The 72,089-nt window shown below is 33.9% G+C and overlaps 3 protein-coding genes, 1 long non-coding RNA gene and 1 other non-coding gene across 6 annotated transcripts; 4 read left to right on the forward strand and 1 right to left on the reverse strand.

Moving 5' to 3' along the window:
- Nucleotides 1-9,928: 9,928 nt before the first annotated feature.
- On the reverse strand, nucleotides 9,929-30,642 carry LOC109154195. The gene is made up of 4 exons (XR_002049666.1): nucleotides 30,630-30,642; nucleotides 25,241-25,248; nucleotides 19,494-19,496; nucleotides 9,929-10,009 (listed from the first exon to the last, which is right to left on the reverse strand). It is a non-coding gene; the product is annotated as an uncharacterized LOC109154195 (long non-coding RNA).
- Nucleotides 30,643-31,986: 1,344 nt separating this feature from the next.
- LOC109154170 (cold shock protein 2-like) lies at nucleotides 31,987-32,367 on the forward strand. The gene has a single exon (XM_019302029.1). It carries the CDS (start codon nucleotides 31,987-31,989, stop codon nucleotides 32,365-32,367), a length of 381 nt encoding a protein of 126 aa, XP_019157574.1.
- Nucleotides 32,368-44,508: 12,141 nt separating this feature from the next.
- LOC109154126 (F-box protein At5g65850-like) lies at nucleotides 44,509-47,495 on the forward strand. Of its 2 annotated transcripts, none has more exons than XM_019301990.1 (3): nucleotides 44,509-44,841; nucleotides 45,834-47,021; nucleotides 47,104-47,495. In XM_019301990.1, the coding sequence occupies exon 2, from the start codon at nucleotides 45,907-45,909 to the stop codon at nucleotides 46,999-47,001; it is 1,095 nt and encodes a 364-aa protein (XP_019157535.1). In that variant the 5' UTR covers nucleotides 44,509-44,841; nucleotides 45,834-45,906; the 3' UTR covers nucleotides 47,002-47,021; nucleotides 47,104-47,495. The 2 variants fall into 2 exon arrangements, with proteins under 2 accessions (XP_019157535.1, XP_019157534.1); XM_019301989.1 differs by having other exon boundaries at nucleotides 44,509-44,625.
- Nucleotides 47,496-48,342: 847 nt separating this feature from the next.
- Nucleotides 48,343-48,416, forward strand: TRNAR-UCG. Its single transcript has one exon. It is a non-coding gene; the product is annotated as a tRNA-Arg (tRNA).
- Nucleotides 48,417-55,118: 6,702 nt separating this feature from the next.
- On the forward strand, nucleotides 55,119-60,167 carry LOC109154240 (UDP-glucuronic acid decarboxylase 1). The gene is made up of 7 exons (XM_019302075.1): nucleotides 55,119-55,959; nucleotides 56,202-56,349; nucleotides 56,427-56,506; nucleotides 58,239-58,322; nucleotides 58,464-58,538; nucleotides 59,438-59,530; nucleotides 59,661-60,167. The coding sequence occupies exons 1-7, from the start codon at nucleotides 55,342-55,344 to the stop codon at nucleotides 59,868-59,870; spliced, it is 1,308 nt and encodes a 435-aa protein (XP_019157620.1). The 5' UTR covers nucleotides 55,119-55,341; the 3' UTR covers nucleotides 59,871-60,167.
- The last annotated feature ends 11,922 nt before the right edge of the window (nucleotides 60,168-72,089 follow it).

A 72,089-nucleotide genomic window follows, 5' to 3' on the forward strand; every position in this document is an offset into this window, starting at 1 on the left:
TACCTATTTAGTGATGACTATTGTTACGTATCATTGGATGTTGCATTGAGGTGACTGACTGAAGATGGAAGAATTTTAGCACTATGGGAGATGCGGTTTGCATCATTAAGGTTAGTCATTAAGTTTTTATCATTAATTTATTGATAATTAGTGCTATATTTATAGTTTGACTGCTATAATTTTGAAATTGCCACATTTTATTTTCTTAAGAAAAATGGAAACATTAAAGAAGATATATTACCATACTTTGGTTGTTATTACCAAATATTAATGGTGATTATAAGGTTATTTATTACCATTAATATTTTAATGATAACATTATTATTATGGTTGATTTATGAATCCTGAATTGTTTCCAATTATGTTTATGTGACAATGCTTCAGATAAGAAATTTTTTTAGGCAACTGACTATTGCCATTACTGTACATTTATTCCATAATTCTTCCAGTCTTTGAATTATGATTAATGTTTTTGCCCATATTTGATTAAGTATGAATAAATTAATATTTGGTGTAATTTCATACTATTTAGATTGTTTTATGCATTTGATCATATTAAGTGCATAATATTAAGTTTAATTATGCAATTAGGTTTTGTGAGATTTTGAATTACAAATGACAACATATCCTTTTGGCTTGATATTGTTAGAATTTGTAAATTCAGTTATTTCTCATAAATTTGATCTTTATGCATTAAAACATATTGTCATGGGTTTACAGTTTAAAATTTCAAAATTATTGAAATCTCATATTGTAAATTGTTTTAGGTTATGCAATTTGTCTGGAATATATGAGTTTAATGTTTATTTTTATGCATATTTGTCATAAGCACAATATTTTGTTTTAAATCATGCAATTTTGTCTTATTATGCCTTTAGAAATGCATAAATTTAGGATGGAATTATATTAGTTCCTACATAAGTTGGACTAATGCATAAACTTTAGTTGCGGTAGTGCCTGAATTTATGCACGTTTAGTCCGTTAATTTAGTCCATCAATTTAAAGCCTTATCCATAGGTGAATCTACAATCTTTAGATCTTCCAAACGATTTTACTTCAAACATGAGAACACATAACTTAGGGAAGTTTCTTGGGGAGGAATACTAGTTCTATGGCCCTGGCTTAAAAGCCTTGTTGCTACTAGTCCCCTTGCGACGCTACTCTGTCTAAGGAGTTGGTATTTAACCGAGCTTCGTCTCGACCAACTTTCTTGGGAGTATACCTAATAATTGTCTATCATGTGTTGGTTTAATTTGTTTGTTAGGCTTTAAGTTCACCTTTTGCCAAGTGATTACAATTTTAGATTAATTAAAGAGTAGCATCAACATTTTTAATTTACTAAAATTGTCTAAGGTTTAAATTACATAAAGATGGCAATGATAATTGTCTAGTGATCTTATAATTTTAATGAGTTGGGGAGTAGCCACAACATCCTTAATCAGTTAAAATTATATATTAAGCAGTTTATCTTGATCACATACAGTTTTGGACATATCATTTGTGATTAATTATATGTAATATGATGGAATTTAGCCCACAGGCAATTTCGTTATATTTGTATAGTTAATCAGGATGAAATACTGGACTACGATCATAATTTAGCCCACAGGCAATTATGTATCAGAATGTAGTTTAGTAGTTTTATCATGATGATAGAAATAAATCAATTTTATTTACTTTATAGTTATTTGTAAATAATTCCCATCTCTATCATAAAGTTTAATTTTATGATGTAAACTTTAGATCATATTTCTTAATTTACCCACAGGGATTAAGGAAAGGAACATGATTTCTTAAGTTTTTATCATAATAGTTGTAATGAATCATATTGAGTAAAACTTTAGCCTACAGGCAAGTTTTATATCTCTTGATTCTTCAACTTATTGATAATTGTTTCATCATAAAATTTCAGTTGGATCTAATTGAGTAAAACTTTAGCCCACAGGCAAGTTTTATGTCACTAGATTCTTCTGTCTATTTAGTAATTGAGATAAAATATTATCATAAGGGTTTAGTTGGATTTAATAGAATTAAAACTTTAGCCCACAGGCAAGTTTTATGTCAATAAATCCTTCAACCCACTAGATAATAATTTTATTACAATTTCTTAGAATTTATAAATTTAGTTCAATTATAATTCTAAGTTTCATGATTTGCATTGGCAAAACATGTATTTAGTTACTTCCCAAAATTTAGCCACTTTTATTAATTGTTTCACGAAGCTTACTTGGTTATTTGGATCAACTATAGTAAGTTATGTGATATGATATACCTTTTTGGATTCCAAGAATAAAATGTACCTTTTTTGAGCCAAATTCTAAATTAGTTTTGGAAAGTATATTTGCTTATTTTAGAATGTCCAACTATGGTGGGGAGTCATGTCTAGAGCTGTCAAAACGGGCCCAACCCGTTGGGTTGGGCCCGTTTAACCCGTATTTTACACGGGCTGGGTTGGAGGATTTCCAGCCCGTCCCGTGTAACCCGTGGAGGATACGGGTTATACGGGTTGGCCCGTGGGTTACACGGGCCGGCCCGTATAACACGTATCCCCACCCACCCCACTTCCAAATATGTTGTATAATTGGGTATTTTATTAATATTTAAAAACATTATTGCTAACAAGACTTAAACCCTTGACCTTTTACTTAAGTTATTAAATTATTACTATTGAAACCAATTACACTAAGAACACATGTTGAACATTTTAATATAATTATTTATCTATTTACATCATTCACAAGCAATACTAAATATATATCTATATTGATTAATATAATTAATTGTATCGTTATATAAATATTAATTTAAAGTTTATTTATTATATAAACTACATAAAGTAATAAATTATATATTTTATAAACTTTATAACTTAATAGTATATATTATAATTACAAATAAAAAATATTACATGTAAAATATATTAATATTAAATATAAATTAAATAAATTATAATTACATATTAAAAACCAAAATCTAATTTTATATGTGTATATGTCATATGTGTATATACATATTTGCGTGTATATATATATATATATATATATATATATATATATATATATATATATATATATATATATATATATATATATATGTTAATCATGGTTAATGTGATTGATTGGAAATAGTTTTGGTTACTAACTTAGAAGTCATGGGTTCAATTCCTAAGCAATACGACAATAAATATTTTAATCATGTAAATTTAAAAAAAAAAAAAAAAGAATAAACGGGCTGACGGGCTGGCCCGTATAGCCCGTCAGCCCGTCCTACACGGGTTGGGTTGGGAAAATCGCAACCAGTGAGAAAACGGGTCGGCCCGTCCCGTCTCGTTTCCAGTTGAACCCGATACGGGCTGGCCCGTTTTGACAGCTCTAGTCATGTCCTCATTAGTTATTCCTTTAGTTGGACTATAATTGGAATCATATATTGATTATTTAGTATGTCCAACTAATGGTGTGGAATTATATCTTCATTAATTAGTTGGTCAAATCAATTATGAGTACGTATATCATTAATTTTGCTAAAGAATATCTTAATCAGTGGGAGTGATAATTAAAAAAAAAAAAAGGATTATTAAGATACTCCATAATCAGTGGGAGTGATTATTTAGAAAAAGATCATTAAGATACTCTATTATAGATTTTGGATTTAATAGGCTTCATACATCCTAAATTGGATTGTATCTCAAACAATAAGTCCAAAAGATTCCATAAGTATTAATCTTGTATTTGTTCATATAAATTCATATTGGTTTAGCAACATATTTATGAAAATGTTGTAACAATATTGAGGAGTTTATTAGAACAAAACATATAACTTGTGGTGCACTATTAAGTAATAAATTCTTCAGCATTTAATAGTCTTTAGTTTCTTCAAAATTGATCCTGGACCATTTTGGTTTGTAAGGCTCAAGACAATTTTGAGAAACATAACAGTAAGACTCATAATGTTCAGTTCATTTTGAGGTGGACCTTAAGATTATTTGGGAAGTTATGGTGTATGTTTAAGATTCCAAATTTATGGACTTAGAGTTTTGGTTTATTGTCTAAGTTATTGGAATGCTTCTGTGACTTGACTATCTTTTGGCTATTTTGATGAGTGGGAGTGACAGACGTGTCAACTCCAAGCTCTTAGCCGTTAGAGGTAGTACTTATGTTAACCTATAAAGAAGTCATGGAATATATAGTTAGCATTATGCTAATTAAGAGATCTCTAACTTAAGGCATGCTTTTAAGGATATTAGAGATCATACAGTGTACTCTTTTGTACAATTTGGATGGTTTTCTCTCTTAAGTTGCGCATATATATTTTATTTTGAGAAACATCCCTTAAGGTACCAAGAATAAACATTGGGTTTGTTCATAAATGATTCAAGTTGGGGAATCAAAAATGCATGTGATCATAGGAGATATTACTCAATTATTCAGTAGAGGACATATTACTATGATTCGTGTGTTTCGTTCTTTAATGAGAATTGTGCTAGTACTTGCACCAAGTGGGAGACTGTAAGACTTTCCCGTATAATATATATTATATATTATGGGTCTTACTTATGTGGTGCAAGTGGACTAGGCCCATTAAGTAATTGGTTGGGTTGGACCTTTAGGTTTAAGTCTTATATCTACCAATGTGCCTATATAAAGCTTGTATTGATGGGATACAAGATACATGATTTAATATGGTACTGCTCAGAAGATACCAATACACCATCTAGGGTTCTGAGTCAAGTATGAGACAAAACGGCTAACCCTGTTCTGTAGATCTACTGTTCAAAGGCAATACAACAAGATATCAACCATGGCTGGAGATCTTCAGTGCTTCCGCTTCCGCTAGTACGAGTTAAGTTTCTCGTAGATTATACTCTGTATATTTAGATCTCACACGACTTTGGTGGAAACATTGATTTTTTGGACTAAAAAAATTGAGAAGTATAGAATAGATACTATCTTATAAAAAACCATAAGTGTTTTAAAATAAAAATAAGATTAAAAAGTAATTAAATATGACAATGTACATGACCAACTTTGCTGGTAGGAACATTGATTTTTTGGGCTAAAAAGATTGAGAAGTATAGAATAGATACTATCTTATAAAAAATCACAAGTGTTTTAAAATAAAAGTAAGATTAAAAAGTAATTAAATATGACAATGTCAATACTCGAATACTAAAATTGGAATTTGCTTTTTTCTTGTTGAATTACATTCTTTCCAAAAGATTGAAGACCCAACCCGGCCCGACAGAGCATCTGGCATGATGTAAATCATGGCTAGATCTTTGTTTACTGTGCACAATAAGCGGCCCTCACTTAAAGAGGTTGTATCAACACTGTTATTTGTGAGTCTCGATTCCTGATCATTCTTGATTCTTCCTAAACTTCACCTCTATAATCAATTGAGGTGTCCATGCGAGCTGAATTACATAATAAGACTGAGTGAACTTGTCGATTGGGATATGTAGCCGCCTTTGTCGATTCTATATTCTTTCATCCCCACTTGCAATATTAATTTATTAAATTATTTATTAACTAATTATTTAATAATTATTTTTATTTCCAAAGTCACATGCAGGATGTCAATTTTATAATACCAAAATGTGGGCCCACCATCTAGACTTCTTAGTTTATCTTATTCTGCATTCTGCAAGAGAATAAATCCTATTACAATCATTATTACCTGGACCACCATATTTTACATAATTGTGTGGATCATAAATAAAAAATATATTTTTAGTATATTAAAATTACATTATTTATGTACGTAAGATATATTTTTTGAAAGTACTTTTTTAATTTTTAATATATTAGTGATACATTATTTTATATAATGTACTCTCAATACAAAAATAATATCATTTCAATATAAAAATAATGTACTTTTACAGTTTTACGAGACGTTTGGTTGGAAGAAATAAATTAGGGAGGAAAAGAATTATAATTTGGTGAGAAAAGAGAAAGGTGGGAATAAGGTAGGAATTCAAATTACGTTGTTTGGTAGGAAAAAAATATAATTATTGGAGTTGAGAAGGAAAAAAGTGATATAAAGACTAAAATACCCTTGTGTAATAATAATAATAGTAATAACAACCAAGGGTAGTAGTGTCATTTCATTTGTTTTTCCTTTTTCAAATTCATTGAATTGCAATTAATGGCGGTAACCCATGAATTGCAATTCAACAAAAGGAGGGAATTGTAATTCTGTGGAATTGCAATTCCCTCCAACCAAACAATGCAATTGAGACATCCAGTGAATTGCAATTCAACTACAGCTAAATTACAGTGAACCAAACGCCCTGTTAATATATTACAAATGTACTTGATATTCATGGTCCACAGAATTATGTGGACCATGATCCACACAATAATTTGTCATCCTATTACTTTTGGGCCACTTAATATTTAGCACAAAATTTTGGAGCCCAATTATTTGTATATATATGTTGTGTATAGGACCAAATGAAAACATCGAGCAAATTATACCGGTAAATTACAATGTTATATAGACCATAATAAAAAGTATATTTTTAATATACTAAATGTATATTATTTGTATACTGAATGTACATTATACAATATAATGTACACTCAGAACAAAAATAATGTACATCCCCTGAATATAATGTACATTATTTTTGTACCGAATGTACATTATTTTATAGAAGACAAAATATGGTACACACAACTTGTATGGACCATGGTCCACACAATAATGGTTGAATTATACCGTGCACTAGGGAGCACAATCTATTGTGCGCCCTTGCCCAAAACGACGTTGTTCTGTACCCTTTTCGCGTGTCTGCTATTAACTTCTTAAAAAAAAATCATGTTTCGAATGTACAGAATTGTATAATAGAAAACACATAATTTTATACATGAAAACACAGAATTTTATACCTGAAAACACATAATTTTTATAACTGAAAATCCCCATGTTTCGAATGTATAGAATTATATAATAGAAAACACATAATTTTATACTTGAAAACATAGAATTTTATACCTAAAAACACAAAATTTTATAACTGAAAATTCCCATATTTCGAATATACAGAATTATATAATAGAAAACACATAATTTTATACCTGAAAACACAGAATTTTATACCTGAAAACACATAATCTTTTTTAAAAGGATAAAAATCCCCAGTTTCGAATGTACAGAATTTTATACCTAAAAGCACAAAATTTTATACCTGAAAACACATAATTTTATACCTGAAAACACATAATTTTATAACTGAATACATATACATTTTCGTCGCGTTAATTCCCCACACAACTTAACAAAACGACATCGTTTTGGGAAGCGCGAGGCGCACATTGCTATGTGCGCCCTAGTGCACGGTATAACGATTGAAAACATCGTTCTCCTGTAAAAAGTAAGGATTGATCTCATCCGTTCATCATGGTTCATGAATAGTTGATAATTTAATAAAAAAAATACAAGGTCAATTTTATAATTATTGAAAACTTTTAAGAACGATGTTCATTTTATAATTATTGCAAATTTAAAAGTTTAGTAATTGTAAGATCCTAGCCTTTTTTTGGATGACGAGGGAAAGTGGGAAACCCCACAACCTTTTCCGTGTGAATAAATCTCGCCTTGTAACCCTGGCCGACAAAAGACCACAAAGAAATAAACTAGCGTAGGTTACTCATAGTTGATCAGCTCAAACCAAGGGACAAAGATTCGAACGCGTGATCTTGTAGGGATGGGATTATCCCCAACTCCCCAAGATCCAATCCTTTGATGCAGTGAGTGAGAGAGAGAGAGCTAGAGAAATGAAAAAATGTTGTGACATTTTCATAATTAATACGATATACTCCGTACTAAACAATTCAAAAGCTTCATGGTGGATTCATTGTTGTATTATAGTGCATCCAACTTGAATATACGTTTACAAAGTATAAATACATTGGCATATATATGAAACTTTTTTCTACGGTGATAAATGACATTGGTGCATGGTGTATTACATTTAGTATACGTGTGCAAGTGTAGCTAATTGTATTAGGTATCGTGCATGTGCACCAATACTAGGGATAGGTAGCAGTACAGCCTCCTACACTAATATTTGTATTAGGTTTAACATAAATAATACCAATGTCGATTATATTGGTAGCATAGAAATTTTATATACATAAGCATTTGACATACTCGATATATGAAGAGTGCGCAATTTATATCCTACACCATGGCGCGCATTGCACTGTGCGTCCAGATGTAAAACGACGTCGTTTTAATTTTTTTTTTTTTTTTTTTTTTAAATTTCCCGCCCCAGTGTATGGCAGTTAATTTTTTTTTTTTTAAAAAACCCCTGTTCAAAAATGTACATAATTGTTATATTAGAATACACATAATTGTATACATGAATGTACATAATTATATAACAAAATATACATACTCTTTTTAAAAGATAATACACATAATCTAACATAATACATAATAAACATAAACTTTTAACATAATACACATCAACTCTTAACATAATACATACAAATTTTCTGATTCGGATGTACATAATTGTATAAAAGGAATGTACATAATTGTATAAAAAATGTACATAATTGGGTGAACAAATATACATAATTGGGTGAACAAATATACATAATCACAGCAACTTCCTACCGCGCCTTCCAAAACAACGTCGTTTTGGGAGGCGCGCGGCGCACAGTGGTGTAGGGTATAACGATTGATGAAGAGTGGGTATTTAATTTGGTACGCGGAATCCAAAGCCAGCAGTTTCCCCACCAGCCTACACAGATGCTTCAGACTGCTGTTGGGCCGAAGAGATGGTAATATGGTATGAGGTTAGCATTTGGGAGGATATAAATCATGGTGACTCAACTGAACATGAATTACAGAGGCTAGATCGGTGCTCACATCACTTTGAGAGGTTGCTCCCATACTGCCGCTGGTGAGACTCAACCCCTGGTCATTCTTCCAAAGTTTCACCTCTATGACCAATTGAGCTACCCATGCGGGCATGTGTATTTACATTATTATCTTTAGGAAAGACGGAAGACGAAATTGGACAAAAATTAAAATGTTGAGGACTTAATTTGGTAAGGATTATAGTTGAGGATCAAATAGATTATTAACTCTTTTATATATGTAAGCATTTGACATACTCGTATTTAATTTGGTACGCGTATTAAGTGTAAAACTCATAGCACAAAAGTATTTAGCATAAAAAAAATTAATTGTATTTTTTTTTTAATTTAAATGGTTGTGACACAAGATAATTAATGGTAAGAAATATGATAATTGGATTTTTGTTACAAATCTATGAGGATACAACAAAATATGCATATTGTAGACTAACTAAAGATAAGGGAACCTAACAACAAAATATTAATTTTTTATTGAAAGAAACTACTCTTCTTTTTTTTTTTTTTTTTTTTTTTTTTTTTTTTTTTTTTCCACAATTTGATATATCTAAATACTCTACATTTTCATTTTTGGTAGGAGACAATGTAATTCTTTTTTTTTTTCCTTTAAAATAAAATACTTTAAAATCTTATTAACTAAAATATTGTAGATTAAAACATTAGGAGTATTTCTCAAATTAGGGTGTGTTTGGTTCACATATAGGAATCGAAATTGAAAATTAAGAGAATCAAATATTTGATAATGGTAATAGGTTTTGGTGAAACTATTTTGTTGGTAGTAAGGTAGAATTAGAATGATTACCAATATTGATGTTTTGTTATTATTTATGACCCTATAATGGGAATAAATATTCTAAAAATACAAAAATAAAAAATCAAGACAATTGATCATATTATAATGACATCCAGAGCACCAATATGAACAAACAAAAAATCAAAACAAAAATCTAAAAACACTATTCCAAACTTAAAAAATCGATTACAAATAAGATATAATAATACGGATTTTCAATTGAAGGGGTAATCAAATCTCATAATTGTGGTTTAAAAAGTTGTCAACCGAACACTAACTATGATTTGATTATCATTCCTAGTGTGTAAACGCATGAACCAAACACACCCTAACATAATTTTTATCAGTTTAATGTCTCGTCACATATTGTTAATGTTCTTATTTGGTAGAATCCCAAATTGTTTAGTACTATTTAAAAAAAAAATTTGAGTGAATTCCATTTTTGGTCCTATTATTATAGGGGCATTTCCAATTTCAGTCCACTTTAATTTTTTTTACCGGTTGTACAACCACTGTTATTGAATGTGTTCTACTTTTAGTCCACCGTTAATATTTCCGTCAAGAGGCCGTATAATCAAAGGGTATTTTGGTCTTTTTATGTTTTTCTCTTCTCTTTTAATCCAGGCGCTTCGTCCTCCTCCTCCGATATTCGAAGATGGCTCTTCGAACAACGAGAATGAGAAGCCAAAGCTGCATCGTTTCGTTCGTTCCAACATGGGCCGGCGAGGTTTCTTAGGTTTTAGGTTTAATGTTCGCATTTCTTTAGTCAAACATACTCTTGGATGAGAAGAAAGGTCAGAATACCTCTAGATTACACAGCCTCTTGATGGAAATACTAACGATGGGACTAAAAGTGGTACACATTCAATAATAGTGATTATAAAGTGACAAAAAAATTAAGTTGGACTAAAATTGGAAACGCCCCTATAACAATAGGACCAAAAATGGAATTCACTCAAAAAAATTGTTTAGTACTGATTTGTTGGTTTAGGGAACAAAATATTATCCATGGTGGAATAGAATAACGTAGTAATGCAACTAATAAAATGTAGTATTCATAAAAAAGTGTAAGGTGTCAAGTGTTATCACTGCGCCGCGTAAGCAACTAATGAAATTCATATTTATAAAATTTTAAACATATGACTGCATAGCGTGGTGGATTAGCGCATCTAATTTTGGATCTGAAGGTCTTGGGTTTGACTCCCACTGTGGTCATTTGATTATAACTTATCCTAAAAAACCTCAAATATAAACTCTACCTAAATTATAAAAATTTATTATCTCTAAATAAATATAACACACCTCTTTCGCTGAAATAATTTTTCCTTTAAAAAAAACCTAAAATATAAACTCTTCCCAAACTAAAATGAAAACTTATAAAAATTTTCTATAAATAAATATAACACACCTATAATTATGTACAGTGATGGAGTAAATAAAGAAGAGATAAAGTACAAATAAGCCACTGAACTATTTGGGAAACAGCAATTAAGCCACTGAACTCAAATAACCCCCAAATAAGCCATTGAACTTGGAAAAAAAGAGCAATTGACATTTTTAACAGGTTAATTCCAAATTTTTGCTGACTGGATTGCCAAATGTTTATTTTATTTACGTTTTTTATTATAATCCACCTACATAGTAATATATTTTAAAATAATTGTAATCAAAATAGTTTTATCTTTCCTAGATCTAATTTATTTATTTATATTATTATTTTTTAAACAGAAGATCCAGTGACAAATAATAATAAATAAATAAATAAATCAAATCTCGACAAGGCAAAATTAATTTAATTGTAATTACTTTAAAATATATTACTATGTAGGTGGATTGTAATAAAAGAAACGCAAATAAAATAAACATTTGGCAATCCAGTTAACAAAAATCTAGAGGTAACCTGTTAAAAATGTTAATTGCTCTTTTTTTCTGAGTTCAATGGCTTATTTGCTCTTTTTTACCGGGTTCTGTGGCTTATTTGGGGATTATTTGAGTTCGATAGCTTAATTGTTGTTTTCCAAATAGTTCAGTGGCTTATTTATACTTTATCCCAATAAAGAATATAGAACAACCTTTAAATTGATATTGGAAAAATATAAAATATTATTTTTTACTAGTAATTAATAAAATAGTTCCTAACCACTTTTTAATGTTTGAATTAATATTAATATCAATTTTCATTCCCAATAAGAAAATGACACATAAATTTTACAATTAATCAATAAAAAAGTTTTAAAAACTGTATCCAATATGAAAGTGATATTTGAACATTACTATCAACTAATCAAAATGAGCTGAGTTTTAAACCTTCCATTTTACTATCTCAAAAAAAAAAATAAAATAAACTTCCATTTTACTATAAATTTCAAAAAGTTGTGTCATGAATTAGTAGTCATCCTTTATCCTTTATATAATAAAACTATATGGTTTGAGAAATAATTAATGTTACAATTAATGCCACAACATCCTTTATTATATAAAAAAAAAAAACACAACATTTAAAAAATAAAATAGCTATATATATACACTACAAGAAATTTCACATTTAGTGACAATAGAAGTTGTCACTGAAACTATCAATATGAAAGTGATATTTGAACATTACTATCAACTAATCAAAATGAGCTGAGTTTTAAACCTTCCATTTTACTATCTCAAAAAAAAAAATAAAATAAACTTCCATTTTACTATAAATTTCAAAAAGTTGTGTCATGAATTAGTAGTCATCCTTTATCCTTTATATAATAAAACTATATGGTTTGAGAAATAATTAATGTTACAATTAATGCCACAACATCCTTTATTATATAAAAAAAAAAAACACAACATTTAAAAAATAAAATAGCTATATATATACACTACAAGAAATTTCACATTTAGTGACAATAGAAGTTGTCACTGAAACTATCAATTTTGGTCACTATTGAAATTAGTGACCATTTTTTGAAGTCGTCACTTTTCGTCACTATATCCTCCGTCACTATTGTAGTAGTGACGACTTTTGAAAAGTTGTCACAATTACTCACTACTTTGTGACAATATTTACTTTCACTACAAGTAGTATTTGAGTGATAACGATAGTTGTCACAATAAATGTATAATTTGTGACCAAATATGTTATTACAAAATATTGTTCTAGTGACAACTAAAATCGTTGCAATTAATTATTTTATTGTTATTAGTGACCTAAAAGGTAGTAACCAATTAATAGGCTGAACTCGGGGTCAACCCGATGGACCCCCACCCTGCCCCGGGACTAGACATGGCTCGACCTACGCCCAACCCCCTGTGACCTCAACTCTAATACCAATTGATATATTTTAGCGTTGCACTATGCTTACTTCCCAGTAGGTCACCCATCTTGTAAGTCAAGCACGCTTAACATTGGAGTTCTTTGGTTGTCTGTTGTCATATCCTTCTTAAAGCTAATTAGTCATAAGTATGAGCTTTTTAACATTTGTAATAAAATGAATTGGAACAGTTTAACTTGCGAAATTATTTGTTAGATAGCTTCTGTAAATGATAATGAACTTATATGTCACAAAAAAAAAAAGTAAAAAAAAATGAGCGATTACAAAATGTATTTAATTTTCACAATTACATTTATTTTAAGAATCACTAACTAGTTGCATTTTAATTGACCATAATATTTAATATTTAGTTCACAACAAATTACTTTGGCACCAACTTGAATGCAATTTTAGTGGCAAACATTGACTACAACATAACTTCACACAATATTCTTCTATTTAATTATAGTGACAAAATCATTGTAACAAATAATTACTTATCACAATTATCATAACATTAGTGACAAAATTTGAATTCAACATAATTATTGTTACAATTTAGTAATTTTTGTTTAGGAAATAATAGAGTGTCACAAATTAAATATTTGTAACAATTTCATAAAAAAAATGACAATATGAGTGACAATAATTTTTTTTTTCTCACAATCGTATCTCATTTCTAAGTGTATTTTTATTGACAAAAAGAGTTGTCACAAATATATAAAACAGAGTGACCAACAACAATTTGTCACAAAAAGTACCAAAATTTGTGTATCACACTATATTTTGTCACAATTACTTCTGTTCCCACTATAATTATATTGCCGCCAAAAGACATATACATTTATTGACAAAAAATAGTGACAACTTAGGTTACGACACTATCATTCTAATAATAGTGACAACTTATTTGTAACAAATACTTACTTGTCACAATTACCATACTATCTGTGACCAAAAAAATAGTTGTCACAATTATCATAAGCAATAGTGTTGAACATTTTTTAGTCACAAAAAGAGTATTATTTGTGACTAAATTACAAAGTGTCACAAAAAAATTGTCACTAAATGTCTTAATTCTTGTAGTGATATATATATATATATATATATATATATATATATATATATATATATATATATATATATATATATATATATAATCATATAAAAAATATATACTTTTGAAAAATAAAATAGCTATATATTATATAATCATATAAAAAATGTGTTCAATTAGAGTTTAAATTTACACATACAAAATTTGAAATTTGCTTTCCAAATGTAATTATCTTAGTTATTATTTGTATTGTGAAAATTATAATATAGATGAAATACAATTAAGAATAAATCAATGTAATTATGTAAATTATCTCTATAAGTTTATTTGAATATGCACATAATTAGAGATTATATTAACCATACAAAATTATAATTTTAATTTTAATTGTAATTTTGTATTCTATAAAAATAATAAATACTTGACCAATGGAAGCTCAAAAATATTATTATATTAAATAATTTAAAATATTTTAGTTTTTCTATTTTTTTATTTATATTTATAATAACATAATTTTTTTCCGTGCATCGCGCGGGTGAATTAGTAGTTGATTTAAAAGTTATTTAGTCACAATTGGTACAATATCATATAAGAATTGAAACTTACACATCATCACTTAGAGCAATAATGAAAGAGAAAAAAAATCTATGTAATTCTACTTAAACTTATTTTTAATATTTATTTAACATTCCATGAACCAAACATCGTTGAGAGTGTTTAGAAAAAAAAAGTAAATTTAGGATGAACAACGGATTTGGGTAGTGGCAATACTAATGGGGTTCAAAGAGATGTTAAACCAGTGGAATCAGATACTAACATTGCTATTGGCCTAGGTGAATACAAATTAAATGAATGATTTGTTTGAAAAATTGAAAAAATGATTTTTAGAAGCTATTGTTTTATTTATGAAAAATTTAGTCAATAAAAAAATATTCAATCATTTGGTAACAAAATATATATATATATATATATATATATATATATATATATATATATATATCTATTTTGACAAAAAATGTCTTCTAATATTTTTACTTAAAAGACATTTATTTTTTTATCTCCCCTCACGTTAAGTTTCTTTCTTTTCATCTCTCTTATTAGTGTCAAATGAGCGGCCTAGTTCGCTGCAATCATTATTGTGTGGACCATGGTCCACACAAGTTGTATGGACCGTATTTTGTATACTGTAAAATAATATACATTCAGTACAAAAATAATGTACATTGTATTTAGGAAGTGTACATTATTTTTGTACTAAGTGTGCATTATATTGTATAATATACATACAGTACAAAAATAATGTACGTTTAGTACATTAAAAATGTACTTTTTATTATGGTCCACGTAACATTGTGTGGACCACAATTTGCCAGTTCGCCGCCTAGTCGCCTACCCCATTTACTATTTGAACTGGACCAAGCTGACCCTATTAAAATTCAGTTCGGGTGGGTAGCACAAAATTATAAAAATATATGTATGGCATCGCCTATAGCTCAATTGTTTTAAAAGTTAAGTTTTTGTTTGTTTGTTTTTTGTTTTGTTTTGTTTTGTTTTTTTTTTTCCTCAAATTCTTTAGTTTGTTCAGTTTAGGATGAGTTGGTCCATATTAGGACTCTATGTATCTGAGTCCATCTATGATTCACAATCCCAGTCTCCCTATGTCTCCTCTTGTATATATACATAGGATCTGTACTCTTGTAATCAATTACTGTTAATATAATTCATTACAGTTCTCATCTGGTATCAGGTAGCTAGAGTTTCTATCCAATGGTCGACGGATTTGTCAATTCCTCTAAACGGACCGTTTCTGATGCTCCCTCCTCATCGGTGGTTTCAACCGTAACCACCCTCTCCACCGCTCATCACTTCATCAGCGTCAAATTGACTCATCAGAACTTCTTATTTTGGAGGGCTCGAGTTGTTCATTTTCTCAACGGATATGACCTAATGGGCTTCATCGACGGATCAAATCCATGCCCGCCAACCATGCACGATCTCGTACGACGCAGAGGGGACGTCGTCCCTGCCGAATCCCGCCCATCATCTGTGGGTTCGTCAGGATCATGCGCTTCACTCCATGCTCATGTCCTCTTTATCTGATGAAGTTATGTCCTTGGCTATAGGGCATCACACCAGCAGTGCAGTGTGGACTGCCGTTACCTCCACACTTGCCTCTTCGTCTCGGTCTCGCTCGTTGAACCTTCTCGGGCAACTTCAGACGCTACAGCAGGGTGATGCCTCCGTCAATAATGTTAGGAATAAAGTGTAATGGTTTTGATATGCCAAATATGTATTTGTAGAACCCCCAATTTTATTTTATAGGTCTAGTAGAGTCTTAGACCATGATCGGGAAATTATTTAAGTTGCAAAAGAGAAAAACAGAGGAAGATGCATGAAAATAGAAGAAGAAGATATAAAGCCTAAAATCAAGAATTTGTCTGGTGAAAATGACAAATTAAAGAAGAAGATGAATGATATGAAAATCACGTCAATGCTACTCAAAAAAGATATCCCAGGAGAATTTTCGTTGAAGAAAATTAAGATTGGAAGATTGCATGAATTTGACTTGGAGATCAAGCATCTATGGAAAGAAAGGAGTATATCAATGATGATTGGAGATTTAACTAATAAGCTGTACGGAAAAATTGGAAGATGTCTGGTGTATTATGTGAAATGGTTTAAGTTCAAATCTCACCATCAATAATTTTACAAGGTAAAATTTGAGAAGCCAAAATTAATTAAATCCCCAATTTCCACTTGTCACTTCGGTGGCAATTGAGAAGCAATTGCACATGGGAGCCAATACAAAGGGAATTGGGAGCCGGTTCCAGAGCAATTGAAATTGGGAGCTAGTTAATTCAAATGGCTTTGGGCGTCAAAGTGGAAATTGGGAAGCAATTTCACTTGGGTTGGGAGCTAGTTAATTCAAATGGCTTTGGGCGTCAAAGTGAAAATTGGGAAGTAATTTCACTTGGGTGGCAATTGAGAAGTAATTGCACTTGGGAGCCAATTCAAAGGGAATTGGGAGCCGATTTCAGAGCAAGTAAAATTGGGAGCTAGTTAATTCAAATTGGGAGCCAATTGAGATTGTAGTATGGGATGCAATTTTAAATTGATGAAATTCAATACCATGAGAAGTCTGGGAGCCAATTTCGAAGTCAAAGTCAAATAATTCAAATTGGGAAGCAATTGAAGCACCAAGAGTAGATTGGGAGCCAATTACAAGTCAAAGTCAATTGGGTGCCAATTACAATGGAGAAATTCAAATTGGGTGCCAATTACAAGTCAATTGCAATTGGGTGTCAATTACAAAGGAGAAATTCAAATTGGGAGGAAGTTCAAAGCCAATTTGAAGTCTGAGAACACCCAGACGTGAGAATGAAGAAGATGAAGAAAAACTTACAGTGAAAATATTCTCACAAGGAAAAATACTAGTCTAACTAGTATGGGATTAAATTGAAGAATATTTTTGAAGTATTTAAATCCCAAGAACCACTTCAGAGCTGATCAGAGAAGCCATTCTACACAAAACTGAGACACAGATATTTCCAAGAAGCGTGAGAAAACCAGAGGAATATCAGATGAAGTTTGGGTACTCATTTGCATGAAGTTGAAGCTCTATCAACGGCTAGCTTATCTCTTCTGACACTTTGCCAGAAGATAAGATAAGATCTCTGACAAAAGATACAAGAATTCAAAAATGAGATCGTTTCTTTCCAACGGACAGATTCTCATTACCAGCTATAAAAGAATGAAGATATGAAGACTTAAAAAAAAAAGCAGAGAACACGAACTCAGATAGAGCAGAGTACACGAACTCACAAAGAAAAGAGCAAGAGCAAAAATCTCATTTGGTACAGAGCATACCAAAAGAAGTCTTCAAGTGAGAAGTGAGAAAAGAAAAAGAACTCAGAGAGCTTCAAAGAGAAATATTCTGAGAGTACTTAAACAGAGCAAAACAGAGCATAAAAATCAAGTGCTTTACTTGATATTTCAAAGAGAGAAAACACTCAGAGCGTTCAAGAGAAATCTTTCAAAGAGTGTTACATCTTCATCAAAGAGACATGCGCATCATTGAAGATCTTCTACAAAGTCTCAGAAGTTGGAAGCAAGACAACACTTGTTTTGGAGCAAAACAAGAGAGGGGAGGAAAGTAGCACGGAGCTGTGAAATCCTGGATTGTCACACGGAGCTGTGAGATCCGAAGCAGCAGTGTCGGAGGCACTGGGCGTGATTAGTGCGGGCTTTGTGATCAAAGCACTAGATCACGGGATATGTTTCTACCGGAGTGTGGAAGACGGGGGGAAAGTAACGCGGAGTCGTGAAATCCTAGGATAGTAGCGCGGCGACGTGAAACCCGAAGCAGCAGTGTGGTGTCACTGGGCGTGATTAGTGCGGGCTTGGTGATCAAAGCACTAGATCACGGAAATTCATTGTATCTTGGAACCAAGAAGTGGTGGATATAGTGAATTGCTCTTGGAGATAAGAGTAAGTGGAGTAGGAGGATTACACCATCTCGCGAACCACTATAATTGTCTTGTGTTCTTTACTGCTTTCTTTACTTACTGCTCTTTACTTGCTCTACACGAGATATATACTCACACAATCTCACACACACTTTATCTTTATTTAATTTCACTGTGCACCATACTCTAACAATCTAGTTAAGAGTTTTGGTTTATCTCTGGCTTAGCAATTGTTGTGCTGTGCGAAAAAGTTTGAAAGTCTATTCACCCCCCCCCCCCCCCTCTAGACATTCACCTTACCTCTTTTGGGACCAACAATTGGTATCAGAGCAGGCTGTCTATTTAAGCCAATTTGCTATCTAAGCACGTTGCCTAATTGGGTCAACCGTTTCTTACTGCTAGACAGATCCATTCTACAAAGTGTGTGATTGGATTAATCTTTCATATCTCTCGTGATGATGATGAAGAAAGATTTAGCTCAAAATCTATTATTCTCACTTGATAAATTTGATGATTGGAAAGTTCGTATGCAGGTACATTTATCGGCACTACACGATGAAATGTGGGAAGTTATTTCCACTGGCCTTATAGAAATATTAAAAGTCAATACGGCGTTTGTTATATCCCCGGATGCTCCACAGTACGTACAAAAGCCTAAACCGGAATGGACATCGGATGATAGAACGCGGAATAATCTTGACAATATTGCCAAGGATATTCTATTCAATGCCGTTGATGATACAATATTTCCGAAGATCCGAAAGTGTGCTACTGCCAAAGAAATATGGGAAACTCTCATTAAGATTGGCGAAGGAGATGAACAAGAAAAAGACAATAAGCTCACAATCGCCATGAAGAAGTTCGAAGATTTCAAAATGCTCTCAAATGAAAGTGTTGCAGACATGGAAGCTCGAATGATCAAAGTTCTTGGAGAGATTATTGATCTTGGCAAAAATATTAGACAAAAAGAAATTAATCTCAAAATCCTATGAGGCTTACCATCTTCATGGGATATGAAGGTTACGGCTATGCGCGACTACCGAGATCTGAGAATGTTGTCAACAGACAAATTATTTAGTGATCTGAAAGCATATGAGTTCGAAATGAAGGCCAAAGATGATGATGTTCATGAAGCTCGAAATTCTGCTCTAATGGCCGAACAACCGTCAACCTCCAGGTCAGTAGAAAATAATGTTGATTTTATGACTAACGAACAATTTGCTCTTTTTGTTAAAAAATTTAGAAGGTTTATGCGAAAAGGAGACAACAAAAATTCTGCTCATGGAAAATTCGTCTCTCGCATGACACAAGAAGAAAAAGTCGAAGAAAACAAGGATTTATGCTACAATTGCCGCAAACCCGGACATTTTAAAATAAATTGTCCATATCCGATCGTTAGCAAGTATCAAGGCAAAAACATTGAATCTACGCCGAACAAATCCGAAAGCAAAAGGTTCAAGCGCGACAAAGAAAAGCTCTCGTTAGCAACGAACCAAACGAAAATGATGATTCGGTGGATTCATCATCAAGCAATGAAAGTTCATGTTCGGATGATGATACGGCGCTAGTATGCAAGTCAATTGAGTTGAGTACAAGTGAAGATTGTCTTATGGCTCTTGAAGCAGAGGAAGAAGAGGTAACATCTAATTCTTTCAATTCTGTTAATTCTTCTTTTTCTCGTGAATCTATTGACAGTCTAATGCGAGAATGTCAAGAGATTATGCTCACTCATCCTCAACTCAAGGAGGAGCGCAATAATATTCTAATTCTTGAAAAAGAAGACTTTACTTGAAGTGAGTAAATTGAAGAATGAAAATATTCATCTTCAAGAAGAGTGTAAAGCAAGAGAGGTTAGAGAACATAACCTTCGGGCAACTATTGCTACGTTCACTAATTCGTCTAAAATTATAGATAAAATGGTGAGCATGCAAAAGCCATCAGGAGATAGAACCGGAATCGGTTATGACTCCACATGTTCTCAAACCCCTCAAAATCTGACTAATTCTACTACTACTTTAAATAATAAAGTTTAAGTGGTAAAATTTGTTAAAAGTCAGAATAGCACGATGAGACAAGGACTCCGCTATCAAACAAAAGCAAAATTGAATGTTGAAAGGCCGAAACAATTCAATTACATGGCAAAGCAACAAAAATTCTTCAAGCAAAGATATGCCAAAGAGTCAAGTGCAAAAAGATTTCATAGAAAAGAGGGAAGCTTTTCTAGAAATAGAGTTGGGAGATCTTATCCCACTCAAAAGGATTGGTTGTGTAATAGATGTAATGCTTTTTATAGACCAAAGCAACAATCCTCTTCCCAAGTGCCAAAATATAAAAATGATTTCCAAAACCCGGCGCCAAAAATGTTTTCTAATGTGAGTTATGATTATCGTGTCTCAAATGGTTACAAATCGCCTCATCTTAATTCAATAAGATCTAGGTGGGTTTAGTTACCAAAAATCACTAACAGTAAAGGACCCAAGCAAGTATGGGTACCTAAAGTTAATTAATCTTTTTTGCAGGATGTTTGGTACATCGATAGTGGTTGCTCACGCCACATGACTAGAAATAAATCATATCTAGTGAATTTCAAAGAAATCGATGGACCAAAAGTTATATTCGGAGGAAATCAAAATTATGGAATTACAAAAGGAGTTGGCACGATCAAGAAAAATGGATTAAAGATTGAAGATGTTTCTTTCGTGGAAGGCTTAAAATTCAATTTGTTGAGCACTAGTCAATTTTGTGATAAAGGCTATCTTGTAGAATTCTCTAAAGATAATTGCCTAATCAAAAATGAGCTCACAAATGAAGTTGTACTCTCTGGAAAAAGGCGAAAGAACATGTATGTTGTTGATTGGAGTACAAGCAAAGATATAGTGTGCTTAATGGCTAGAAATTTGAATGAAGCAAATTGGGAATGACACAGAAAGCTCAACCACTTAAAATTCAAGACTATCAATCAACTTGCAAAGAAGAATCTAGTAGAAGGCTTGCCAGATATTATCTTCAAGAAGGACCAAGTGTGTGATGCATGCCAATGCGGAAAGCAAATCAAATCATCATTCAAATCAAAGGCACACGAGTCAACGTAAAGACCGCTAAGCTTACTACATATGGACTTATTTGGACCCGTTGATCCAATAAGTGTAAGTGGTAAGAAATATACTCTCGTTGTTGTTGATGATTTTTCTAGGTACACTTGGACAATGTTTCTCAAGAAGAAAAATGAAGTTGAGCAAGTTCTACCGAAGCTGTTGAAGCAACTCCAAAATGAGAAAGAATTGCAAATATAAAAAATACGAACGGATCGTGGAACCGAGTTCGTGAATGGAGTTATACAAGCTTTTTGCAATTCACATGGAATTTCTCATCAATTATCTGCCGTAAGAACACAGCAACAAAACAGTGTTGCCGAAAGAAGAAATCGGACGCTCAAAGAAGCCGCACGAGTGATGATTAGTATAGCTGGTCTCCCGAAACGATATTGGGCGGAAGCTATCAACACTGCTTGCTACACGCAAAATCGAAGCATGATCCATAAGCAGTACAAGAAGACGCCATATGGAGCTATATAAAGGGAGAAAACCAAATATTGGTTATTTTCATATTTTTGGATGCAAATGTTTTATTCATATTAATGATAAATTGCATCTAAAAGCTTTTGATGAGCGTGCAGATGAAGGAATTTTTCTAGGATATTCAGCTACCAGCAAGGCGTTCAGAGTTTTGAATAAAAGAACAATGGTGGTTGAAGAATCCATACACGTGGTATTTGATGAAAAATCACAGATCAAAAATGATGCTCTGGGCGAAGAATTCGAACAAAATGGTAACAAGTGTCATATTGATTTTTGTGATACTAATGATACGTGTATAGATGATGTTTTGCAGGGAATGGATGAGTTGGAAATTAATTCTCTAGAAAATCTCATCCCTCATCCAGAAGAAGTTGGAAATTCTTTTAATAATAATTTTGGAGGTGAAGCCACACGTGAGAATGGAGATGCAGTACGGGTTGAGGTTGGTGATCCAGTTAGTGATCAAGTTGCTGGTGAAGTTGGTGATCAATTTCAAGAAGAATTAAATGATGAAATTTGAACCAACACTGCTAGTACACAACAAATGGGTCCACCCAGTACCATGCACCCATTTGAACCAGATTTAAGATGGCTTAAAAATCACCCTCCAGAATTAATTATTGGGAATATTCATGAAGGCGTGAAAACAAGATCATCTACCATGGAAGCATTGTTCACGTGTTATCTTTCTCAAATTGAACCAAAAGAAGTGGACGAAGCTCTTAATGATCCGAATTGGATAGATGCTATGCAAGAAGAGCTCGATCAATTCAAAAGAAATGATGTTTGGGAACTTGTTCCAAGATCGGCGAACCACAATGTTGTAGGAACCAAATGGGTCTTTCGGAACAAAGCAAACGAAGAAGGCGTGATTGTTAAGAATAAAGCAAGGCTCGTTGCAAAAGGATACTCTCAAGAAGAAGGAATAGATTTTGATGAAACTTTTGCACCGGTAGCCCGACTTGAAGCAATTAGAATTTTCCTAGCCTACGCCGCACACAAAGATTTCACTGTTTATCAAATGGACGTGAAAAGCGCATTCTTGAATGGTCTACTCGAAGAAGAAGTTTATGTCGAATAACCCCTAGGTCTTGAGGTAAAAGGCGAAGGTGATAAAGTCTACAAACTTAAAAATGCATTGTATGGGTTGAAACAAGCACCTAGAGCTTGGTATGATACTTTGTCAATGTTCTTGATAAGCTGTGGATTCACCAAAGGCCTTGTGAAATGAGCATGATGGGTGAATTGAATTACTTCTTGGGCTTACAAGTCAAACAACTGAAAGAAGGAATATTCATCAATCAAGCAAAGTACACCCGCGACTTGATAAAGAAGTTTGGCCTTGATGGAAAATCATCGATCAAAATTTCAATGAGTACATCATTGAGGCTAGACAAAGATGAAGATGGAAAGGATGTCGATCAAACAAAATATAGAGGAATGATTGGTTCTCTTCTATATCTTACTGCAAGCAGGCCGGACATTTCTTATGCTGTGGTAGTGTGTGCAAGATTCCAAGCAAATCCTAAAGAAAGCCACCTCACCGCAACAAAGAAGATCATACGATATCTGAAAGGCACAATCAATGTTGGATTGTGATATCCAAAAGGTACAGATTTTACTCTAACGGGTTTTTCAGATGCGGATTTTGCAGGTTGCAAAATAGACAGAAAAGGCACTTCCTGGACATGCCAGTTCTTGGGGGGAAGGCTTGTTTTTGGTTCAGCAAAAAGCAAAATTCCATCGCAACTAGTAACGCCGAGGCCGAATACATTGCTGCAAGAAGTTGTTGTGCGCAAATTTTGTGGATGAAGCAACAATTGAAGGATTACGGAGTTAATTGTGATGACGTTATTATTTATTGTGATAATACTAGTGCAATCGCTATCACCCACAATCCGGTGCTTCACTCAAGAACCAAACATATCGACATTCGACATCACTTCATAAGGGATCATGTTGAAAAGAAAAATCTAAAGATCGAATATATCCCTATGGAAAACCAAGTTGCTGATATTTTCACGAAGCCTTTATGCAAAACGAGATTTTCTACCTTAAGGCACGGGTTGGGAATGATCGAAATGAGCTAAGTATCACTGGACTTAATCTCTCAATTTAAATTGATACTTGTGCTCAAAATAAATTATTTTACGTGAATAAATTGTTTTATGTGATTATATGCATATGTTTATTCGAAATTTTGTGTAATAAAATTGCAATATGTGTTAGGAATTTATTTGTGTATTTGCATGTGTTATTTAACGTGAAATCATATGCCATGCAAATTAATTTGATGAAATGTGCAATTCATGATTTATTTGATTATTTGTTTAAAATTACATGTTTCAATGTGTTAATTAGTCTACGAATATTTGTTCATGTTTGTATAATTTGATTAATTTGTTTGCATGAACAATTTGTTTTAAAAATTTAATTTAATATGTTTATTGCATTATATATGTGTTTCGTGCATATGTGGTTTATGTGTTATAACTTGATATAAAATGTTTTAGAAATCTGAGCTGCAAGTTATATTTGATTAGTTTCTAAAAAGTTTTAGAATATGATGTGTGTAAAAGTTATGTGAAGATGTTTCTAAATATTAATTTGGAATATGTGTGATAATTTTGCTAATTTTCAAAATGTGTTTATTTGATTGGAAATTGCCGTGTATGTTTAAATTAATTGGTATGTGTGATTGATTATTTATGGTTGATTTTTGCTATTAACGAGATGTTTGAGTGTGATTAATTTTTGTGGTACACGTTTTTTAGAAGGAAATCATGAGATAAAGGAGGAAAATCAGAGTTTAATTGGGTATCAAACCTCCACCCATAAACTCCTACCCTTTCTAAACCTCCACCCATCTTAAACCTCCCCCCATAATCCTCTCCTAAATCAACACCCTTCCCCAACCGATTCATTCTCTCTCAAATCGTCACCCTAATCCCTCATTAACTCTCCTAGAAACCCAAATTCATATTTCCTCCTTTTTTTCCTCATAGGAGGGCGGGCAAGACGGTTCGAAAGGCTGCTAAAGGAAAAGACGATAGCTGGTGGATCTTCTACTATTCTATGTTCTTCCCGAAAGTGTGCTAATCCCTATGTTGTGCGGAGCTGAGCATCGCCGCAGAACGGGAGCTCGTGTGGAACCGCGATTCTTCATACTTTTTCTACTTATGAGAGAGAAAAAATGCTCCAGTCTTAGTGACTCTTCCTCTTTTCTAGGTTTTTTTTCTGAGTGTTCAAACGATAGACTGCTACCCATCACATCCACCGCTTTTTCGACCAATGAAGAGTCACGAAAGCATTCATCACACCTTTTGAAACCAAACGTCGGCTATATCTATAGAAAACCTTTGAACCCCTTCATCATTAGCTCACACGGTTCTAGCACCTTCCTAGGCCTATATATTTGGACCTGAAGTAAACAAGTCTGTGTGGAGATTTCTTTTGTTTGTATCTATTTTTGCAGGCTTCAATGACTCCAAAGAATCAAGAAAAGAGAAGATCTTCCAGGAGAGTGGCCGAGCAAGCAAGACAAGCGATGCTGAGAGCTCGACGTGCTGCAAATGGAGGACATGAAGTTGGAGATACACCTAGCGATCCTCTCATCCTATTCTCTGAAGAAGAGGAAGGACAACTACCGACAAAGATCAAGTTCAAAAAGGTCCGAAAGTCTCAACAGTGCAGCTACGACGCTCAACGCCGTCACCACTGTCATCTCGACCTCAAACCCGCAGCTTTAAGCGATCTGCTCAACCTCAAATGGAACCCGGATTAGTCTATGCTTCGAAATCAAGCTCTCCGTCTCCACCGCATGCTGATCTTGAGGCTAATCATGGCGCTAGTCTCTCTACCAATGAAGCCTGATTATGTGATCTGATCTGAAAATGTTATCTCTCTCTCTCTCTCTCTCTCTCTCTCCCTAAGAAGGAGATAAATAAAAATTATGGATTTTTTTGCTTCTAGTTCTCTCTATCTCTCTCTCCTGAAAATGAAAAATCCCTAAGGCATATAAAAAGATCAAAAGTTTCGTAGCCAAAAAGATACACAAAACATATACATGAATAAAAAAAAACAAAAAAAGGGGAATAAAAAGAAATTAAAAAAAAATATATTATGGCTACAAGAAGGGATAAAAGAAGAAAAGATTAAGAGGAGAAGTGTTAATACGAGAAGAATTAAGAGGATAAGTGTCAGAAGAAATAAGAAGAGATATTCCAGTTGAAGTTGCAGTAGAAGTTGCTACTGAGAGTAGACAACAAATCACAGAGGATTTATCCCGTGTATTGCCAGTACACAATACCGAGTCTACCATGCCTATCATGGACCCTGTTCTAGAAAATGAAGATTTATTTGCAGACAACTACACAAGAACAGAAGTTTTGGAAGAAGAAATTGGTGATCTCAATCAAGAAGTCGAATCACCTGAAGAAGAAGAAAGGATGCAACTCGTTGATACACCCGTTCTCACAGATCCGAGAAGGAGTCCATTCGGATCTCCTCAAAATTTGTGCAGACAAGTGATCAAGAAGATGACATTTTTACATCCTTATTTGCCAAAGTTGCCGAATCCGGTGATGTTGTTTGTCAAACCATTGGAGAAAAGTTGATTGAACAAAATCAAAAGATGGATCAACAACACACGGATACATGAGTTAATCTGAAGGAATTAATGGAGTATCAAAATATTTTGAAGACTCAGATTGACAAAGCTGAAAGGATCTTGAAAGGAGAATTAACAAAAGGCTTACTTGAAGTGATTCAACTCATGAAGAAAGAACGTGAGGCAGCTGAAAAGATTCACAACGAACGTCACTTGCGACAAGTCAAGGCGATACAAGATCAAGAAAGCCGAATCAACAAACTTGAAGTTGAACTCACAGTTGCAACAAATAAGCTGGAAAATGTACAAGCTGTTTCCATTGAAACACACAATAGTGTTGAAGCTGTGAAAGCAAACCAAGACCGAGATTGTAAGACCCTTGCACTTTTGGTTGATAACGCCAAAAGGGGGGAAGAAATTCTCAGTCACTTGGATTTGCAACAACAAGAATTTATTCTTGGAAGCCAACAACAGCCAGTAATATCGACCCAAGGTCGAGGCCGAAGCCGCGGACAATCCTCACACGAACCATCTCAGATTGGTTTTGCTCAGTTCGCGAATCCTAGTCTTGGTACGAGTACATCGAAAGTTGCTGAAACTCGTGGCTGGTTTGAATGCTCTAAAGGTCCCGCCACTCAGACAATAATATGGACTAAGGAAAATCTACCAAGAATGATAAAAAAATTGCCTGCAGCCGATCAAGCCCAATGGATCTCGGACAAGAATAAAGAAGAAGAAGGCAAAAGGAAAAGAACCGAGATGTGGTAGAACTAAGAGATTTCACTGGAAATATGGGCATGAATCTTGGAGAAGAAAGAAGCTTCGAAGAATGTGTTTTATGGTGGGAAGTTGGAGTTCTTCAAGGTAACAATATCAAAGAAGCTTTTGGATATTACATGGCCGGGCAAGTTACAAAGAGATTTCAGAATGCAAAGTTCAAAGATGATTTCTTCAAGCTCAGAGAACATGTCAAGGAAATTTTGAAGAAAGACATGGGAGTGAAGAAACCCAGAAGGTAATCTGAAAAATCTTTTAAGCTGATATTTACGCTATTTTTGAACCTCTGTTGCGTTTTTTCTCTAAATGTTCTGAAATATATCAATAATAATTTCCCATGGTCAATTTTATGTTTAGTATTTTATTTGTCTGATGTAATTAGATCTTCGTAAATTAAAAAGACAAGAAATGTCAAAACGCACATAAAAAATTAAAAAAAATGATGATCAAAAATAAAATAATTCAAGATGCGTTTAGGAGCTTGTCTAAAAATTAATTCACAAGTTTCTTTTGATTGTGTCTAGAAAACCATTTGTTAAACTCATCTTGGCTTTGTCAAATAAAATTGAGCAAAATGATTATTTTTCAAAGACTTAAAGCCAATGACTGAGTATAGGTTTTGACATTATCAAAAGAGGGGAAATTGTTAGGAATAAAGTGTAATGGTTTTGATATGCCAAATATGTATTTGTAGAACCCCCAATTTTATTTTATAGGTCTAGTAGAGTCTTAGACCATGATCGGAAAATTATTTAAGTTGCACAAAAGAAAAACAGAGGAAGATGCATGAAAATAGAAGAAGAAGATATAAAGCCTAAAATCAAGAATTTGTCTAGAGAAAATGACAAATTAAAGAAGAAGATGAATGATATGGAAATCACGTCAATGCTACTCAAAAAGATATCCCAGGAGAATTTTCGTTGAAGAAAATTAAGATTGGAAGATTGCATGAATTTGACTTGGAGATCAAGCATCTATGGAAAGAAATGAGTACATCAAAGATGATTGGAGATTTAACTAATAAGCTGTATGGATGAAGTAGAAGATGCTTGATGTATTATGTGAAATGGCTCAAGTTCGAATCTCACCATTAACAATTTTACAAGGTAAAATTTGAGAAGCCAAAATTAATTGGGCGCTAGTTTGGCTTTGGGCGTCAATTACAAGTGGAAATTAGGAAGCAATTTTACTTGGGTGGCCAGGTGGCAATTGAGAAGCAATTGCACTTGGGGCTTTGGGCGTCAATTACAACACTTGGGAGCCAATTCAAAGGGAATTGGGCAATTGAAATTGGGAGCGGCCAATTCAAAGGGAATTGGGCAATTGAAATTGGGAGCTAGTTCAATTCAAAGGGAATTTGGCAATTGAAATTGGGAGCTAGTTTCTTACAAGTGGAAATTAGGAAGCAATCAGCCAATTCAAATGGAATTGGCCAATTTCAATTGCCCAATTCCATTTGAATTGGGCAATTGAAATTGGGAGCTAGTTTCTTACAAGTGGAAATTAGGAAGCAATCAATTTCACTTGGGTGGCAATTGAGAAGCAATTGCACTCAATTTCACTTGGGTGGCAAGTTCAATTCAAAGGCAATTGGGCAATTGAAATTGGGAGCTAGTTTCTTACAAGTGGAAATTAGGAAGCAATCAATTTCACTTGGGTGGCAATTGAGAAGCAATTGCACTTGGGAGCCAATTCAATTCAAAGGGAATTGGGAGCTAGTTTCACAAGGGAATCAATTAATTAAATCTGATGGAGTTGGGCGCTAGTTTGGCTTTGGGCGTCAATTACAAGTGGAAATTAGGAAGCAATTTCACTTGGGTGGCCAGGTGGCAATTGAGAAGCAATTGCACTTGGGAGCCAATTCAAAGGGAATTGGGCAATTGAAATTGGGAGCTAGTTCAATTCAAAGGGAATTGGGCAATTGAAATTGGGAGCTAGTTTCTTACAAGTGGAAATTAGGAAGCAATCAATTTCACTTGGGTGGCAATTGAGAAGCAATTGCACTCAATTTCACTTGGGTGGCAAGTTCAATTCAAAGGGAATTGGGCAATTGAAATTGGGAGCTAGTTTCTTACAAGTGGAAATTAGGAAGCAATCGATTTCACTTGGGTGGCAATTGAGAAGCAATTGCACTTGGGAGCCAATTCAATTCAAAGGGAATTGGGAGCTAGTTTCACAAAAGAATCAATTCAAAGTTGGGAGCCAATGCATGAATTCAAATTTAGAGCCAATTGAGATTGTAGTATGGGATGTAATTTCAAATTGGGAGCCAATTGAGATTGTAGTATGGGATGTAATTTCAAATTGGATACCGATTCAAAGAAGACAGATTCAAAGAAGACATTGAGATCAAATTGAATTAAGATGAAATTCAATACCAGGAGAAGTCTGGGAGCCAATTTCGAGCCAATTGAGATTGTAGTATGGGATGCAATTTCAAATTGGGGACCTATTCAAAGAAGACATTGAGATCAAATTGAATTAAGATGAAATTCAATACCAGGAGAAGTCTGGGAGCCAATTTCGAGCCAATTGAGATGTAGTATGGGATGCAATTTCAAATTGGGGACCGATTCAAAGAAGACATTGAGATCAAATTGAATTAAGATGAAATTCAATACCAGGAGAAGTCTGGGAGCCAATTTCGAAGCACCAGGAGACCAGGAGAAGTCTGGGAGCCAATTTCGAAGCACCGCACTAGGAGTAGATTGGGAGCCAATTACAAGTCAAAGTCAATTGGGTGCCAATTACAAATTGAAGCACCAGGAGGAGATTGGGAGCCAATTACAAGTCAAAGTCAATTGGGTGCCAATTACAAATTGAAGCACCAGGAGCAGATTGGGAGCCAATTACAAGTCAAAGTCAATTGGGTGCCAATTACAGTGGAGAAAGTCAAAGTCAATTGGGTGCCAATTACAATGGAGAAAGTCAAAGTCAATTGGGTGCCAATTACAATAGAGAAATTCAAATTATTGGGTGCCAATTACAATGGAGAAAGTCAAAGTCAATTGGGTGTCAATTACAATGGAGAAATTCAAATTGGGTGCCAATTACAAGTCAATTGCAATTGGGTGTCAATTACAAAGGAGAAATTCAATTTGGGAGGAAGTTCAAAGCCAGTTTGAAGTCTGAGAACACCCACACGTGAGATTGAAGAAGATGAAGAAAAACTTACAGTGAAAATATTCTCACAAGGAAAAATACTAGTCTAACTAGTATGGGATTAAATTGAAGAATATTTTTGAAGTATTTAAATCCCAAGAACCACTTCAGAGCTAATCAGAGAAGCCATTCTACACAAAACTGAGACACAGATATTTCCAAGAAGCGTGAGAAAACTAGAGGAATATCAGATGAAGTTTGGGTACTCATTTGCATGAAGTTGAAGCTCTATCAACGGCTAGCTTATCTCTTCTGACACTTTGCCAGAAGATAAGATAAGATCTCTGACAAAAGATACAAGAATTCAAAAATGAGATCGTTTCTTTCCAACGGACAGATTCTCATTACCAGCTATAAAAGAATGAAGATATGAAGACTTAAAAAAAAGCAAAGAAGTGAGAAAAGAAAAAGAACTTAGAGAGCTTCAAAGAGAAATATTCTGAGAGTTCTTAAACAGATCAAAACAGGGCATAAAAATCAAGTGCTTTACTTGATATTTTCAAAGAGAGAAAACACTCAGAGCGTTCAAGAGAAATCTTTCAAAGAGTGTTACATCTTCATCAAAGAGACTTGCGCATCATTGAAGATCTTCTACAGAGTCTCAGAAGTTGGAAGCAAGACAACACATGTTTTGGAGCAAAACAAGAGAAGGGAGGAAAGTAGCACGGAGCTGTGAAATCCTGGATTGTCACACGGAGCTGTGAGATCCGAAGCAGCAGTGTCGGAGGCACTGGGCGTGATTAGTGCGGGCTTTGTGATCAAAACACTAGATCACGGGATACGTTTCTACCGGAGTGTGAAAGACAGGGGGAAAGTAACGCGGAGTCGTGAAATCCTGGGATAGTAGCGCGGCGACGTGAAACCCGAAGCAGTAGTGTGGTGTCACTGGGCGTGATTAGTGCGGGCTTGGTGATCAACGCACTAGATCACGGAAATTCATTGTATCTTGGAACCAAGAAGTGGTGGATATAGTGAATTGCTCTTGGAGATAAGAGCAAGTGGAGTAGGAGGATTACACTACCTCGCGAACCACTATAATTGTCTTGTGTTCTTTACTGCTTTCTTTACTTACTGCTCTTTACTTGCTCTACACGAGATATATACTCACGCAATCTCACACACACTTTATCTTTATTTAATTCCGCTGTGCACCATACTCTAACAATCTAGTTAAGAGTTTTGGTTTATCTCTGGCTTAGCAATTGTTGTGCTGTGCGAAAAAGTTTGAAAGTCTATTCACCCCCCATCTAGACTTTCACCTTACCTCTTTTGGGACCAACAACTAATTATATCGGCCGGGCACAGGTTCTCATTGAAGACCTTACCCTCGCCGGCCGACACATTCCGCTTGAAGAACAAAACCTATATGTATTCCGGGGTTTACGACTTGAATCTCGGGGTATTGTCTCTTTTCTCATTGTCCGGGGAACACCGGTCACGCTCCATGAACTCTGGGATATCCTTGGGGCTCGAAGAATTCATCACCGGTAGTGGAGGTTCGTCGCCGGCAGCCTTTTCCGTACAGAAATCCAGGCAGCAGCAGCGCGACAAGGGTGGACAGTCACATGGCGGCGGGCATGGCTCCAGGCAATCCGGGCAATCCCGTGGTGGTGGTGGTGGCCGTCGCGGCAATGGTGGTCGTGGTCGTGGCATTAAGAACGACAATCACCAACCTAAGTGTCAACTTTGTGGGGTTCTAGGGCACACTGCGCCTACGTGTTACAAATGGTATGAAAAGGATCCATAAGCTAATATGGTTTATCAGAGAACCCCTTCAGATTCCTCACAGGACTCTCATACTTGGTTCCTAGACACGGGTGCAACAAATCATGCAACTCCAGATATAGCGACACTCTCTATCTCGGACGAGTATATTGGTAATGACACCCTCTGTGTCGGTGATGGTACATGTTTGCCTATTAGTCATATTGTTCATGCATCTATTCATACCCCTTATAGGTCGTTTCATTTATCTAATATCCTTCATGTTCCCACTTTATCTACCTCTTTATTATCAGTTCAAAAATTTGCATCTGATAATAAAGTTTTTTTTGAATTTCATCCATCTTTTTTTTTTTTTTTTGTTATGAAGGATATCAACACAAAGGAGATTCTTCTTCAGGGCAATAATTCTGGTGGGTTATACACACTACCAGTTCGAAGTTCGTCACCTTCCGAATTTCTTTCAGCTCGTGCATCTCCGTCTGTCTGGCATGATCGTTTGGGCCATCCACACCATCGTGTTCTTCCCTTTTGTTCGGTTAGTGGGTCTAGTAGTGCTATTTGTTGTAATTCTAGTTTATGTAATGCGTGTCAAATAGGCAAATCTTCTCATTTTCCATTGCCACGTATTAACACTTCTAGTTCAAACATTCTTGATTTAATCTATACTGATATTTGGGGTCCAGCTCCTCTCTTATCTTCTGATGGTTATAGATACTTTTTTCTGTTTGTCGATGATTTCTCTCGTTTTACTTGGTATTTTCCCATGAAACAAAATATGATCTTTATGATATTTTTGAAAAGTTTCGTGTCCTTTGTTGAAAGACTTTTCAATCGTAAGATCAAATCTATTCAATCTGATTTAGGTGCCCAGTACAAAAATTTGCATTCCTCTCTCACAAAATTAGGAATCTATCATAGACAGTCATGTGCCTATACTCGCGAACAAAATGGCTGTGTGGAGCGAAAACATCGACATATTGTCGAAATCGGTCTCACTCTCATGGCTCGTGCGTCTGTTCCATCTAGGTTTTGGGATTTTGCATTTGAGACCGCGGTTTATTTAATTAACAGAATGTCATCTGCTATATTTCTAGTCCTCATTCGTTATTGCATAAATCTCCTCCTTCATATTCTTTTTAATGTCTTTGGTTGTCTTTGTTATCCTCATCTACGTCCTTATAATCGTCACAAAATGTCTTATAGATCCTTTCCATGTGCCTTTCTTGGTTATCTTGAGTCTTTTAGTGTTATAGATGTATGGACTTCCAGACTAATAGGTGTTCGTATGCAGGCATGTCAGATTTGATGAAGTTGTTTTTCCTTTTGCTATTAAAATTTTTGTGCAGAAAATTTCAGATTCACAGTCTCAGCCTTGGGTTGCATCTATTCTTCACCCCGTGGTGACCAATCTTACCGCTTGCGTTCCGTCCGAACCAGCACCACCGGCTGCACCAGGTTCAGACCGAATCAGTGCTACCGGCAGCGCCTGAACAGAACAGCACTGCACTGTCGACATTGCCTATTGCTGCCGAGACTACACAGCAGGCCGCCACAGTAGCAGCTGCTCGTCCACGCGGACGTCCACGAGGCTGGTCTACTCGGTCGAATGTCCGCACACATGATATGGAGACACAGAGTCGGTCTCGCGCACCTCCTACAGTTTTGACAGCTCAGGTTTGCATCACTGATTCCACTTGTTACACACAGGCTGTCAAACACTTGGAATGGCGCCAAGCCATGGATGAGGAATTTAATGCTTTATTACAGAATCAGACTTGGTGTCTGGTTCCGTCTTAATCTAATCAGAATGTGATTGGTTGTAAATGGGTTTTTCGAACCAAGATAAAGGCGGATGGTTCGATTGAGAGATACAAAGCCAGGTTGGTAGCAAAAGCATTTAATCAGGTTCCTAATCAGGATTTTTTCGACACATTCAGTCCGATTGTAAAACCTACCACAGTCAGGTTACTTCTTTCTTTGGCTATATCTTCTGGTTGGACTGTGAGACAACTAGATGTTCATAATGCTTTTCTCAATAGTAATTTGACTGAAACTGTTTACATGCGGCAACCACCTTGTGACAACCCAAAATTTGTTTTATAAATCAGGTTTTAAGAAATTCCAAAATAGCCAATTTTCGCTCCATAAAAATTTTTACGAAGAAAACGGTGTTGAATAAATTATTTGAGCCATTTTAAATTTGATTTGATTCGACGCCAAGAATGGATTTAAATCCCAATATCCTAAATTTTTGGGTACATTGCGTGCTAAGTTTTGAACTGAGAAACCTATCTGAGTGAAACCGGGAGAATTCTGAGAAGCTTGAACCAAGTGTTCATCTAGAAATCATTTTGGGAAAATTCCATTTTCAACCCCAAACTATTTTAAATAGCAATTCTAGCCTTTGATTCACAAAGCATGGTGAACTACAAGCTTACAACATCTCTACCTGATACCTTCTTGAACCAATCAGGATCATCCTCTTTATCATCAACCAATCATAAGGAAAATCTCTAGGGTTTTGTACCACTATAAAAACCACCTTATGCACTCCTCAAACCCTGATCTCAAACCTTGCCTCTCCATTGTTGTCTGATAAGAAGCCAATCACAGTAAGTTTTCCATACAATTTTCTTCACTCTGCCTTTTCTAAAGTTTCCCCATCTATGGAGTTCTTAGGGCTTGGTGTTGTGAATGCTTGGGTGTTAGTTGGTGAAGGAAGTGGAGATTCTTGAAGAGAGAGGAGGCTGAGATCCAAGCTAGAAGAGTAAAAGGCTACAAAGGTATAACCCATGGACTCTCAAGTTATTTTCAAGACTCTGTGAAGTCTTTTGATGGTAGAAATGAGTAGAAATGCTAGATTTTGAAGTATTTGAGCTATTAAGTGATCTATTACTAGTCTATGATGTGTTGTTGATGTTTTGGTGGAGTTAGAGTTGGCTGAGAATGTTTTGCAAATGAAAAAGAGGTTTCTAGTGCACAGGCAGTGTGCACCAGTAGGCATAGCGGATCCAGCTAACAGCCCGCAGAGGGGACCGTTGGCTAGGGCCGTGGCCAGCCGGGCCTAGGGAACGGCCCTAGGAGAGGGTCGTTGCCTAGATGCGGCGAGAAGGCGGTTTGAGGAGCGGGCCTAGTCGAGCCCCGCCCCAAGTTCCGTTGAGTGCTTCCAGTGCAGTGGTCGGGCCCTTATGGCTCAGCTACGTGTCGTTTCGGACGCGGTGTCATGGGTTCTTGTGGCTCGGTACCTCGAGGCCGTCTTGACAAACGTTTTGACTTTGATTTCGTTGAGTTTGGAGAAGATTTGAGCCCTCTATGATAGTTTTTGTGAGGGAAATTGTTACAGAAGCATATCCAGTGAATGAGATTAAGTGTTTATCAGACTTTGATCATCTATATGTTGAGCATGATGTTATTTGATTGTTAAATAGAAAAGTATGAGCTTATAGATGAGTTTTGTTAGCAAAATATGCTTGAATTGTCTTGTATGACTTATTTGAAGATTATTGCTAATTTTACAAGCATGGAAGTATACAGAGCATGTCCAACTTGAAAGCATGATTATAGTAAATGAATTCTTTGAGTAATTGGAGTTCAAATAGCATGCTAATTACTTGCTTAAGTGTTTTTTAGAAGATTTGTTAAGTTATGAGTTTCAAGCATGATTTATTGATTTTGATTGAGTTTCACAGTGAATAGAAAGTATAAGCATATCTTTACAGTAAATGCCATTTTGAGCATATCATGTTTTAAAAGTGCATAAGTGGCCAATGTGAGCCTAAGTATTATTTTCCTACAAACTCATATCCATTGTAGAGAGTTATTATCTTGTCATATTGAGATTGAGTTGAGAAGTTATGTGCATATTTGCATAAAAAAAGTGTTGCATATTTGAGATGCATGAGTGATATATTTATATATATCTATTGTGAGGAAAACCTTGTTTTGGAGGACCCATTTGGACTATGTCCTTTCGGAGTAAAAGAGAAAGCAACGGACATTGCGATTCGATATCATGTAACGCGGCGTATTCCCACATTACGAGGTTGGAAACTGCCCGCCAGGTTTGGAATCCTGGTTAGGGGGTGTGCACACTGATAGTTCGATACCTGATTCCACAGAGTTTGAGTTTTGGAACCACGAGATTGGTTCTGTGGGCGGGATGAGAGATTGGCCGGCTAGACGTCGTGCCCAATGGGTCCATTCACATTATGGTGAAGCCCGACCTCACTCACGAGTAAAGAGAAAGCGAGTCATCTCGACTCTAAGAAAGCGAGTCATTGAGACTCTAAAAAAGCGAGTCAACACGACTCTAAGAAAGCGACTCTTTGAGACTCTAAGAAAAGAAGAGCAAAGCGAGTCATTTTTTCTCTAAGAAACCTCCACAGAAAAAGTATTCTTTTTACAAAAGAGTGTGTGTGTATATATATATATCTTGCACGAGATTGCATGATTAGTAGTAGAGAGCATGAGATTGCTTATGAGTTATATGTCTTGCACGAGATTGCATGATTAGTAGCACGAGATTGGTTATGGGTTATATACCTTGCACGAGATTGCATGATTAGTATTTGATAGCACGAGATTGCTTTACGAGATATTTGATAGCATGAGATTGCTTAATTGATTATATGAGAAATCATGAGATTGTTAAGTACTTGAGAAAGCTTTAGATTCGTTTACAAGTTTTGAGGTTATGATGTGATGTTTGTTACATAAGCATGCCTATTCGTTATTATGATGCAAGCATCTAGAAGTTAATGCCAAGTATGATTAAGTGATTAAGTTGTTTGATCAAAGAATGTGAAACAAATGTTTTTCAAAAGTATATATTGTATTACTTTACAGGGTTGAGTGGCGTTATACTTAGCTTCGTGCTAACGGGTTTTGTTTGCTACTTGTTGTTTGTTAACCCCTTTCAGGTGGGCCCAGTTCGTAAGTACGAGAGAGCACGAGTTAGACTAGTTTAACTTAGATAGCTTTGTAGTCTAAACTCTTATGTTATTTTGGATTTGTAGTTGACTACCTTATCTTTTGATGATGTTGAACACCGGGGCTTTGTTCCCCAAGTTTGGTTGTAGTACTTTAAGTTTGACTCTTTTAGATTCCTTTTATAGCTTGTGCAGTCACCGTGGGCGGTGACACCTCTTTATGTTTATTTAGTTGTTTTAATCCGCTTCTTTAGTTTATCTTTAAAGGTTTAGTTTGTTATTAAGTTTAAGAAAAGTGGGGTGTTACACACCTGACTATATTGATGCTCAATTTCCTAATCATATCTGTTTATTAAAGAGATCATTATATGGGTTGAAACAAGTCCCAAGAGCTTGATTTACTCATCTTCATGCCTTTTTATTGTCCGTTGGGTTCCAGGCATGAAAAACAGATGTGTCTTTATTTTATTATAGCCAGAATTCTACTTATGTTTATCTTCTTGTTTATGTTGATGACATCCTGGTGATGGAGAGTGATCCGAATCTTGTGAGTTTTTTACTATCAAAATTATATAATACTTTCAAGATTAGGGATCTTGGTGAACGAGGTTTCTTTCTTGGTATTTGTAACACCCCTAATTTTAAAAAAAAAACCATTTAAAGATTATGAAATGAAGGCGAAACTATCGTTAATTATCCAAACAGAGCAGAACTAAGCATAAGAGTCGGGGTGCTATGTCACATCAAAGCTTGAGAACTTAGATGCACCGGCTAACTAACTAAACAGAACATAATTCGAATTCAATATCCAAAATACAAGTCAAGGCACACAGGCCATCTACCAAGACTAAAACTATCTAAGCTAAGTCCTTGCATCCATCTAGCGCACTCCGAAGCTACTAATCTGTACCTGAAAAACCATATGGTGTAACAACCGTCAGCGAATAATACTGAGTAACCCACTCCCACCCATTGAGTACAATAAGTATAAGTATAGGAAATCATTTTGAGACTGGAATACATATATATAACCCTAAGCAATGCTAACTTTAAAACCAAGATCAAGACACAACCACAAGTTGACTCCATAAAGATACTAGCATGCATCCTAAGCTCGCATGATAAGATAACAACAAAGCTCAATAATAACAAACAACGGCAACAAGGAGCTCAACAACAATCAATCAAAACAAGTACTCAACAGAGAGCACATCCATCATCCAACCTTATACCAAGTTCCAACATTTACTCCTCTCCATCTTTATTTCAGTTCCAACTTGTACCTCCAAGCCACCCTGATCCCTCCGGAGCATGCATGCCCCCCACCGACATACCGCCAACAAATCCACCGATCTAATAGCGCTGCAGTACCAATAACACATGATATGTGCCTATAACACAATAATCAAGGGGTCTTGCCTATAGCACAAAGACATGGCACCGCAGTGCTTAAAACTTGATCCATGCCTTTAGCAAGCAAATCAAGGGTGGTCTGTGCCTATAGCACAATGACCGAGCACTCGTTGTGCTAACCGCCAACAAATCATTTCCACCAATCATATCACATTTCCCATCATGGACAAATTCATCACAACCACCGGTGCACCGTGATAACAACGACTAACAACACTCAATCAACAATGATAATCAAAGCTCAACAGCAACAACAAACGAAGCTCACGACACACACAACTCGTAAAACGGTACTCAGAAACATCACACGGGACTCATAAACACCAAACGGGACGCAACGGGGCACGGAGAAACGGTAAACGGGATAAAACGGCACCCCGCCCCGCCCGTACCAGCGGGTGGTCAACCACTCACCGTCCACCCGCAGGCGGGCGGCACTGTACCAGCGGGTACACGGCGGGTGGTCGTCCACCCGCTAGTACGGGGGCGGTACCCGACGGGTGGTCAGGTGGGGGATTGTCCTCCCACCGATCCCCCGCTGGGACGATGGTAATCTGGCTTTTTTCCATTTCGGGAATTCATCAATTAAACCCGAAATCAAGTCCAAACACATCCCAAAACATATCAAAAGTAATATGGACTCGAACAACAAGAATCAAACCAAGAAACACCACAATTATACCGTAAACACAATCCCTAAACATGCCAAGACTCGAGATTAAACACATAACGGTCGAAGAGCATCAAGAACCACAATATTAATAATAAACCTATATGCAAAGCCCTAAAAACCAGCCCTAACCTTGAATCAACACCCGAGCATGCATAAACCCACCCAAGAACACCAAAACAATGAGATTTACAATATAAACCCTAAGGACAAGCTCTAAACATAATTAAATACAAGAACATACCAATACCTCACAGGGCCACCAAGAACATCAAGAATAATAACAATCCATATCACAAATCCCTAAAGACAAGCTCTAACAAAGAACAAATACAAATCATACATTCAATCGTTTAACGGAGCCAATCAATAAAAGATAGCAAGGAAAATAGGTTTTGTAAGCCATGGGTTACCTCTTAGCCTTAATCAACTTTCCCTTGGCTACTAAGGTCCTTCTCTGAAATTCTCCTTCGATTGATCTTCCTAGGCTCGGTGGTGGGGAATCCCTTTTGCTAGGTTTCTTGGGCAATTCGTGTATCGGAGTTGTGAGAGGTGAGAGGGTTCTAATTGCTTTCTAATCTCCTATTTATAGAGTCAGACAATCCTAATTAGAATCTGAATGGTAGAAGGTGTACACTCCTTGTTCTTATCCAGCTTAAAGTCTTTAATACAAATAAGGGTCCACGATCCATGGTGGACGGTACTAATTAATTGGGGGAATCCTAACCAAATTAAATCCCTTTTCAACCATTTGTTAACGGGATTGATTCAATAATTAATCTGGATTTGAAGGCCATAACACGGGGTGTTACAATATTGAAACCGTTAAGTGCAGTGATGGGATCCTTCTGTCTCAACAATGGTATATGCTTGACATTTTGAAACGTGCTGGTATGACTGATTGCAAACCTCTGTCCACCCCAATACCTGTTTCGGAATCTCTTGCTCACTCTACAGATTTATATGATGATCCAACGCAATATTGGAGCCTGGCTGGAGCTCTTCAGTATCTTACTATCACCAGACCAGATCTAATGGTTAATCAATTGTGTCAACACATGCATGCTCCTTCGGTCACCCATAGGGAACAAGCCAAACGTGTGTTAAGGTATGTCAAAGGGACTCTATCTTGTGGTATACGTATCCGAAAGTCTGAGTCCAGAGAATTGCATGCCTTCTCTGACTCAGACTGGGCTGGCTGCCTTGAGGATCGTAAGTCAACCAGTGGTTATGCTGATTTTCTTGGGTCAAATCTTCTGTCTTGGGTATGCAAGAAGCAAAGAACTGTGGCAAAATCCTCCACAGAGGCTGAATATAAGGGTTTAGCTGATGTTTGTGCTTAGGTAATCTGGGTTCTCTCCCCCTTACGAGAGATTGGCGTCACTGGGGTTTCTGTTCCGAAGCTGTGGTGCGATAATCTTGGTGCTACCTATCTATATTCTAATCCTATTTTTCATGCTCGCACTAAACATGTTGAGATTGATTATCATTTTGTGAGAGACAGAGTTGCCAAGAGTGAGATTCAAGTCAACTTTATCTCCACCAAAGATCAACTTGCTGATATATTTACAAAAGCTTTACGAGGTCCTAGGTTTTCTTTTCTTACAGATAAACTACAGGTTTCGTCTGTACCTTGTGCTTGAGGGAGAATATTATGACTCTATGTAACTGAGTCCATCTATGATTCACAATCCCAGTCTCCCTATGTCTCCTCTTGTATATATACCTAAGATCTGTACTCTTGTAATCAATTACTGTTCATATAATTCATTACAGTTCTCATCGTCCAAACAACAAAAATCTGAGTTTGGCTGAGCTCATAGCCTAATTGTTTTTATTTATTTTTTTTTTTTGGGATAAGTGTCAAATAAGCCTTCCAACTAATTATATACTAAAGTGCTATTAGACCATCGAACTAAAAAATTAATTAGACTATTAAATTTGTTAAAATTGTGCAATTAACATACTCCATATTTAAAAGGTTACCAAAAGGTAACCGGGGCAACATTGCTTGCATGACATCTTATATGGAATCTCATTCAGATTAAAAAAAAAAAAAATTCTTGACAATGGATAAGTTGCCGGCTTCATCGTCCAGATTGAACGAGGAAGCTTGGTGGGCTTCTCCATTCGATTTGAATGGAGCAGTCATGGCTTTTTCGTCATCCCTATGTTATAGGGTAATTGTTGGATTTGTTCCTACTTGTTGGTCGTGCTCACTTCTCGTCTTTAAACTATAACTAACGTTGCAAATTTAGTCATTTTTCTAACAGGCCATGCTCACTTCTCATCTAAGTTATAATTGATGTTGCAAATTTTGTCCCTAATGTTTTGTTAGAAAAATGACGAAATTTGCAACGTTAGTTATATCTTAAGGACGAAAAGTAAACACAACCAACAAGTATAGACAAATTCTACTTTAACAAAAAAAAAAAAAAATAGACGAATTCTATAATTACCTTATAACTTAGGAATGTAAAGTGTAATTTTACCTAAAAAAATTTTATATATATATTTTTATTATAATTATTGCTAAATCTTTATTACTAATTAATTATATAAATTTTAATTTATATAACATTATTTTAACATAAATAAAATAATAATATAAGTTGGAGCAAGAAAGTTTATTGGTTATTATATTTTAGAACATAAAACTTTATATTACTATTGTTATCATCATTATTAAAATAATTAGTATTATATATATATATATATATATATATATATATATATATATATATATATATATAAAGTAATTTTGTAATAGATTTTTTTCATTTAAAAATGTTTAACATATATAAAATGTTTGTTACTTATAACTTATAAGTGAAAATATAATACTTTTGAGAAAATATAATACTCTTACAGTTAAAATTTAAAAGTATGCTCTTTTTAGCATACCGACAAATCACCCGGACTTATCATAAAGAAGCTATCATATCTCATTTAAGTTGGGCTAGTCTCTTTTTGGGATTCCATACCTTGGGACTTTATGTTCATAATGATGTCATGCTTGCCTTTGGTACCCCGGAGAAGCAAATCTTGATCGAACCTATATTTGTTCAATGGATACAATCCGCTCATGGTAAAACTTCATATGGGTTCGATGTACTTTTGTCTTCAACGAGCGGGCCGGCATTCAATGCGGGCCGAAGCATCTGGTTGCCGGGTTGGTTAAGTGCTGTTAATGAAAACAGTAATTCATTATTCTTAACAAATAACAATAGGACCCGGAGACTTTTTGGTTCATCATGCTATTGCTCTGGGTTTACATACAACTACATTGATCTTAGTAAAAGGTGTGATTTTAGCCTAGCTTTCTTCCAAACATTTTTGGAATGAAATTGGCAATGATGTGGCGAATTTTGTCATTGAATGCAGGAAGGCGGACTTCCCAATAGGAATGAACGATGTTATCATCACCTTGGTGCCTAAGAAAGCTACTCCGGCGTCCATGGGTGACCTTCGCCCGATAGCTCTGTGCAACGTAACATATAAGATTCTATCTAAGATATTGTCGAATCGGCTGAAGGAGGTCCTTGAAAATGTGATTTCAGACTCACAGAGTGCGTTCTTACTGGGGAGGCTCATCACCGATAACGTACTTATTGCCTCAGAAGTCCTTCACTATCTAAACCATAAGCGGGAAGGAAGAGAAGGATGGTGTGCTATGAAGTTGGATATGGCAAAAACATATGATACGATGAAATGGTCATTCCTGGAAGGTATTATGGCTCGTATGGGATTTGATCGCCACTGGATTAACTTGATCATGCGTTGTGTCACTTCAGTTCGTTATAATGTGGGTGTCAATGGTGATCTCTCCGATTTAATCGTGCCTTCTTGTGGTTTGAGACAAGGGGATCCCTTATCTCTGTATTTGTTTATATTATGTGCCGAAGGTCTTTCTCATCTCTTAACGAGGGCGGTTCAGAATGGCTCTATTTCTCCATGTGTTGTGGCTAAGGGTGCTCTCGGGATATCGCATTTGTTCCTCACGAACAATAGCTTACTATTCTTTAAAGTTACGCGCCCGAAAGCTGAAGCAGTAACAGAATCTCTGGTTACCTACGAACATATATCCGGTCAATCAGTAAACTTCACAAAATTGTGTATTGTATATAGCCGGAATACGCATGATATTACGGAGGATGCTGTGGCAACGGTATTTAATGTAACGCAAGCTGGTAACATTGGAAAATATTTAGATTTGCCGATGGGTGTTGGCAGGAATAAGTGGGAAGCTTTTTTCTATATTGAAGCTAAATTGAGTCATCGTTTGAGCGGCTGGTGGTTAACTCGGATTGTCAGATGATCTGTAATCTGCTGAAAGGTTCATTGCCAGATTGTTCTTTCGCAGGTTGCGTTATTAGTGATTGTCGAGAACTCAAACGACACTTTGAAGTAGTGTCTATCCAGTTTATTTCTAGATTAGTGAAAAAAAAGCATGCTCACGCTTTAGCTAGAGCTGCTCGTTCACATACTGGTCCTCATTGTTGGATTTCTTCTATTCCTTCTTGTATTGCTTCTTTGATTTATTAAAATATTGTTGTTTGGTTTTCAAAAATATGTAAAAGTATCACACTTTCCTTTACAATTAACAAATGTTTTTTTTGAACAAAACGCAAAAAACTTCATTAATGATTCAGCAAATTCGAAATACTAATTGGCGGGATCACCTCCCACGTTCCAGATACATATGGAGAATCGGCTGCCCGTGCCAGTACATGAGTCACACGATTCGCTGTTCTCTTGACATATTGTAGATCCATAATTTCTATAGCGTAGATTCATAAAATTTATACTTTAGATTCGTAATTTATAAACCGTAGATTCATAATTTAAATACAGTAGATTCATAATTTCTATATACAAATTTATAATCTCTGTACTGTAAATTCATAATTTATGTACTGTAAATTCATAATTTCTAAACTGTATAGTTATCAAAAACATATAGATCTCTGATTTGTGAAAACAGAGTTCAACAATTGGAATCTAAAGTATAAATTTTATGAATTTATAGTATAAAAATTATGAATCTACAATATAAAAATTATGAATCTACATAAATTATAGATATGGAATCGTGCCCAACTTACAAGGTAGGCACGTGCTCACAGCATAATTTGCGGAAGAGCTTCTACAAGGAGTTGAAAGTCAGTCAATCCCGCATAAACAAAGCCCGTTTTATCCATGGAATTACAGAAGCTGTTGATGTTGCTGTTACGAAAGGCATCGCTTTCCATTGCGCCAATAGCGTATTGTTAGTAATCCATTTCTTTAATTCAATGCATTTTGTCTATTTGTTATGAAATTACATTACAATAATCACAACCAGCCAATGCCCATCATGCATTTCCGTCTGCTTTGTTTCACTCTTTTCACTTCACTGCTAATAAGGATCACACTGTTAGGATCGGTGTCTAAGTTTCAAGAATTCTTAGGCAGATTAATCTCCTAATCTCTTATGCAGAAAAGGGTAATCTGTATTTCCCACAAAATTTATGTTGATTTCTTGGGCACTGATTGCCCTAAAGTTTTTGTTTTTGTTTTTTTTTTTTTTTTTTCTAATTTAATTTCTTGCATCCAGTTAATTATATTTGTTCATCAGTTACTCAGTCTTATGTTTCTACTCTTTTTTGGGTGACTGAAAACCCGCACCAACTACCCGAGGGAAACCAGTATGTTGCCCATAGCTGACCGGGAAGGCCAATAGGCTACACTTGCTAGGAGTCCTTGTAATTACCAAATCAGACCAACTTGGCCAGAGTTGCCCCCTATGTTTCTACTCTTGCATACATGATTCCATGTTATTTGCTTTCTTTTTGGCCCTCCTAAACCTTTACCTGTGTTGTGTTAGAATATGACTTGTTATCAGCTTCCTAGAACAGGACTATTTTCCCTTGTGAACATGGAACAATATTGCCTTATCTTCACATGGTAGTGTATATATATGTGTGGGTTCATATCTTATAGATACTCAATCAAAAGGTATATAGCATTATGTGAATCCTAATGAACTTTAGATTCAAAGTGGGATGAAATATTTTGTTTGAAAGTGATAACATTATGTTGTTGAAGGTTTTATTTAAATTCAATGAATATCGTGAGTTTCGTTCATATATGATGAATATTTAGTTCAAGCACCCATGGATCATGGTATAATTTTCGTGTTTCGTATGTTATCCTTGTTTCTGTTTTTGTTTTCGAATATGTGTTCTCTTCCCTAGATAGTTGCTTCTTGTGTGTGTATGTAGGGGAGATTTAGAGATTATTTAGTGTTATAACACAGCAAAATACTCTATCTGGTCCTTAAAAATTGCTATGTGAGAAAAAATTGTACACGTATAACGTAATGTATGGTCAGTTAAAAGTACAATTTAGATAGCTTGTTTTCTTGTTCTTCTTTCCCATTCATACTTTTCTGCTTTCCATTTGTTATGACTTTTTAATCTTTTCAAATTCTAACAGATTAGGCAATAATGAATCCAAACATTTAGGAGGATTCTTCGATTGATGATCAGGTAGAAAAAGTGTTTCAGTGATGCTAAAGTTTTTCTGTCTCGGTATCAAATCCGCCAAGTATGAAAGGCGAAGTCTTGAGAATAAATGTGCAAGTGAAAGTGATGGCGAGAAGACTTCAGGTTCGGGTCTCAACTCTGATCTGTTTCTGCCCAATGAGATTATTATCGAAATCTTGAGCTGGTTGCCCGTGGACACATTATTGAGGGTAAAATGTGTGTGCAAGTCGTGGCGTGCTACAATCCAAGACCGCAACTTCATTGAGAAACACATGAGCAGAGCCAGAATCGTTGTGGAATGCGCTGCAAAAATGAGTGATAATAACGGGAATGAGAAACCGTACGAATGGCAGTGTGTTCGAGATGGATTAGTGCTGGAGAGGAGGAACGTGTTCCCAAAATACCGTATAAGGAACCCTGCTACAAAACAAAAGCTTGACCTGCCTAATCCACACGGACCACTGCTGTTTATTAGTATGTTTTTCCTCTCGACCAGTAATGACTATAAGGCGGTTTATATCCATCACAAAGAAGGAACCACTTCTTGTGCTGCTGATGTTGCTGTTCTAACTATTGGTACCGATTCTTCGTGGAGATCCCTTGATATTCCTAGCTTGCATAATATGAAGAGCCAGAGAGGGCAAATTCTTCGCAAATCAATTGCTGAAGTCTACTATATTATTGTATTGAGAGACTACGAAATTGTTTGCCTCGAGATGGAAACCGAGAACTTCACAAGCGTTCAAATCCCAGAGAGGTTGTTCCCGGATTGGAACAACATCCACCCTTTAAACTGGAGAGGGAAGCTAGCACTCGCATCTGTCGTGGGAGAGAAGATTAACATTTGGGTGTTGGAAAGCTACAAGAAGCAAAAATGGGAAAACGTAAAGGTCGTTTTTCCCTTGCCCTTGGATTCAATCACGAATGACAACCTTATTCCTTTCGAAACAAAAGGCGACTGGTTACGGATTAGCGTTAACTATGAACACCGAGTTGCTTATAACATGAGGACCAATAGAGTCTCCACGCTCATCTCAGCGCCACCTGGACAGAAGATTGCGTTCGTGTATAAACCTTCCTTGGTGCACTTTAAAGGAATGACTCCGGTACAAAACTAGACCAAATCAGAAACTTCAAGGTATCGTCTTTCTTCCCTTCCTCAAAGAGGACTCAAAGACAGTTGGGTTCTTCATTACTGCCATTGTTGCTTCTTGTTTCAGGTTGACTGCTGATCATGATGGCTAGGATGATGTATGTATGTTTCATCAATGGCTCTCCAGAACTCTTTCTCCTTTCAACTATAGTTTCTGGGCTTTGCTTGAACATTTAACACTTTAAGGACTTCAGAACTATTGTTCTTTTCTGTCTTAGTGCTCTAGTGTGCTTGTTCTTTTTGAAAACATATATTATGGTGTGAATATATACTTAAGAAAGCACTTTTAGTCAGGCAGAAAATATACAATTTCATGATTTTAAAAGGATCTCCAAATTCTCTATCCATCCGTGCCCATTCGGGAATTCTTGTTGACAATATTAAAACTTTTTCGGGAAATTTGTTTAATGTAATCTTCTCTTTTGTTAAGCGTTCAATGAACGCAATAACTCACATATAGAGTTATTGTTTCTTTGATTGAATGTAATGTTGGTTCGATGTTTCGCCACTATCATTTTGGATAGTTTGAGACTTGATATGAATTAATGATCTTTCTTTTTTCAATAATAATAATAATAATAATAATAATAAATCTCCAAATATCCCATTGTTTAGAGGTCAGCAAGGCTACACCATGATTGCCATCATTGGGTTTGTTTATTATCCAATTTTGAATAAATTTCACTTTTGGTCCCACGACTTTTGATGTTCTATCACTTTTGGTGCACAACTTTAAATTTTTTTAATTTTGGTGCCTAACTTTGTTATTTTTATCAGTTTTGATCCTTTTGGCAAAATTGATTGCAAAATGTTGCTGAATTTTATATTTTTAGGGGTAAAATCGTCATCACAAGGAAACATCTTCAATATCTTAACAAAAGCACTGTAAAATCATATTTATAGGCGATTGATCGATGAGAATAATGGGGAAGACGGGCAGAAACCAGACAAATTTATGGAATTTATAGTTTCGACGATTGAAAAACTCTTCGTTTCCTCTTAATATGATTTTTCTTTTGTTTAAATATTGAAGTTTTTTCCATGGGATGACGATTTTGCCCCTAAAATATAAAATCTGAAAATATTTTACCGTCAATTTGGTTGGAAGGACCAAAACTGATAAAAATAACAAAGTTAGGCACCAAAATTGAAAAAATTTAAAGTTGTGCACCAAAAGTGATAAGAACTCAAAAGTCGTGGGACCAAAATGAAATTAATTCTCCAATTTTAGGTTAAAGTAGGGCACAAGAGCATACACGTATAAGTACTGATACAAATACTATTCTTTACTTTTTAATAAACATCTGACCGCATAGCGCAGTGGATTAGCGCGTCTGACTTCGGATCAGAAGGTCGTGGGTTCAACTCCCACTGTGGTCGATTTTTCATAGTTTTACGCCAGCGCCTAATCCAAATTACACTTCTACCCCCCATACATACATGTGATAAAAATATTTAAGATTTCCTTAGCTCGGTAATTCCTTAAAATTACATTTTCTTTTGAAATATTTTTCTACAACTAAATCACAAAACATATTTTGCACTTTGGCAACATTGCTCAAAAAAAATTAATTCAACATTTAAATAATTTAGCAACATATTTTAGTATCCTTCAATTGGTAATTCATCCATTCAGTATTATATTGAAAATAATATTCACCTAAATAAATTAGAAAATATATTATCTAATAAATTAATCAACTTTAATTCAACACTTAAATAATTTAGCAACATATTTTGGTATCCTTCAATTGGCAATTCATCCATTTAAGTATTATATTGAAAATAATATTCATCAATTTGTCTAACAACACTATATCAATTCCTAAATAAATTAGAAAATATATTATCTAATAAATTAATCAACTTTAATAAAATATTTAACTACAAAAATATATTTAAATACATATTATTGGATATATTAGACCCAGACCAAGATTATAAAGCTACTAAGCCCAAGTGAAAAAAATTAAGGACTTGTTTTGAGACAAGGGAGCTCGACAACCAACCTTAGGGTTGGCCTAAGGTTGGTTGGCCTGAGTCGGTGAGGTTGGACCGGCAAAGCAAGGAGGACAAGTCGCGCATGACACAATTGGCCATGCAAGGATGTCAGAACGGCAAAATACGATCAATTAATGCAGTTGTAATTGCCTGGTCCACATGCATGGAACAACGTCGGGTTGAGCGGGTAGTTGTCTAGATATACTTTAAAAAAAAAAAAAAAAACAACGCACTTGTCTTGTCTAATCATCTCATGTCCTATTGAAACACACTATTGTAATATCCTAACAATTCAATACAACATTCATCTTACCTTGTCTTAGTAGTACACAATGTTTGTAACTTTTGAACCATCTTTGCTAATATTATTCTTGTCCTTTATGAGCATTCTTCTTGTCTTTATGTTTTTATTCTTTCATTTAATTGGATTAGTTAATTTGGTTCGATCCGACTTTTTTTTTTTTCAACACGCACATATATACACACACAATAAATATTATAACATGGCCGAAGAAGTAGTTTTTGTCAAAACAGGGTGCAATCTCTATCTCTATCTCTATATATATTAAAGTAAAATGATGGCTACAAAATTTTTCCTCCAAAGTGTGAATGCATTTTGATAGAAACAAGATTAACAAGTATGAATGCATTAATTGTGTGGGTAGATGTATTTATGCATATTTTTTGAAGTTATTATGTGTATTTATATTTTATAAATTATATTTTATTATATCTCTATCTCTATCTCTATATCTCTATATATATTAAAGCAAAATGAAGTAGGGAAAAAAATTTATTGGTAAAGTTTTATATTTAATATAATTTGTGTGTGTGTGTGTGTGTGTGTATATGTATATATATATATATATATATATATATATATATATATATATATATATATATATATATATATATATATATATGTATGTATATATATATATATATGTATATATGTATATATATGTGTGTGTGTATATATATATATATATATATATATATATATATATATATATATATATATATATATATACACACACATATATATACATATATATATATACATATATATATATATATATATATATATATATATATATATATATATATATATATATATTCATTTAAACCTCAATTATAATTAATTTGATTCCGCATATATAAAAAGAAGAAATTAGATATAAAATAAACATATACTTCTTACATAAATAATCTTTTTCAAATGAATAAATTTTTTGTGGAGATTTTCGACAAATATTGCCTCTTATTTTATTTATAAATTTTATTTAAATACGTTAGTTATATAATTAAAGTAGTTATTTCAAATTCAAATTCAAAAAATAATACAAGTAACAATAAACTTTAAAATCAACATAATAATAACATAATTAAACTTTTAAAAATATTAAATATTACATTGTATAGTTATACTTACATTTTTAATAAAACTAATTATGAGCTGAAGAACTCAAGTACGTTTTTCTGTTTCCACAACCATTACTTTCTTTGCTAATTTTAAAGGATGTCAAAAATTTAATTGGTAAATTTGTTAAATTAGTAATACTCCGTGCATCGCATGTGATATTGTTGGTTTTTCTTTTTTCTTTATTATGTATTTTTTAATTTCGTTGTGAGGTGTGTGGGGGTTGTTGGGGGGGGGGGGGGGGGCTGGGGAGCACATGATGTTATCTTCAATGTGAAGTTGTTTTGAAGTGTTGATTGCTTTTGAGATCCACATCCTTTAAGATAGCTACTTTGAGATTCATCATGAAGAATAATTGTTTTTCAAATTTTTTTGTTAATTTAATAAATGTATTCTTATTATTGTATAGCTACTTGTTCATCAAGGAAAGGTAATGACATGCGGAACTAACACACAAAGAAAGTGTCTTTTGAATTTAAAATAATTATTTTATACTTCATCAAAATAACGTTAGATTTATATTAAAGTTAATTAGTTACAAACACACCTAATGTACGATAAAAATTTTCAATGAATAAAATTAAAGCTAAAGCTATATAATCAAAATGTAAAAAGTTGTACTTACTAGTCACTACTTGTGTAGGAAAATGTTGTAAAAGTATATATAAAAAATGTAAAACTGAAAGAATTTGCAAGTATATATATAAGAAAGTAAGTACAATGTATACTTTATTATATTTAATAGTGTTAACAACTTAGGTCGAAAAAGAAAAAAAAAAACAAAAAAAAAAGAATAAAATTAAAAATTATGTGACTTTACAAGAGAGCAAATATAAATGTACAAGTTAACATTGTATCTAATTACATCGGCACATTTTTATTCCCATCGTTTATATAATTTTAAGATTAACAAATCATACTTTTATTGAATAATGCTAAATACTCGTGAATTTTTGTAGACAAATTTGTGCATATTACTTGTGTAGTTAAGCTGCTTCATTTGGTTCATTCCTAATAAAATCAACAAGTTCATAAATGATGGATAGACATACGAAAAAGAAATTATGAAACTTAGACATTTCCAATGGTTAAAAAAAATGGGGATGAAGAAGGGGAAAAAGGAGAGAATAGGATTGAATGAGAGAAAGAGGGAGGAGCTGAGGAAGACAGTTTTCGGAGAGACAGTCTTCCAGGGCGCGTGGTGAGTGAGTAACACACGCGAATCGCGTATTCACGTAGTGCGTGTCGCTCACGCGCCATAGAGACGTGCAAATGGTGGGGGACAGCCTGTTCCCAACCATCTGCTATATATTAAAAAAAAAATATTTTATAAACCAAAATCAAGCTTCAACGACTTTTTTTTTTTTAATTTTATTTTGTTATTTTATTTTTTAAATTTATTTTTAAAATTTTATTTCAAATTTTGTATTTTGTTATTCAATTTTATTTTCATTTAAATTAAAATTAAATTAAAATTATAAAATTAAAATTATTAATTATAGAAAAGTAAATAAAATAATATATGATGTATAGGAGTGCAGAGAAGTATGACCCACAAAAAGGGAGAAAATGAGAGAAGAATTGGAGAGGAAATAGAAGATAAGATTATATGGTGATATGGAAGAGTTGGACCCACAAATTGAAAAGAAAATGGAAGAACCATTGTGGATGTCGTTATCAACATGTTCAAATTCAAGTATGGCAAATTCCCAATAGTTACATGTGTAGCATCACTAAGAAAAAAAAATAAAAAAAATATTGCCAACACACTTTCTTGGTCGAGTCTATTAGACATGGTCTTTCTATTATGGATTTGCATATGTTATGTGATTTGTGAGCTATTACACATGCACATAGTTTATCCATTCTATATTCTTGAGTAGTGATTGAGAGTTTTCATCTTCTCTCTCACAAAGATACAAATCAAAAGAATTTCAGAAACCATGAGTAATAAGCATTGCATATAAAAGGGGCTAACCTAACTGAGTTGGTTTAGTTATCACAAGGTTTCAAATTTGACTCTCTATAAGAGCTACATATTGGTCTTTTTGTTTTTAGTCGGTCAGTTATAAAGATCCTTGATTGATTTATCTTATTGTGATCTTTTGTCGGATAAAATTACAAAGCCAATTTTACCCCACCTTTAAATAGCTACGAGAGGCTTTCTTGTAAGTCAAAGAATTAACAAAAAGTATATATTTTGATGCCATGAGCTCATTTCGAACTCTGCAACTTCGAAGAGTTTCATTTATTGTCCTTAATTCGGACTCGACAATTGAGCTTCAATTCTACGATGCCGAAAACTATTGTCACTTCCGGCGAGACGCCGTCAACTTCCTCGCAACTCAACTCCTCCTTGCGCATAATATGCCGCGTGTACATGTTGTGACATACATCTTTACCCTATATTTCTGCTGAGTTGTTTATTATCTTTCCTATTTATTCAGCGAATGCGGAAATGTCTATTCAATTTCAATGAAAAATTAATAATGTATAAGTTATGTCAAGCACGTTGTGCTCAGATGGCATATAGTGACCTCTCTCATGTGGGAGGTCATAACATCAAGTCTCAGTGGATGTGTTGTTAACTCTGTGTGCTTCATTAAGTTAAGAAAGTATGTTTGAACAGATACTACAATGTAATAGAGTAGTATAAAACGAGTGAAATAATAGAGAAATAGGATTTATAAGCCTATCAAAACGAGTTCAGATTAAGGATTAGCTGCCTTTAGCTGGAGTATGAAAACTTTTACTTTCATCGTTGTTGTGAGGGTGTTAGATAGAGATATAGAGTGAGCTCAGAGTTTGATTTTTTTTTTTTTTTAATAAAGAAGCTAATTCATTAATCATAGGTTGAAATGTTTATAATAAAGAAGCTAATTCATTAATCATAGGTTGAAATGTTTATAATAAAGATTGATGGAATGGTCAAACATTCCTTACACTGACATATAAACAACTTTCCTAGCAATGCTAGGGAAAACTTGATTCGCAGACTGTTTCACAAATTTGAAACTGAATTCTTTGGAGGAATATAAAGCTTCTTTAATGATTTGGTCAAACGTACCCAAAATTGACACTGGTTGAATAGTCTTGCACACCACCTGAGCATCTATTTTAATTTTGCTATCCATTGACAATATCTCCATAGGGCTGAATTGCATATCATAGTTTAGAGGACTATCTTTTCCATTGTCATGTTTGTCACCCAGGATGAGATTCACATACGCCATGACTAGTTTTATCGTTTCACGCTTTATGAAAAAGAACACGCCAAGTAAACGAGAGGAAAAAACTCGTCAAAACAACGAGAGGAAAAACATAGAATCTGCAAACAAATTTAAACCAGTAAAACAAAGCAAAGGGAAACAACAATGAGAAAATAAGGGAGTAACGATCGGTAGCGGGGGAGATGGAGGGGTGGGGCAAGGCGTAGCCGGTGACGAAGGGGGAGAATGGAAGAGAACACGGTAAAAGGCAGAGAAGACAATAAAGGCGAACACTCTTGCGATGGAGATGGTGGCAGGGGAAGACGATCGGACGCTGCCTCCGATCCACTTTCTTCACAGAGGTGACGACCGTGTAAAAATTTAATCAGTTTCTTCACCTATAATTAGATAAATAACAATTTTTACCCTCAATTTGGAATGTGTATTAGGGTTACAACATATGTCAATAGGTCATAAAATGAGTAAGTTCTTCTACTAAAATGTTGAATCCCCAACGTCAAGGGTTCCCATACTCTGACTCGATAAAGCATTTGAAAAGATGTAAATCACGGTGACTCAAATGATCAGTAGACAGGGTTAAATGTCGGTGCGCACAAGAAATCTATTTACTTTGGGCATAATCCCAAACTGCTTACTGTACTGAACGAGTGAGTTAAGCCCGTGCGGACATAAAATGTAAATCATGCTGGGCCAAATGACGATGCTCAGAAGGCAATCGTTATACCCTGCACCACGGTGCACATAGCACTGTGCATCCCGCGCCTCCCAAAACGACGTTGTTTTGTTAAGTTGTGTGGGGAGTCGACGCGATAGAGTGTATGTGTATTATGTTATATAATTATGTACATTATGTTATACAATTATGTACATTTGGGTATACAATTATGTACATTTTTTTTATACAATTATGTACATTCGAACACGCGATTTTTTTAACAGTTAAAAGTTTATGTTTATTATGTTATACAATTATGTACATTTTCAAAACATGATTTTTTTTTTTTAATTAACAGCAAACACGGAAAAGTGAAATTTAAAAAAAAAAAAAATACAAAAACGACGTCGTTTTGCACCAGGGCGCACAATGTAATGTGCGCTCTGATGCACGATATAAATTGTCCTTAGAAGGGATCTGCCCACTTTAGATATAACCCTATATTGTGGTTGTCGAAGTTTAAACTTTGATCTTTTTTTTTTTTCAAATAGTGACTACTGAACCAATGAGCTAAACCCGTGCGGACATAAAATGAGTAACTTCTCCCAAAATGAGTAACTTACATCTACTACTTCTGGTGCAGAAAAAAAGAGAAGAAAGAGTTGTTGATATGTCAGATCGCACTTAATGGGCTGGATTGACATAGTTCTAACATCTGGACCCAGACCCCAGCCCATTAAAGCCCAGTCCATTTAACTACATCTCTGATCTGAAATAATCTTTCTCATTGGCCATTGCCATTCACTCTCTCTCTTCAAACTGTTGAAAGAGAAGAGAAGTTCAGGTAGCGCCTTCAAGCACCTACCACTTCTTTGTCTTCCAATATATACACAGCCGATTTGCATTTCAGTTGCAGAGCAATTCAAGCCTCCATTTTTCACCTGAAAAAAGGATTCGAAAACTCGATAATTCAAGACAGACAGAGAGGAGGAATTCGCCATGAAATTGCACAAACAGGCGAGCGTGAATTACAGAAGAGATGAAGAGACGGCCCAGAATACCCCGCCTTACTCCCCCAAAACCCTGAAACACCCCAGATCTCTACCCAGATCCATCAACTATCTCCTCAGAGAGCAGAGGCTTTTGTTCATTCTCGTCGGTATTCTCATTGGCTCCACTTTCTTCATCATCCAGCCCAGCCTTTCACATCTCAGCTCTTCTTCCCCGATTCCCAGATCCCACTCTTTCCACCTCTCCAACAGGGAGGCGCTCCCCGAGTATACCCCTGCCAGGAGTAGCGGATATGGCGCGGCCGGGATCGGGAGAGTGCCCGTCGGGATTGCGAGGAAGCGGATGCGGATTGTGATCACCGGCGGGGCCGGGTTCGTCGGCAGTCATTTGGTCGATAAGCTGATGAAGAGAGGCGACGATGTGATCGTCATTGATAATTTCTTCACCGGCAGGAAGGAGAACGTGATGCACCATTTCGGGAATCCGAGGTTTGAGCTCATCCGACATGATGTTGTGGAGCCCATTTTGCTGGAGGTCGATCAGATTTACCACTTGGCTTGCCCTGCTTCCCCGGTTCATTACAAGTATAATCCTGTCAAAACAATCATATCCTTTTTTTTTTTTTTTTTTTTTACTTGGATTCGCGCGTTTCTTGATTTTTTTTTTAACTAAAATATGCAAATTGCATGATCTTTAGGATGCTGGTCGTGAAATCTTTGTCCTTTATGCTTGTTTTGTTGTTTACTAATGAATCTTAATTAGAATATGTGTGATTATAATTTATAATTGATTGATTGCTCTTATGGATGTTGAAAATGTGCTTTGAGAACCTTGACTGCAATTATTACAAGACAAATGTTATGGGCACTCTTAACATGCTGGGACTTGCAAAGAGGATTGGTGCAAGGTTCTTGCTTACTAGTACGAGTGAGGTTTATGGAGATCCACTTGAGCATCCCCAGAAGGAAACTTATTGGGGAAATGTTAATCCAATAGGTATTGTGTATACTCTCAATAGGATTATATATATGGTTAGGTGTTGTTAATGAGTTTGAGTGTCATACAACAATTAGGTGAGCGGAGTTGCTATGATGAGGGAAAACGTACTGCCGAGACTTTGACTATGGATTATCACCGAGGTGCAGAAGTGGAGGTAAAGAGGCATTTGCTTAATTATTAGTCATAACTCATAAAATGCTATGTCAAGTTTGTTGTGGTGTTTTTGTTTTTTTGTCCTTATATCTCTTTTGCGTCTGCAAAGGTTCCTTTCTTTTAAAGATCGTTGTGGTGTTTTTGTTTTGTTCTAAAGGAAGTCTGAGGTGGAATCTATAGGTGAATTAAATAGAAAAAACTAAATGTATAAGCTTTTAAAGTAAGTTTCTAAAATTAAGGCAAAGCTGGGATTGGGTGACCATTTATGGCACACAATGGTATGCATAATCCAAAGCGCGTGAAGTGTCTAGGAGGAAAATATAGATATTATTTACTTCTTGTGATCTCTTTGTATCAAAGATTGATATTTTGGTACAAACATTTTCCTTTCTCTTCCCGTAGGCACTTGTTTTTTAATATGAAACTAAAATGAAGACAAGTTAGTTTTCCAGAGGGATGGAAACAAAATCATTTCTTTCACATCTACTGTTTTGACACTTGATTCTTTTGCAATTATGGTTTGTATTTAACATGACCATAACTCTTTTTGTTTGTTTGTTTTTGTATTATTTTGTTTTTTTGTTTTGTTTTGTTTTTTTTTAAATTTTAATTTTCTAATTTTTTTAAGAAGCAGACATGCCATAAAAGGGTTACAAATTATTGCTTTAATAAGCCCTCAAAACTATTTATGATACTTCAATTGCACCCTTGAACTCAAAAAGGTTCATATGAGCACTTGACTTTTGAAAAAAGAAGAAGCAAATGAGTCTATTTTACCTGTAAACATCTAGTCAGTGTTAATTTGAAAAGCCATATCTTATTTTATATTAAATTTTAAACTTATGTGGATCTGTTATTTAATAATAATAATAATAATAATAATAATAATAATAATAATAATAATAATAGTTGTTGTTATTATTGTTATTATTATTATTATTATTATTATTAACTTCTAACAAATCTACGGAGCCCGATGAACTGATTGAAGACTTATGAAATTGGCCTTTTTTAAAAAAAATCTTGATGAAGAGTCCTCTTCATCAAGATCTGACAAAGAACGGTTCCTCTTTGTCACAAAGATGAACAGTTCCTCTTCACCGCTCACCAGGATCTGATGAAGAGGAATAATTCTTCCTTGTCAAATTCAGAAAGGTGGTAGTAATTCTTTCTTTGTCTATAAAAACTTTGTACTTGCCGTTCATCATAATTGTCAGTCATGCTTTTGCCGATTTTTCATTGTTCTCGGATGCAGTAGAAAGCTAAGGTAGCTACTTCCCATGATTTTTAATTATTATTATTATTATTAAAGTAATAAATCAGTCATTTATTAATTAAATGGAAAATATAAAAAATAATATAAATTATAAATGAAATTTGCCAACTAAGCAAATAAACATGACAGATAAGTGATAACCTACTACAACAGGTAATAATCAGGTAAAATGGAGTCAATGGTGCTCTTCTTCTTTTTTTTTTTTTCCTCCCCAAAGTTCAAGAGTTCATGTGTACCTTTTCAAGTTCAAGAGTACAATTGAATTATCCTAAATAGTATGAGCATTTATTTGGTTCTTTTCCCTATTTCATTTACACAGACTTACACAAAATTTCCTTTAGATTTTTCATTCTAATGTCCTTGCATGCACTGTCTGCAATTTGGGTACCTATATTTACCAGGTTACATTGATAATCCAAGTGGCATGCAGATAAGTGTGATTTTTTCCCCTTTGCAGGTGCGCATTGCCCGTATTTTCAATACATATGGACCTCGAATGTCACTAGATGATGGACGTGTTGTCAGTAACTTTGTAGCTCAGGTTTGTTTATAATATGTGTGTGTATTTATAATTATTTATGGATAACTATAATTCATTATAATACTCCGTATTATATAGTTCAGTTTGCTCTTCCCTTAAGTATCTAACAGCAATAGTTATTTCTATGTTATTGTTGTGTAGGCTATTCGCAAGCAACCTATGACAGTGTATGGCGATGGACAGCAAACAAGAAGCTTCCAATATGTTTCTGACTTGGTATGCCATCTTAATATCTATCTTCATATCTGAATCAATTTTTATTTGGGGGTGCATCTTCTATCATTATGTCTATTGTCTCCTAGATGCTGAACATTTGTGATGGCAATATGTAGTTGAGTTCTTGGTGCCTCTCTCTTTGCCACAAATTTTGACAATTTGGCTCATCCCTCATGGTTGTGCAATTCTAGTTGCAGTTTTGTTTCTTTACTGTTGATGCAAATATTTTATGTAAGACCTTTTGATGCCCTTTGCCATCAAGCATCCACGTGGCTGCTACCACTTGTAAGTTAGTAGATCAATCCACATTAGCTCACGAATCACATACTTGTCATCATAAAGAATGTGATCCATTCATTTTCTACTACTGCCAACTAGATTCTCGTTTGGAGAAAAGCAAGATAACTATACTACTCCCTTTATCCTTTTTATTTGGGTCTTCTCCAATTATGTAGTAAAGGTAACTTTTGACCATTTTTTTTTTTTGGGTAGACGAAAGACTTGGAAAACCACATCGAAACCTACCACTCTAGACTAAGCCTCGAATCCCTCTTTGTTTTTCATGCAAGGAAAAGCTTGCTGCTTTCCAGTAATGATTAATGAATATAGCATTAAGGAAGCCCTAAACAGATTTTTCATTTGTGTTTTCCCAACAAGCCTTACTGGAACAATTCAAAAGTATCTTACCGTTATTTTTCTGCAATAACATGACTCTGAAGACACCTTGTCTCCTATCTCGCTCTTACTGCATATGAACTTTTTCCTGAGCAATTCCATAATTTTTATGCTCTTGTATTGAATACTTGGAAACAACCACTTTTACGCATGTTAACTGTGCATGTCAGCCTGAAGTTTCTCAAAATTTGATGTTGGAGTAAAATGTGTTTTTCTTGGTGAAGGTTGATGGACTGGTAGCGTTGATGGAAGGTGAGCATGTTGGGCCTTTCAACCTGGGAAATCCAGGGGAGTTCACCATGTTGGAGCTTGCTGAGGTCTGTAAAAGATGTTTTTATTCCTTTCTTCAATCATACATCTTTACATATAGAAAAAGGGAAACAAATTATTTTATCAATATATCATTACACATACAAGTCCTACAATACTGAACATATATTTTGATAGGTTGTGAAAAAAGTGATTGATCCTAGTGCAACAATCGAATTTAAACCCAACACTGCTGACGACCCTCACAAGAGGAAGCCAGACATCAGTAGAGCAAAGGAACTTCTAAATTGGGAGCCGAGAATCCCCCTGCAGGATGGGCTGCCCCTCATGGTCAATGATTTCCGCAATCGCATCTTGAATGAAGATGAAGGAAAAGGGAACAAGTAAACAAACAGTATGTATAGATCATACTCTAGTGTCTTATGTTGTTTATTTCTTTGTCTAGTTCATATATTCATTCTTTCTTCTTCACACGTGGGGCCACCCCAACAGCTATAGTATCTAGCACTGTTCTACAGCAATAGGAATAAATTGTCTTATTTTGATTTTGATTTTTTCTTCTTTTTTTGGGGTTAAATTCAAATTTTGTATCTTTACCCTTAATTCAAAATTGGGCATTGCCTTGCTGTGTAAAACTCCTTTGTGATATTAGTAAGAAGCTATAGTTTTCTGTGTCTAAATGTCTTTCATTTTGTTCCCTATGACTAAAGTAATATTACAGCTTCCAAATGGGAAGCCCGGCCCATATGGGCTGGCCTGTCACGGGTTATATTTTTTTTATGGGTAACCCGGCTTGTCATATAGTGGGTTGGCGGGTTAAATAGGATAGGTTGTCAACTTGGTCAGCAGTAATACCTTAAATATGTACAAATTTGATACTTAAAAGACATTTTATTGGATGAAATTAAAATTTGAGGATCAAAATTGTGACATCTTATAATCAATTAACTATTTTAGTAATTTATCTCATTTTACAAATAATTTTAAGTTTGACATGATTACATGACATGAATGAGTTTATTTTTTGGTGTAGGAATATTTTTTTAAATTTCTTCTATGATTGTAATTTCTATTCCTTTCATGCATTAAAGCAGGGATAGGATTAAAAAAAGAAAGTGAAAGAATGAAAATATTCTTTGATGTGGCACAAATTTAATGACTAAAAAGATATTTTGATTTGATATTTAACAAGTCATAATGTTTCACGTCTAGATGACAAATCTAACATTAAAAATGTGTAGAAGATAGTTAGAGAACATTGATAACTTGTGAAGATGTTTACACATAGAAGTGAAGAAGACAAAGAAAAAGTTTGGGAATCAATTTAGAAAAAGAAGTAAATGTAAAGACTAAAGAGAAAAGAGAAAGAAGAAAAGGTAGGAATTGAAGAGATTTATGAAATAAATTGAAGAGGAAATGGGAAAGGAATAGGCATCTGATTCTTGAGATAGAGCTAATATAATGGTTGAGAAACAAAGTTCACTTTCTAGCTAGCTAGATAGCTACAATGGAATTTGTTCTCTATGGGGTCTAAACCTTTATTCCAATCCATGCATGTTTGCATACATGTGCTGCCCTTATACACGTACATATACCACCTATACACACATATATGATGTGAGGATCCTCGATTGAGATTCAAATTCATGTCGATCTACTGCTTTAACAAAATGTAACTTACCATGCATTAAATTATGTTTTACCAGGATTATGTGGTCTAATGGTATCCGGGTTGGACTTTCAATTGGAAGATTATGAGTTCAAGCCTCTGTGGAGGCGTTATTGGTTCTTTGTGTTTCAGTAGGTTGAGAAAGTATATGAACAGATACTATAATGAGAGCCAGTAACTTTCAAAATATGGTATGCAACACTAACACTCTGCAATCCGCACCCAATTGTGCTAAATGCGTTTCTAAACAATTATTTGGTTAGATGTAGTTGCAATTCAATTACAACAAAATTCTTTGGCCACCCGAATTCAATTGTTATACCATGGATCAAGGTTCATATTGCATTGTGAACCCTGATACAAAAATTATGTACCTTTCGTTAACACATTCTGTATCTACAGTTAACCGTTCCTGTACATGTAACCAAATAATTTGATAATTGCTGACACATAATATGATAGCTACATGGACAAAAACTATCAACTGCAGCGTGTAGGTACAAAATGGGTCTACTATAGATACATAATCATATAACCAAAAATTAGTGTAATTTTCCTTACTCATAAATTTAGAATCACGCATGCAATTCTCACCAAGATAATGCCCATTGTATTTTAATTGAATATTCATCAACGAATATTATCTATGATTTCAATTGACTATACCTATGCCATACCCATTTATATGGATGGTGGAGTGTCAATTGAGAAAATGAATAATATTATACATTCTCACAAGACTTATCCGGCGTTTGATTGGAAGAAATTAGAATTTCATTCCTACTTACTTCCCACCTAATTCCGAAAGCAACTAAATTTCTTAGTTTGGTTGGAGGGAATTGCAATTTCATTTTCATGGAATTAGAATTCCATGCCCCCGTCCCCCCCCCCCTCCCCCCCCCCCCCCCCCGATTTGAATTCCCTGAATTTTAGGAAGAAAAAAGATAATCCCGAGACAAAATTTTATCTCCATTTTTTAAACTTAAAATTGATATATGACCTTCCCTTCTAGATGATATCGTGTATTATTCTTTGACTACTGTCAACAAAGAACGCCGTTCCTGAGCAATAATCATTATAGGCCAACCTTAATCAAGTATGTTAATTTTCTCAAAACTCTCAAATATTTAAATTTGTATGGGTGTGTTGTATAATGTTCATTCGACTATCAGAATGCAAATTTTACTGCTCAAAATTTAGGCAAATACGTTATATACACATATCAAATTTAAATACTTGAAAGGTTTGAGAAAATATACTTGATTAAGGTTGGCTTAGAATGATTATGGCTCAGGAATGACGTTCTTTGTTGACAGTACTCGAAGAATAATACACGCTATCATCTAGAAGGGAAGGTCAGCCATCAATTTTAGGTTAAAAAAAAAAAGGGAGGGGTAATTTGACTCAGGATTATCATTTTTTCTTCCTAAAATCCGCGAAACTAAAATCCCGAGGGGCATGAGATTCTAATTCAATGAAAATGAGGGAATTGCAATTCCCTCTAACTAAACTAAGGGGGGTGTATTCAATCATGACTTTTGTAGAGTTTTAAAGACTTTAAAAATAATAGATTTTAATAAACTTTGATGGACTTTCATAGAGTCGTTCAAAATTTTTTTAAAACTTTATAAGACTCTATAAAAGTCTATCAACTTTCATAGACTTTATCAACTTTTTATTTTAAAAAGTCTACAAAAGTCATTGAAATTCTAAATTGAATACATCCTTACAAATTTTCAATGATTTTGATTCTTATCATTTACAATTTTCTTACAAAACATTTATAATATATCATAAAATTCTTCTTATTATATAGTTCTTCACCAACATCAACATTCTCAACATTATTATTTTTATCAATAGTATGCTGAGACTTATATGCTAATTACTTATATATATATATATATATATATTATTAATAAACATCAACAAAAAAAAAATTTTATTTCTTTAGAAACTCATAACAATATTGGACAATAAAATTTATAATAAAAGACTTGATCAAATAAAATATTTAAAAATATAATTACAAGTTGCATAAAATAAAAAAATTAAAAATCTAATATTAATAATATATATAAAATTATACTTGATATAATGCTAGGCATCACGCAAATAACTATTATTTGCAATAGCAATTTGAGACTGCAAACAACAACAAGGTGCTACTATTTACAACCCCAAATTGTTGTTGCGAACAGTAATTTGCCATTCGTAGTAACCTATTGTTAAAAAGAGGAAAAATATATATTACGAATATAAACATAAAAATAATAAAAATCAAAATATATAAGTATTTATATGAATATTATGAAACATATACTAAAATTTGACGATGAATAACTTGCTTTGTTCATGTAGTTAGGGAGAATTAGAGAAAGTTATGGATAAAAAATTCATAGATAAAAATAAAAATCAATATAAACAAGTAATAATGAAGTAAAAATAATATTATTTCGAATTTTTAGATGAAGATTCTAAAGTTTAGGGGAGAGTGAAAAATTGGTAGAGTTTAGGTATGAAGAAAATATAGGATAATGAAGAAAAAATAATTTTATTGAATTTATATAGGTCTATAGAGTTTAAATAGGGAGAAAAAATAGAGTTTAAATAGAGAGAGAAAACATTCAAAGTTGTTAGAAAGAAAATTTGAAATCTTGGGTTGATGGTTGGATTTCAACTATTTATATTTGAGAATGAAAAATCTACAAAAGTCTTAAAATTAAAAAGTCTACAAAAGTTCATAACTTTTTGGATACCACATGACTTTTAAAGACTATTTAAAACTCTTAATCGAATACCACACGACTTTTAAAGAATCTTTAAAAATCTTAATTGAATACCGCCTGACTTTTAAAATCTCTCTAAAAGTTTGAATTAAATACCTCTAAACTTTTAAAGTTCAATTCATAAAAATCTTTAAAACTCTATAAAAGTCATAATTGAATACATCACTCTAAGAAATTTAAATGTCTTTGGAATTAGGTGAGAATTAAGTAGGAATGAAATTCTAATTTCTTCCAACCAAACGTCTTGTAAGTTGAGACGAAATATACCTTTTGATTATGAGGAAAAAATCCTTCTTAAAAGTATACTAAATTCTTTACTATTTTAAATATAATGTAACAAATATCTTTCATTTAATTAGGCAAACTGAAGATTATATTATCATAGAGTTAATACCCAAAATCGTCCTCGACTATAGTGGTTTTTCTCAATTTCGTCCTAAACGACTTTGGTGACCTAATATCGTCCCAGACTTTTGTGTTTCGCTCAATTTAGTCCTCCATTTGTTATTCCGTCAAATTGGTGTTAAATAAAGGGACAATTCAATAATGTCAATATTGATCTCTCTTTACTTTCAACTTGTGAAGTGCGAAATTTCTCTTTCTTGTACGAATTACACCCAGAATTACTCCCGAACCTGCAAATCAAATTTTATATTCGCAGTTTTAGGAGTAATTCTTGGAGTAATTCGTAAAAAAAAAGGGACTTCGCAGTTCACATGTCTATGAGTAAAGAGATGCCAATATTAAAATTACTGAATTGTCTATTTATATAACACAAAATGGACAGAATTACAAATGAGGGACTAAATTGAGCAAAAACATAAAAGTCTGGGACTAAATTGAGCAAAACACAAAAGTCTGGGACGATGTTAGGTCACCAAAGTCGTTTAGGACGAAATTGAGAAAAACCACGATAATCGAAGACGATTTTGGGTATTAACTCTATTATCATATTAAAATATGCTAAAAGTTAGTAAAGGTAAGGTTGCTACCAATATTTGATAACAATAAATGTTTCAACAATAATCAGAAATTTCACCAAATGCAATAATTCCTTAGTTCAGTACTGAAGAAGTTGCATTGTCTTCATCACCACTTCTGACCTGAATTATTGCACCACAAATACTTGCAGTTTTTGTTTTTGTTTTTTTTTTTTCGGTGGTGGTAAAGGGAGGTAAATTTTTGGGGCAGTAAATACTTCTTGACAAGTAGGTGAATATATATATATATATATATATATATATATATATATATATATATATAGAGAGAGAGAAAGTTAATACTCAAAATTGTTCTCGACTATAGTGGTTTTTCTCAATTTTGTCCTAAACGACTTTGGTGTCATAAAATAGTCCCAGACTTTTATGTTATTTCTCAATATTGTCCTCCGTTAGATAATCTGTTAAAAGGATGTTAAGTATAGAGATAAATTAGTAATTTCGCATTTTAAGTCTTCTCTCTCCCTTAGCCTCCTTTACTCCACCAACTGCGACTGAAAAATTACTTTGACTCCTCTCTTTCTCTTCCCAGAACTATATGCAAAACCTCAAAGCATATATAATGTCAAATTAGAATTGAACTAAAACTCACCACAAGCTTAAATTCTATCAATTCCCAGAAGATAATTCAACAAAATTAACAACAATTCAGCAAGAATACCGAAGTCTGAACCTCATGCTCACAAAATGTTAAAAAGGAACGGATGAAAATGACTAAAAATACAATCTTTAGAAACCAGTAACTCACGGCGACAATCTTAATGGCAAAAGCTCTTATAAACCCAAAAACGAGAACCCTCCAAAGCATCGTATTCTCTCCCCCTTCTGGTTGTTGATGCTAGGGAGGATTATCCCTCTTCTGCTCCTTACTCATCTTTACCCTAATGGTATTCCAGAACTCAAGAATTAAATAGCATATAATTCACCTGGGCATCCTAAAGACCTAAATCTGCTTCGGAACTGGAATTCAAACCGGAATCCTAATAACCATGCACCAAAATCCTCTATAGCGATTCAAATTCTCTGTAAGGATGATATGCAGAAAAAATTGTACACACCGCCTAGATTACTACTATTCAATGGATTAACTATTTTTCTTCCAAGCAGGAAAAAAAAAAGATAAAGAAAGATCGAGTGTTCGCAGTCGGGAATTCTCGGGGTTTCGCAGTCAAAAGTAATTTCGCAATCGGAGTCGGTGGAGACGTGGAGTAAAGGAGGCCAAGGAAGAGAGAAGACTTAAAATGTGAAATTACTAATTTATTCCTATACTTAACACTCTTTTAACAGATTATTTAACGGAGGATAATATTGAGCAATAACACAAAAGTCTGGGACTATTTTATGACACCAAAGTCGTTTAGGACAAAATTGAGAAAAACCACTATAGTCGAGGATAATTTTGTGTATTAACTCTCTATATATATATATAGATTTAAGATCATATGAGAACAAATCGTGTGCATCCATCAAATATTTTTTAATGGTCTAGATTAGATTAAGTGTGTGCGAACGCGCATTAAATGTGTGCAAACGCGGTTAAGTGTGTTTGCACACATTTAATTCGCGTTCGCACACACTTAATCTAATCTATACCATTAAAAAATATTAGATGGATGCACATGATATGTTCTCATGTTCTCACCTAAGCACATGTTCTCACTGGAACCCTACCCCTCTCTCTCTCTCTATATATATATATATATATATATATATATATATATATATATATATATATATATATATATGTCAATAAATGATTGAATGATTGATTATGCATGGAAAGAAAAATAAATTGATGTTTCTATAAATCAATAGACGTTAGGCATCACAGGTGATTTTTTTTTCCTTTCCTAATTGACGCATTTTATATTACTATTTTCTTTTAGAATTAAGGGTCGAATAGAACATCAAATTGTACACGATAATATAATTACGTTATTGAACTTAAAAAAAAATCTACAATTGAATCTCTAAATTAATAAATTTCACGCAATTCCTTCCATATGTAGGTTTTTAACAAGTCACCTCAAATTTAAAATGCTTTTAAAAAAAATTTTAAAAAAAGTATTTAAAAAAAAAAACAGGTCTTCTTCTCCGGCCAGAGAAGAAACATTCTTCGTCTCCATGGCCGGAGACGAAGAGTTCGTCTTTGGCCGGAGACGAAGACTTTTTTTTTTTTTTTTTAATTCTAAATAATTATTTTTTTAAAATTATTTTTTAAAAAATATTTTAAATTTAGGTTGACCTGTTAGAAACATGCAAATTGGTGGAATTGCATGAAATTGGCTAGTTTAGGAATTCAATTGTAGGTTTTTTAGATTCAGTGACCTAATTACATTATGGTGTGCAGTTCGATGGCCTATTTGACCTTTATTCATTTATTTTAAGAACAAGTTGAGATGAAAATATTATTACACGTTTCATTTGAGATGATTCTCATGCAAGATCAATTGTACAGTTGGTCTTGCTTGTGTGAGATCGTGTGATATGAAGCACAATAATTTTTAATAAAGATGCACTACTTTTCTATAGATCAAAGTGAATATTAGGGGGTGATTTTAAGTTGATAAAAGATATAGTATAACTCTAATTTTAATGAAAAATGCTTTCCACCCTTACAATTATCACTCTCAGATTAATAAAAAACAAAATTATTTATTTTCATAGATTATTTGTGAATTGACTGATCGAGTTAATAAATAATTAATATATTAGTGTATCCAATAAAAAGAATACACATATGAGAATGACTAAGCCTAATAGCTAGTGGTAATTGTACGGATAAAAAGAGTTGGTATGATCAATGGATAGTAAGTATGACATATAAAATGTGACATAATGAATATAAAACAACGGTGAATCTATATGAAATTGTCTTACTTGAGATGAATTTCAAATATGTAATGCTTTTTCTTTTTTCTTTCATAACAATGTAATACTTTTTTATAATCGAGTTAATGAGTATTTTCATTGAAAAGTATTATTTATTCTTTAATAAGCATTAGCCAAAATATAATATATTTTTTTTGTAATACTTATTGATATATAAAAATATTATGGATCGGAGTAATTTTTTATTAAAAAATATTATATATTTGAACATCTATTTTATGTTACTTTACATAAACTTCTGTGAGGAAGCGAAATATATACGTCGGTAGTACAAGTGTTGGGTGCAAATGTCATACATATTCATTGGGAAATGCAAGGCAGATCCATTGGCAGTGAACTCCATATTCATCTGGATAAACCTGTTGATGAATTGAATTATGAAGAGCACATAGGAAGGAATGCGTGTCAGATAATTATTTAACCGTTGTATTGTCTCATAGTCAATCAAATTTCAAATTTAATTACCATTTTATTTATAGTACATATATTTATTTAAGATTAAATTCATTTGCAGAACTGTACTGTAGAGTGTAGGCCACGTTCTGAAAATGAAATTATTATTATTATTTTTTTGATTAAACATCTGATGACCACAATGAAGCCAAACGCACTCTTAGGAAACTGTCACTGATTCTTGCAGGGAATCTTCTCCATGAGTGTCACCCTCTCCCCCACTCTCTTAGGAAAAAGTTTATGTCCCCATAACATACTTAGGGTGTGTTTGGTTGGTGGGTTTTGCCCATAGCAATGGGTATGAAAGTGATTGTTGTTGTTTGGTTGATAGGTTTTTAGAACACTACTATGGGTTTCGAATACTTCATCAATTGAAAAACTCATACCCAAATACAATAAGGGTTTCATTCCCTTATTCATTTTCAAGCACTCCTATTAGTAATCATTCCCATTCCACCCTACTACCAAACATGTTAAATACTTTCACCAAAACCCATTACCATTACCAAGTATTTGATACTCATTCCGATTCCGATTCCTATGATGGGTATCGGAATTAGAATGAATATCAAATACTTGGTAATGACAATAGGTTTTGGTGAAAGTATTTAACATGTTTGGTAGTAGGGTGGAATCAGACGTTATGCCATGGAACTGTGTTCACCATTCATGGTGAACACGGTTCTAACGGTGTTAATACACCGTTATCTTTTTTTTTTTTTTTTTAATTAATTGCGTGACTTTTCTTCTTTATTTTCACATTTTGCGGTTTCACTTTAATTTGATGTGAACAAAGATTTCGGACATTCATAAATTATGAATTCATGCCTGCACATTCACTTTGGAACCATGCCTACACATTCCCGTCCGAAATCACGGAAATTCATAAATTATGAATCCATGGCTGCACATTCACTTTGGAACCATGCCTACACATTCACTTTGGAACCATGAGATTATGAATTTTCTGTTATAAGATTATGAATTTTCTGTTATAAGATTATGAATTTTCAGTTATGAGATTATGAATTTTCTGTTATGCGATTATGAATTTTCTGTTATGAGATTATGAATTTTCATTACATTCATAATTTCGGACATTCATAAATTATGAATTCATGCCTGCACATTCACTTTGGAACCATGCCTACATATTCCCGTCTGAAATCACGGACATTCATAAATTATGAATCCATGCCTGCACATTCACTTTGGAACCATGCCTACACATTCACTTTGGAACCATGAGATTATGAATTTTCTGTTATAAGATTATGAATTTTTTGTTATGAGATTATGAATTTTTAGTTGTGAGATTATGAATTTTCTGTTATGCGATTATGAATTTTCTGTTATGAGATTATGAATTTTCATAAAATTCATAATATCATAACAGAAAATTCATAATTTGATCAAACGCGCGCCGTTAACTCCACATCCGCGATTTTTTTTTTTTTTTTTTTTTGGGCCTAAAAACGACGTCGTTTTGTCTTGTGTTCACCATTCTCGGTGAACACGATTCCATGGCATAATTTGCGGGGTGGAATGTGAATGGTTACTAGTAGTAGTGCTTGAGAATGGGTAAGAGAATGAAACCCTTATTTTATTTGGGTATAAGTTTTTCAATTGATGGGGTATTCGAAACTCATAGTAGTGTTCTAAAAACCTATCAACCAAACAATAATAATCACTTCCGTACCCATTCCTATGGGCAAAACCCACCAACCAAACACACCCTTAGTTTATCAGTCAATTTTAGTTTATTTAATTATTATTAGTTGTTTGATTTGATTAAACAATTAATATATGTTTGATTAATTATTTTTGTTTTTATTTTTTTTGTTTAATGTTTTGCTTTTTAGTTTGGTTAAAGCATTCACTTTTTACTGTTTAGGATTTAATATGAAGTATTTTTTTTTCATAAATGCACTTTATATTAAAGTTGGAGAAAATTATCATCATAATGTCATTACATTTTAATATGAGAATTGAATTTGGAACATTGTAGTTATCGAACTAACTGTTCGACAAACTTGGACGTGGGTCGTTCCCTTACACAATTTATTCTTTATATATGGGAGAGAAAACCTATGATTTTGAGCTAGTATTTTAACGAATTCTGACTGTCTTCTATTTTAGATTTGGTTAGAAGAATCAAATTAATGTGACAAAAATAATATTTGAGAGCCAAATACAAAAATAACTATATAGTTTTGTGACTAAAAATAAAAATAATTCTATATTTATGACTTATATTTTTGTGTTAATACACCATGGATTTGCCCTCATTTTACCAGTTGCTCATCCTCATGCTTTGATATTGTTGGAATTTGTGTGTTCATGTGGAGAGAGAGAGCAGGGGAGACAAAAAAAAACATTTCAAGAAATTAAGTGGTATATATATATATATATATATATATATATATATATATATATATATATATATATATATATATATATATAGGGGGTTCAATAATATATTAAAAGAATATATATCTTGGCTGGATAAATAGTGAGCATGTGAAGTTGAATATTGGGTAGAGCATCAATTCCCTTCCTTTAATGAAGCTGTGACACCACCCCCACATCCCCCACCCCCTCCCCCTCCCCTCCACCAAGAGAAGACAACAAAAAAAAAAAAAAAAAAAAATAATAATAATAATAATAGAATAAAAGAACCCCAAAAGAAAATTTGTTCATTATACATTAAAAAGGAAAATTCTTTTATACTAAGACAACAACTTTGATATAAAACACGGTAACATTTATGTAATATTAAAATAAATTTTAATAGTTCAGATGGAAATAAATTTTAATAGTTCAGTTGATTCCATCAGGACAAGGGTGGGAGTCTAGGTACTGACCAAAAACTCGTAATTTATCTTTTCCAGGGACCTCAAGCGTAAGTAGGTATAGATTTGATCTTATTGCTGTGAGCATTAATATACAAAATGCATAAGCTAAGTATGAATTTGACTTTGTCGTGGGCATTAATATACAAGGTTTTGAGATTAGAGCCTATTGCGTATTGATTAGTTGAGACACAAGAAGAGTATACGATATAATATATTATTAAAATAATTTTCAATAATATCAAGTAGTATTGAAAACTATTTAAGAAAGAGTGATCACTTATACTAAAAAATTTAATATTAACTTGAAGTAAGATGTTTTTTTTTTGTTCTTTTTTTAGTACTATTGACTTTATTACAAGGTAGTAACCGGGATTCAATCCTATGACCTTCCCTCAAAGAGAGCAGGTGCCATCTAAACTTGAAATAAGATGTTTGTTACTTATAAGAGAAAATGTAATATTTTAAAGAAAAATGTAATAATACTTTTATATCAAAATATAAAAGTATTAAATTTTTCTTTAAAAGTATTACATTTTATTCCTGATTAGTATTATTTTTCAATATAAATATTACAATTTCCAGTATGAGTATTATATTTAATTTTCATCTTGACCCTAATTTTACGAATAAGGATATATAGCGTACGATCTCATACAAAATTTTCTCTCTTAAAATATGATATCATAGCGTTTTATATCAGCATTGCAGCCCATGCATCGGCAGGATGGATATATTCGTACATTAAAAAAAATGCTAAAATGTTGACACTCGTCAATATTTTGATTTACATTAGATACTTTTACATTATATAAGATAGTATATGAGCCTCGTAAAGGTAACGGATACTAACTATTGGTACAAGAATTGACACATCATACATAATTTATTAGATACATACATCAAATACTCTGTATATTACGTACATTTTTGTTGCATTTTATATGTGATAT

This window comes from Ipomoea nil, unplaced genomic scaffold, assembly GCF_001879475.1.
Source record: "Ipomoea nil cultivar Tokyo-kokei standard unplaced genomic scaffold, Asagao_1.1 scaffold2610, whole genome shotgun sequence".
Lineage (NCBI taxonomy): Eukaryota > Viridiplantae > Streptophyta > Magnoliopsida > Solanales > Convolvulaceae > Ipomoea > Ipomoea nil.

Excerpts from the sequence above, each read along its gene's own strand:
- LOC109154126 (XM_019301990.1), top strand. The coding sequence starts at position 45,907 with ATGCTAAAGTTTTTCTGTCTCGGTATCAAATCCGCCAAGTATGAAAGG.
- LOC109154240 (XM_019302075.1), top strand. The coding sequence starts at position 55,342 with ATGAAATTGCACAAACAGGCGAGCGTGAATTACAGAAGAGATGAAGAG. Across the intron at positions 58,323-58,463 it reads TCAGTAACTTTGTAGCTCAG|GCTATTCGCAAGCAACCTAT; the intron begins GTTTGTTTATAA and ends ATTGTTGTGTAG. Across the intron at positions 58,539-59,437 it reads TCCAATATGTTTCTGACTTG|GTTGATGGACTGGTAGCGTT; the intron begins GTATGCCATCTT and ends TTCTTGGTGAAG.
- LOC109154170 (XM_019302029.1), top strand. The coding sequence starts at position 31,987 with ATGTATTCCGGGGTTTACGACTTGAATCTCGGGGTATTGTCTCTTTTC.